Raw genomic sequence first — 72,089 nt, forward strand, 5'->3', positions numbered from 1 at the left:
ACCAAAGGCATACTGTAATCATACCTACATGCTGGAAGAAGTTAATAAACCTATATCTAAATCTGCTGGTGCCAAACGGCGATTCAGAGTCCTAGCGCCACAGAGAGCTATAGCTATTGACAGTAGGACCTCAGATCACCTGTGATAGATAGGGAACTATTTATAATCCGTGCCGCAGTCAGTCATTGGTGCCACAGAGAAACCCACTCCGAAAATTCAACTTTTGGGCATAAAGGTATGGTATAATTAGAGTGACATCTACGGTATCTCTTCGTTCAGACCTTCTTTTTCTGTGTTCAATTTGAACACCCATCTCTGTTCTTTTCTGAAAAGAAATTTACTGATGTCTGTTGTATGTTCTGGAATCAAGGGCTGCTCGATGACAGTCCAGGTAAAGTCGGTGTGCGTATGTCCGATCTCGAGAAAATGATTCGTGAGGCGTGTGGCTTGTTTTTTGCACCGAATGGTGCTCTTATGTTCGGAGATACGGATCTTGACTTTCCTTGTAGTCATCCCTACATACTTTAATTGGCAGGGACAAGTGATAAGGTAAATTACGTTTTGGCTATTACAGTTCGTAAAACGCCTTTGTTACCATGGGCGATTACTTCCAATCTCCAGACTTGTGGATTTCGATGTTTGAGGGCATGCTGCACAGTTACCACAAGGGCTGTGCCCTTCCACAGCCAGCAGGCCCCACAGTGTCCCTACTGCTCTCTGAATATTAGTTTTGGGTCTCGTATGTACGGGCTTATCTCTGAGGTTAGGTCCCCTTTTGAAGGCAACGAGTGGTGGTGAAAGTTGATCAGAGCCTGTATTCAAAATCGCCCAGTGCTTTTTAATGATCTTCTGTATCGCATTAGATTTAGTGCTGAAGGTGTTCACGCACGTAATCCTTTCATTCTTTTCTTTAGGAATCGAAGGTTCCAGGAGGGACTCACGGTTGTTGTTGGCCGCTCTTTTCAAGGAACGACGAATCAGCTGTTTAGGATAACTCCTAGATCGCAGTTGTTTTGCTAATGCATCTGAGTGTTCTTCGAAGGACTCTTGTGTGGAACAGTTACGTTGAATCCTAAGGAACTGTCCATACTGTAGATTGTCTTTGAGAGCCTTAGGATAGCAGCTGTCGTATCTTAAGAGGGAGTTGCGTGACACAGGCTTTTTATATAGTTCGGACCTCAGGCCTGTAGGGGTGGCCGTGATTAGGAGGTCGAGAAAGGCCAATTGGTGCTGATGATGTTCCACTGTAAATCGTAGGCAGTTGTTCCTGGTATTTAACCACTGGTGGAACTGAAGCAATTCCTCAGTTGTGTCTGGCCATACCACAAGGATATCATCTATATATCTTTTCCATGTGCGTAAAGAAGCAAAGAAGGGATTGGTCGGTGTCAGGACATGGTCTTGCTCGAACTGATGAACAGACAAGTTCCCTAAGCTGGGAGCAAAGACACTTCCCATGCTAGTCCCGGACATTTGACGAAAAATGGTTTCTTCAAAACGAAAAAAGTTTTCTTTCATGACCAGGCTAGCAAGGTCCATTATCAGATGTACAGGCGTGATAGTTTCAAGATCACTGTTAGTCAGTAGATGATCTATCACTGCCAGAGTGTCATCTTGCGGTATCGACGTGTAAAGGGATTCGACGTCAAATGACACTAGTAGGTCACTGTTGATATTGAACTCTATTTCCGGTAGTATACGAAGGACATCTTTCGTATCTTGTAGATATGTTGGTATTTCTTTTACCATTGGTCTTAAAAAGATATTCACAAAAGTAGAGCGCGGTTCAAGCAGTGAACCAATCCCAGAGATGATGGGACAGCCTGGAGGGGGTCTTTGACTCTTATGTACCTTCGGAAGCACATAAAAGTAGGGCATAGTTGGATTCGTAGTACATAAATATTGTGCTTCCTGCTGGGTAACCCACCCCTCCGAAAGTGCTTCTTCGATGATATGTCCAATGGTATTTGTGAGTCTCTCAGTTGGATCCTCTGCCAATGCCCGATATGCACTTGTATTCGGTAACTGTCTGACATTCCTCTCGATAGGTGGTAGTGTCGAGAAGGACAATTGCCCCACCATTATCCGCTGGTTTTATAGTGAGGGATTCATCACTCGTAAGACTCCTCAAGGCCTCCTGTTCTTTTCTTGGAAAATTCATGAAAGGTCGGTGTTCCTGTTGATACAGTCTCTTCATGTCACTTTCCACAGCTTGTTCGAAAGTCAGCACCTTTGCTGGAGTGTTTATTGTTGGAGGGTGGAACGTGGAGGGTTTGTTTAGGCCTGTATTATTGACTATTATCTCCTCCGTAATTCTGGTATTCTTCTCAAAGAAGAAATGTAGGCGAATTTTTCTGAAGAATTTGGCCATTTCAATTTGGGTTAGAAAGGCATCGCCTGTGTATGTTGCTACAAAGCCAAGCCCTCTGTTCAACACTCTTTCTTCATCTTCAGTGATGGTTCTCGAGCTGAGATTTATTACGAGGCTGCCCCCGCACTTGACCCCGCTTGTTCTTGAGGGATTTTCTTCCCACTCCTCAAGTCCATTGAGGGAGGCGGTAGATTCCAATGGACCTGCCCTTGTTGGGACCGCCTCCTTCCTCTTGCTCTACCGCGGCCAAACCCTAAAAAAGGCTGCATATTTGGGTCAGGCTGGAATTGTTGTGGACCATACATACCCATCGGCGGCGGATATTGTGGCCCTCCTGATGTCCACGGATTCAGAGGCCACCAGGCTGGGAATTGTGGCTGATTGTAATTATAGCCACTCCATCCGCGTTGATTGCCTCTTCCTCTGGGTTTGTTAATCCGATTGCTGGTTCTTGATGTATCTGAGTCGCTGGATGTATCATTTGAGCTAGATGTTCCATACGTCAATCCTGCTCTCCTTCCGTTCTTATTATAAGCTACAGGCACAAAGCTGTCACTTGTATAAGGATAAATCCTTTCTGAAGAGAATCTGGCCAGATCCTTTTGAAATTTTTCAAGTTTTGTAAAAATAATTGAGTGTTTAAATTCCTTGTTATTTTTGTTGTTCTCATCTTGGCTTTTGGTGAACAGTTTCCCGGAGATAGTTGCTTTAATTTGGCCGTCTAGGAGTTGGATTTCTACTAGGATTTTGTCAGCCACTTTCTTAGCTGTCTTAATAATTAAGACCAGCCAATCTTGTGTGCATCTCCATGCCATCAATGACTAATCTTTTAAAAATTCTTTGTCATCTAGAAAAAGGCGTGGCATGTTAGTGACAATCAATCCTGTAGGGGCACAATTACCCCTCAGGTATTCTGCCATTGTCATACCATGTATTCAGGTGCGTGAATGGCTTTTCTTTAGGACTAGAATCTTAGCCCAACCATCTTCGTTATTCACAATCGCTGCTGGCATAGTATCTAACATGCTGGGATTTTCAGAGAATTGATTCAATTTCTGCCTCGTCAAAGGCCAGCCCCCAACTGGTAGCCATCTGGATGGATGAAAGCTGGCACTCCAGCAAATCTAACTGATACAACTTGTTACGTCACCCTTACAGAGGGGTGAACTAATTCGGACCCGCAGCCTCAGCTGCACTAGAACAATAAACAAACCGGTAAATGAAGGGTCCTAGGGAATCTATTTAAAGACCATTACCAGTTACATTCCCTACTAATACCTTCTACAAAACACTGAGTAACTGGTGGTCTAAACCTAAAGAGTTTTAGCCATTTATTCCCAAGTCATTCAGTCTGGTGAATAAAGCTCTAGGCATTTCTCCTAGTACCCGTTTTTCTTTTCTAAATCTTGAGCATTACATCTCTGCATCATTAACCCGTCTCTACAAAATAGCTTTCTTTATTCCTGTGTAAGGATTGACCCCGCCTGACTCCTAAAGAAGGGAACCCCCTCTAATAATTCAATTATAGGTCTGGGAGAAAACAACCTTTCAGAACCTCCCACTTGACCTCTATTTCTTCACTTTTAGGGCTAGATCTGCTCCAATGAGGTATTAATATACACTCAGACATGATAAATACAACGTCACTTAATCAAAACCTTTATTTATTTTTTAATTCAATTTATTTCATTGTTGTTGATTTTTTTCCTTTTGCCTTTTTTGACATATGTATTATACATTTTATAAATAGTCAAATGTCATGAACATTTTTGCACAAAAAGTACAATTATCTCAATGAACCCCCATCAATTCACCACATACTAACCTCTCGCATCCACACTTGTTCTCTTCCGTAACATCCATCCTATCAACCCACCCAAAAATACATACACGTGCTGGTCAAACAAGGGACAAAGATGTTTAAGTCTCTGTGACTGTGTTGTGGGCAAGGTGCATACACAGAGCAGTTGACGCATGTTTCTGTGGTATTAGCCACGTTATAACCACCTTAGGACCATCATTTACAAACTTAGGCGAGTGGTTGGGGTATCTGTAATATTTAAAATGACCTATCTCAGAGAAACCATCTATTAAATATAATTTACATTGAATTGATTGAACCAAGACAAGCGCCAAAAAAAAGTGATTCAAACTTAGAAATATCACGTGAAACGACCTCATTCCAAAGTTGCCATTGATGTGTAGAGACCTTAGAGAACCAGAAAAATGAGAACAAATGAGGCGAAAGAGGACATAAATGTATCCAGAAATTCCCACGTCACCATGAATTGAATCAAATGAAAGAAACTGTTTTTACATTTCAGACCTACAGATTCAGCTCCTTGGTGACCTGTTAGTATGCTGTTACATTGTCCCCTCGGGGGAACAAGAGATATGCATAAATGTGTAAATCTCTAACTTACATGAAATGCAACTAAGGGAGTATCCTAAAGGCACCACTGCTCAATGATTCACAAATGTAGATATACCATCAGTATGGTGTTGGGAGCTCTCCTTTAAACTAAACACATGAGCCTCTGTTATACTGTGAGTAATGAAAGAATATATTAGAGATGACACTTACCTAAAAGCATAATCTTACTGCTACCTACATGCAGATTACTATTTATATCTGTCAGTGAAATCCCACTGCACCGTCTCAATCCAAATAAATATTAGCAAGGTTGTTATTAATATCACTCCTTTCTTTATATGGGTTATCATCAATACCTGAAGAGGTGTATAAAATACAAATGCGTTTTGATTGGATACAGGAGGTAAGTTATGCCACATCACTTAATTGGAAAATTCACTGACATCCATTGTGAGATAATGAGTGTGACTGTGTGAGCACGCATACGCACCCGTTTGTATGTTTCTGTCCTCACTTATTATATCCTCAATAGTGCAAAAAAGAAGATATTCAATCAGTATGTATCAGCAGTAGCACATTACAATCCCAAGAAATATTGCTAATAGCAGGGATGAGTACTCATGTTAGTCTTCAAGGTCCCAGTTTTTCAATCACTAATATGCTTATTTATCACAAAGCCACACAGTTCTGTCTGTTGTGGCTATTCTAGCAGACAGTATTTTTTTATTTTTTTTGCAGAGTTTTATATAGCGCGAACTAGACCCGAACCGAATCAGGTATCAGAGCGCTTTACATAGCACCAGTTACGTTACATGAGGACGGACACACATTCATTTTAGGCACGGGGAGATTAAGTGATTTGCCCAGAATCACAGGAGGTTTTTGGTGTCGTTACCGAGACTCGAACCCAGATCCCCAGGTCCGAGGTTGAGCGCCCTAGCCGTTAGGCCAACTCCTCTCCCCAAATGCCTATGGCGGCAAAGTTATGAGGACCAGCATGGCACAACTTTATAACAAAATCCCATCTGGGTTGCAGATTGGTATTATTAAAAGAAATACTCTGGCTCGCTACACGGACTCTTAATAAACAGTACTCTCGAATTCCAGTATCAAACGACATGGTAATGCCACCTATCCCATGTCTATACTCAGACGAGGCATATATGTATAAGGCATATCTACAGTTTATTTAGATTGTTTGAAACAAGACTAGGTGTTCACCACTATTCTGCCACTACAAGATGCTACTTGCCGCTGCCCACAATCTGTTGACGTATAGAAGGATGCTGCCCTCATGTATGGGTATGCCAATTGCTGGGACATGAAAAACATTACCCAAAACTGGAAGGTCCTAACGTGAGCCCATGATAGGTACATAACTTTGCTATGCTTACATGCTGCCCTTATGTGACCTATGACGGTAGCTGGAACATGAAAAGTGCTTCCTAGAGCTGGAAGGTCCTAACGTGAACCCACCATAGATCCATAACTTTTACTACACTTACCTCCTGTGTAATGATCAGGTGCTCTGGGTCTGGTCAACACGCCGCGCAATCAGGACCCCCGACAATGCTCAGCATTGTATTCCCTAAGAATTGGGACATAGCCTGAATAGTGGCGATGAGTTATCATGATGTCGCGGGGTGTGTCTTGGTAATACTGAGCTCAAGGCTTAGTGTATTGAGAGGCGCCATATTTATACCAATGTTTATGGGCATAATCATAACAGTTTGAGGCCACAATCCTGTGTTTTTATTGTCACTGCCTAGTTCTTCTTGAAGTATAGATCATGATCTGATAGATTTTAAATATTATGTTATGCCTTCTCATGTGTAGAACCCGGTGTGTTGATAGCCTTCCTGTATTAACACTTCAAACTGCAGCACTGGTACCCGATACATTAGGACAATGTTCCATGGGTGCCATCTTGGAATGGATGATTGACTGCTATGGTGTACACGCTGAGTTGGGGATGCACTATTTGGTCATAAGACTTAAAGGAATAATGGTATTGATGTTAGCTATGTCATAGATTATTTGTTTATATATGATATGCCTTCTAAGTTGTTAAAATGTATAAGATCATTTCTTTGTGCCTGTTGAAATCTTTTATATTCGTGCAAATTCGGAAGAATTCACCGAATGGGATCAAATCTTTTTGGCTTGGAGGATAAACTCTGATGTTGAAGAATCGTGTTTTTGCTGTCCATTTCCTAAAGACACTAACCTGTAATTTTTCTGTTTGCCTAGAGATGAGTATGTCTAAAAATTCCACCTCTGAGCTACTGAATGTAGCCATGAATTTGAGGTTGGCATCGCTGGCATTAAGCCATGCCATCTATTTTTGTAGCATGACATTTTCTCCACTCCAGACGAAAAAGATATAATCTATAAAACGTCTCCAACTTTTAACATTTTCGTTGAATGGTGCTGCCTCATTAAAGATATGCTTCAACTTGTATTCCTCCATTTAAATATTTGCTATACTGGGGGCACAAGAAGCCCCCATGCTCGTACCTTTGATTTGTTGATAGGTTTGTACGTTGAATTGAAAAAAATTGAGGACCACTTCTAAGCATTCCAGGATAAAGGCGTCTGGTGTATTACCTAAAGTTCTTTCAAGAAAGGATGCTACAGATTGTAATGCTTGACATTGAGGAATGTTGTTATAAAGTGCCTCAATGTGAAGCGTTGCTAGGACTTCACATTCAGGGTCAAAGGGTATGTTCCTCAGTTTTGTCAATCATATCACCCGTGTCCCTGATGTACGATTGGTAGTTCTTGGTCAGTGGGCAGAGAAACATGTCTCCATATTTAGACAAAGGCTCAGTGCTAGCTTCTATGGTAGAAATGATCAGTTGCAGTGTGAATCAATACAACCATATGTGTCTTATTTAGGTCTAATTTCCAAGTGCAGAGGGATGTGCTTTCTTGTGTTCTGGGATCACAAACATGTTGTATACCTTAATGTTGTAACTTGTTTTGTCCATCACTACTATTCCTCCGCCCTTATCACAGGCCTTGATGGCTATCTCCTGGTTTGTTTCAAGTTTGAGAGCCAAATTTTGACTATGACAAATTGTATTGATTGGTAAATAGATGTTTTGTAATGCGTTGCACTTCATTCAAGATGATCTTCTCAAAAATGCGGACTGCCTGATCCACCATCTCTAGTGTAGGTGTAAATGAGGATTTGAGCCTGCCTTTAGATAAATTATCTTCATTGGCTTCAACAGGGTGATACATAAAAAACTTGTTTAGAGTCACCTTTCAGAAAAAAAGCAATGTCTTGGTGGAGTTTAGAAGTGCGACATCTGGTACTGGGTACATAAGATAGCCCCCTCCCAAATGAGATGGGTAAAGATGGGTAAAGAGTCCCCTGTGGTTGTGTGGTGCCCTACTGTCTAGGATATCCAGTATTGTTGTTTCCTCATTTTGAGGCAGGTTTGCTGATGTTGGTTCATCTGCTGATAGTTGCTTCTGTCCTGTGCCCACTGTCTGCTCCTCCCTTTGTTTTATCCCCTCTGTGGAAAGAGGTTTACCCTGGTGAAACTGCTGGTTTCCTTGTCTCCCTCTATTGGCCCTATAGTTATACTGAGCTCTCTCAGATGTATTTAAACTATCTTCATTGGAATCTGTGGAGTAAGTATCAGAAGGTAAGAACCTTCCTCCTACTGTTTATACTCTGATTTTAAAGTTGGTACTTTGGTTCCAATCCTGGCAGTAAGTAATATCAAGATAAGGGTACGCTCTTTCCTGGATATATCACCATACGTCTTTTCTACGTTTTCTGTATTTTTTCCTACTAGACGTTCTCCAAAGTCTTTCAATAATTGCTCATGCTCTCTAATATCTCCTTTGCTTCATCTAGGGCTGTCATTGTTTTAAGATTTTTTCCCATGTCGGCTATCTCTTGGCAGAGTACAGCCATCACATATTTAGCTGTCTCTATAATTAAGATCATCCAGTCCCTGGAGCAGCAGTTCACGATTTGGGACCACCGTACCAGGAACCGTCGTTTCTCTATGAATAGAGCTGGGACATTGTGCACTTTGAGTCCTGATAGAATCACACCAGCTCTCAGATTTTCCGACGTAAGTCTCGTATGATCTCAGCCGTCTTCCAAACATCCTTGTTGTCCAGGATGTTCTTCCATCCTTTTGAACTTTTTTCCTTAAGTTCAAGAGATTGTTCAATTCACTGTTGTCAGAGTTTAACATCATTGTTCTATCTTTAGGTGGTACTTGTACTATCAGGGCTGAGAAATCCTCATCTGACAATCCAAATGTCTTTAGACCCTCCGTGTTTGAAATTTGATAGGAATTGTTTCTGCAATTCTGACTAAGACAGGTGTGAATAGAGATTAGCTGCCAAATAGGGTACCTGTAAACCTCTAGATAATCCTTTTTCAGGTGATCAAGCTGCTTTCAGAGCAATCCTTTCAAAAGTACTTAAACAAAATACGCTCCTAACCCAGTTGTATTTTTGCAGAACAGTGGATTCAAAATTTGGGTAAACCCTGGCATGATCTTCAGTCTGCTAACTTCACTATGGCACTATCCTGGGCATCACATTCTGCATCAATTCATCATTTTAATATTGCAGAGCCTGTTGTAAATGAAATCTTTTGTTGGGAAGATCTCAGTCTGTTTAAAGCTATTTGTAAATTTCTAGGTTTATCAGCAAACCGCTGAATAAAGGCTTCCAATGTGAAGGAATCCATGCCCCTCTTCTAACACCATATTGTGAATTGGGGGTCTTGTGAGTGAAAAGTACCTGCTCAGGAATCACATTTTTCTACAAAATTGGATATGGTTTTCTTCTACTTCATTTTTTGACACCTCTTGAGTTAAACCGAAGTCTCTCAAAAGGCATTGTTTCTCATCTTTCTTGTTTCTGGTGTGGTCTCTGCAGACCAGGGTCTTTCTCTCTTGCCAAGTCTTCTCTGGAATCCTCCTCTGCAGTTCTGTCTTCTCTGGTTTCCTCTCGGAGCAGCTTCAGATCTTCCCTGCGCATCTAGAACTCCTGAAAGTCAGCCGGACAACCCCTTTTGCCTCCTGGATGTGTGGCGTCCACGTCTCAATTTCTGGATAAGCCAAAGTTTCCTTAACTGTCCATTTTTATTGAAGATCCTCTCTCTTCCTGTCCATTGCTTTTGCCGTTTACTTTTTACTACTGTTTCCTCCGGTCCTCTTTCTAAAAGCTGCACCATGGCTGAATCCTACCTGGTGACAGGAGAACTGAAGCTTCACCTTTTCATTCCTATGAACAAGATTTTACCAGACCCACCACAACCTATAAAACTGAAAAATATAGAAGATCTTTTGTATACTTAAGTCTGCTTACAGAGCCGTCTGCATTTGACTGCATTAATAGTTTCTGCGGAGAATGAGAATGTATGCTGGTTTAAAACTAAAGTGATTTTATTTCAAATACTAGAAGTGCTAATAATAAAATTTACTTTTACCTGCTTGTTTAGATCAAACCATTGGACAGTGGATAAATATACATTTTGAAGAGCAGATTTCCTGTTTTGCTTTCAGAACTAGAAATTTTTGTAAGGGAAGCTACATGGTGCAGCCTTCATGTTAAGTTCTCAAGAAGACTTTATTTGTGAAACCAACCCTATTAGAAGAGGACTCCATCGGGAACTCTGCATGGTTGGCAATAGATTTTTCTTGGTATAAAGATTCTTTAGTGTGAAAGTTTAAAGAAAATTACATGCTTATCAAGTAGCAGTGTTACAAACATAGTGTGAAAATTTGGTGAAGGCACTATTTTCTAAGCTAGTGTCATTGGTGAAAGATGAATAGTTCCTTTGGTATGAGGCAAATTTAGCAAATGGTTCTCCAATGATCTGTTAGCATTTTCAGATTGTCTATTAATGGGTATTAAAGGAACGAATATGGCTTTTTATAAATCTATTGAATACAGAACTGCTGTTTTACACTCTAAAAGCAACATTTGATCAGATTGGCCAACCAATCTTGTGGATAACTAGTTTGCGTATTGTCAGAGGCCTAATGCAGATTGAATTTGTAACTAGAACTATGGGGCCAGGTAATGATATATTAAGGCACTTTTTAAAAAATTTGAAGTAGTTTGTCAAGGGTCTGTTTAAGGACCCTGTTAATTCTTTTTATGGCTTTCCTCAAAATATAGTGGATGGTAAAGTTTTCACCCAAATTAAATGATAATACTAAACCATTTTTAAGTTTAAACTAGACTCTTGGTTAAGCATTTCCCAGGGGGGTTTCGGAGATTCTTGTTTTAGCATAATCAAATTTATAAACTGTTTAGGCTTTTTACTTTTAAAGTCAGTAAAAGTATCTTACTTTCACGTCTGTAGCCAGTCTGTCTTAACACCTTGACTGCTACAGCAATTCCCCCTCTGTGCTGCTTCTGATTTATTCCCATTGTTCATGACGAGCTCAGCTCGTCATAAGCACACGACCAGTGTACTGCATGACGAGCTGAGCTCGTCATGAGCAGCGAAGGGGTTAATGGGTAGAACCAAATAAACAAACCTGTAAAACACTTTGAATCTATTTTAGAATGTTTGCACCGTTGCTATTGGCACTGTACTCTGGCTTATCTTGGGAAAATGGAGCCCATTTTAAAATGGTCTCTATTATTGAATTGTTAATGATGGAAGTGAAAAGAAATGGTAAAACTAGATTTTGAGTGAAGTTATTGGGTATTAACAACGTAAGTAAAGATAAAAAATCTGGTGCTAGAGATGACTGTTCCATTTCTTAACTTAATGAACAAAGCTATTCCAGTCAGTCCACTTCTTAAAAAATATTTTGCCTTGCATGTTTTAAAGTTGATTGCGTATCACTTTAACCCCTTTGTTGCGGGGGTAATTCCCCCAGGGTACCGGGGCACGGCGCCACGGTGCTCGTGACGAGCCCAGCTTGTCATGAGGCACTGTGGAGCTGTGCTCATTACGAGCTGGGCTCGTCAAGACTATGCTCACTAATTGATTCTCCCGCACAGGTGGGGAATCAATTGCGCGTGCGAGTGCCGCGGCCGTTATGACAAGCCCAGCTCGTCATGAGCACAGCTCCACTGTGCCTCATGACGAGCTAGGCTCATCATACAGCATACAAGGGGTTAAAACCAGAAATAGTATGACCATGAGTATTAAATATTTACCAAATATTGGTGCTGACTTTTTGAGACAACAGCCAAGGGGTATAAGATTTCAGTTTTTTAGCTTTTAAATGGTCAAGCTAAGAATGGCAATCTCACAGAAGGTGAGGAGAAAAGGATTCTACTGCTTTTATAGGTGGCAGTGGTAAGAACTATGATTGAATCAATCATGTGATGTGGGACTCGTCTCCCTATACATTTGGATCCTTATTGGAATATGCTGTGGTCTGTTCATCTGACAATAACTACCCATCACAGTGTGGTGTATTTGCAGGCTGGACATAGCTGGAAAGAGTGAGTTATAATTTTTAGTGGGGGTTTCTGAATCCGTACTACTGTTAAAATATAGAATACTCCTTAGAATTTTTTTGCGGCACCACCAATCTTTGCAATCGTAGACACACTTTCCTTCTAGGTTTCCCCCACTCTCCATTTTCAGGGAGTGCTAAGACATATTACATTTTCATCTGAAATGAATTGTGGGTTCATGTGCACAGGTACTGTTAGATCTGGAGATCTCTAGTTGGCAGAGGTAGGTACCAATGTCCAAATAGGGACCCTTGCTTCCAGTAAGGGTAAGGAGGATACACTCGTTAGATAACCCCTGCTCACCCCCTTGGTAGCTTGGCACGAGCGGTCGTGCTTATCAAAGGCAATGTGTAAAGTATTTGTACCAACACTCATAGTAACACAATGGAAACACCACAAATGGACTCCACACCAGTTTAGAAAAATAAAGGTATTTAATCTAAATTACACAAGACCAAAATGACAAAAATCCAACATACACAGATCAGGAATATGATTTCAAAAAAGTTCTAGGGTTTGCACCAAAATAATCCACAGTTGCGGCAGGTTTAGCCCAAAGTACCTGTAGATGTGACACAAGTTCCAAGTTGAAGCTGCAGCGTTGAAAAAACAGGCGATGCGTCACTCCTGAGACCCTGGGGAGGCGATGCGACAGCCCAACTGCACGCAGCGTGCGTTTAGCGACTAATCCGGTCTGTATGGGGAGGGAGGCGATACCTTGTATGGATTCCGGTGCGCAGGTTCGGTAGGAAGCGTCATGCACAGGCACGATGCAACTATCTTCAGGGCGGTGACTATCTTCGGTGCAGTGACTATGCGTGGCTCAGCGTCTATCTTCTCTTCTTGCGGCCCCTTGATGCATTGGCTCTGCGACGATGTTCGCTGCGATGTGATGCGGTCTGCAAGAAAGCGGTGCGGCGATCTCACCAAGTGATGACCGGCTCTGCGGCGATACTCGCAGCGACAGGAATCTTCCTGCACCCGAGCGATACGCTCCACAAGCGAGCGATGCGCCAGTTCTTGCAGCAGTAACAGGTGCTGCGACTATCTTCGCGGCAACAGGAAATCTCTCGCACTGTAGGTGATGCGATCCGCAAGCGAGCGATGCGTGCACGTTGCAGATTGTCTTCTTTCCTTGTCCAGCTCCCCAAGCAGAAGGCACAACTTCCAGAGGCCCACTCAGCCTCTGGGAGCCACCCAGCCCCTGCACCTCACAAACCAGAAAGTAAATTCACGAACAGGCCAAGGCACACAAAGGTCAGACAAGAACGACCACCTTCTAAAAGTGCTATTTTCAAACACAGGATTTAAAAACCATCCTTCCTAAAAGATGTTATGAAATGCTGAGTTCAGGGATACCAGACTTTTATGTCCTATCTTGCTGCTATGGGAATATATGCAGGTAACCATTCTACACCGCATTCCCCATTATAACCTATGGGCAAGATAGCCTTTCAATAGTGAAAAAAGAAAATGGCTGTAATTCACTACCAGAGCATGTCACCCACACTAGTACATGCTCTACCTTTCACATACACTGCACCCTGCCCAGGGGGGGTACCTTGGGCCTTCCATAGGGGTGTCCAATACGTACAGAAAGGGAAGGGTTCGGCCTGGTCAGTGGGGACACTGGCCAGGTCGACATGGCAACTAGCAACTGCCCACAGGCACTGCAATGGCAGGCCTGAGACACCATTTTAGGGATACTCATGTGGGTGGCACAATCAGTGCTGCAGGCCCACTAGTAGCATTTCAATCACCAGCCCTGGCACACTCAGTGCACTTTACTAGGGACTTCTTGGTAAAACAAATATGCCAATCATGTATAACCAATCGTAATAACTATTTACCTAGGGAGCACTTGCACTTTGACACTGATCAGCAGTGGCAAAGTGCCCAAAGCATCTAAACTAGCAAAAACAAAATCCAGCACAGTGTCATAAATACAGGAGGTAGAGGCATACAGTCAGGGGAAACCACGCCAAAGATGCCAGGTCTAACGGGTACAAACTCAAAACCCCCTTTTTTCTGGTGGAGACCTCTCGGTTGTTGCATTCAGACCTAGCAATGCCATGAGATACTTTAATCTGCTATTCTCCGTCGGTGACTTACAGGTGACATTCTCGCAGGCCTCTGTACCCAACTCAAAGCATGCTTGGCATGGGGTGTGACCTGTGACATGGGAATTAATGTCTGGAGTAAGAGCCTAATATACTTACAGAGCAGGGACCTGCCCCTTTGTCTTGATTGGATGTTTGAATGATGTGTGCTACTTTGTAAGGGATATGACCTGGACTGCTGGCTGCAAATTCTGGATGCGGTTACTGGACTTGGAAGCTGAAGGTTGAGTAGGCAGTGGTTCATGACCTGCAGAGCTTGTGGAGCACCCCCTAGGCACCCCCTAGTGTTTGTAGGTTATACCTTCCTTTCAACCTTGTACTGTTCTCAATATGTGCCCTGGAGTAGTGATCTTGTTAGATGGATTTATATACTAATATGACTGGCTGCATACACAGATGGGTGGATTTTAACTGGATGTTTCCTAAGATCTCTTCCTCGGTCATCTTATCCATCTCCTCTTCCCCTAAGCGCACCCCCTCTTCCAAAAACGTGCCTTCTTTCATTCCAATTCTAGTATAGGGTGGCTAGGAAAATTTTGACCCATCATTACATCTTCAAGTGGGATGTATGTTCATACTATGCAGAGGACTGGTAACAAACCAATCTGTCTTTGAATGAGCTGCAGCTGGTTGTACCAATGGGATGGGTAAATCTGGAGAGAGAGAAGCAAAATCTTGTACTAGTCAGACTTTCTTTTTTTAATTTTTTTATTTAAATTAATTTGGACACACATTCTATGTGGTGGGATGGTGCCAATGGGGTGGGGGCCCTGAAGCAGTGAAGTGAACTGGTGTAAAGTCTTGACTGCAGGAAGTTTGTCATTTTGCAGATTTTGGAACCTCATTAGGGCATTCATTAGACACCCATTTTTTCCAACATCTGGGGTGACAAATGCACATTTCTGGCGATGGTTCAAGATTTTTCATGTGGATGGAGTGTTTAGGGGCAGAAGACCTGACCATGGCTGTAATTTGAGTGGCAGGGTTGCTTGCGGTTTCAACCGCTCTCACAGGAGGCAGCAATGCATTGTCCAGCCTCTACTTCTCGGAAGGACAGCATTAGGAGGGCAAAAATGTCCAATAGTTAGCGCCTCTGTAGCAGGATGTGGAAGCGGATTCTAAAACCTATCTTTCTGAGACGACAGGTGTTGGAGTGGACTGCAAACAAAACCAGGTCTATTTAAGTTGCTCAGCAAGGTCAAGACCAAGCCCTCTGGATGTGGAATGAAGACCCTTAAAGGAAGCCCTTATATGAGACTTGTATCTGAGGTAAGGTTTTTAATTGTTTAGTCTTTATTATGGTGTGGGGTATACTTCTATAAATGTGCATTTAAGTTTCCATAATCCTATGACTGCGCTAACTTACATATTGCTTCTCTGACTGACAACTGTGAAGCTTCAACTCTCGTGGGGTTGAAATATGTATCCGCTTAAGACAATAGTTGGATATTAATTATTGAGCCCTTTATGGAAGAAAAGGAGTGAGTAAAATTGTGTTGACGTTTGAGTGGAGATACCTTTTGGCACTGAGCATGTGCCAGGTGGTTAGCAATATTTCACAGGTCCAAGTCAAAGGGAAGTTTGCCCAGTAATAGTGGTTATCTTAACAGGGCTTGAGGCTAATCCTTACCTAGTCAGTAGCTTCCTTGTCTGATTGTTTATGCAAAATCTTTGCCACATCCAACTTCAATATTTTATCTGTATTACAAAGTTGAACTCCAGAGGAGAAACCTCCTTTGATTGAACCTAGATTAAGTTTACCTTAATGTCACTGGTATTCTATTTTCAGTGGCCTCAAAGGCTCAATTTAGAAGTGACTCTGTCAATAACACAATAGATTACTTACCATCTATAATGTTTTCCTTTGATTCGTTGGCAGTGAGGTAAATAGCAGCAGCACCTACTGCTAATAGGCCATTCCATCATGGGCTTGGTAAAACCTCTAATGCTACATGTGAGACAGAGCCAGATATGAGACTGGTATAGTTGTGCTCCCTCGGAATGGTGCCTCTGTCTGCTTTATCTGTCCCCAGCATGCACAGTACCTAAATATGGGGTGCTAGACTGACTGAAGACCTGTCCCAGCGTCCTTCAGCCGCCGCTCTCCTGCATTCCAAGTCTTATCACCGCAATCAAAGGTCCTCCTCTTGGGACCTCTAAGCACTGTACCAGTGACTGGGCAGAGCTTAAAGGGCTAGGCAGTAGTCTATCCTTCTATGAGGATCTGGAGGGTACTTTCCTCACCATTAGTACGGTTGTCCGTAAACAAACAGTTTGTTGCAATGAGACCAATAGCTCTTAGCTTGACATACCTGATGGAGTTCTCAAACTCTTAAATGACGATCTCTAGTTAATACCTGAAGATAAGCACATCATCGTTTAGGGTTGTCTGTCATGACGAAATGGCTTCCTGAGACATGCACTTTCTTTTATGGGTCCCTATTGATTAGAACTGTTTATTTTGCACCCCAATGTAAAACAAAAACTTATTTTAGGTTGACAAAGGAACTACAGGGATCTTAACCAGACCTTAAACCTCGTATTTCTATGCCTCATGAGGAAGATTACTTGTGTTACATTTAGCAATCTTGGACCATGTGCAAGTTCAGGCAATACGATTCTTGGGCCCCTAAGTATGATTGATCACTCAGTTCCTTAATCTGAATTAATATACTAATCTTAATTTACCTTTTTCCAAATATATACAATTAGTGATATCTTTAGCTCTAGAGTATGGTTTCTTCTGTCTTTTTGTGTTCCTGTATCATTTCTGCAATATCAAATGGATGTGCCCTTTGATTTGAGTGACCTCCCTCCCCAAGGACTAATGGTTTAGGGATGACATTATCTCTTTAAATGTGTGATCCTGTGTAATGTTTGCAGGTGGGAACTGGGGCAAACTCACTCCCTGGAGAACCTCCACCGCAATATCGCACTCAGTCCCTTGGTTTAATAATAAAATGGTCCTTTAATCTGTGAATTCTGACTTGTGCCTTTCATTTCGTAACTATTCAGTCAGTTCCACGCTACTCATGTGTGCGTGCTCTTTAGGGATGGACCGGTACCAGCCCCCAGTGATAAAGTAAGTTACTTCATGAAAGTACCAGTGTGTTTACATCTTTTTAAATATTCACCAAAACCCTGTTTCCAAAGGCGATACGAGTCTTTGGTAGAAGATTTGTGAAGTGAATGTATGAATGCAGTAGACATTGTGGTTTTTTGGAACAGGTACTTTACAAACCTATCTGCATGCATTTGAAATGAGCAATACATCACATTTTATGAATACTCACTTTTTATCTGTTCTTGTACAATGCACTTGAGTGCATGAAGCATCATGTCTTGGGTTGTGCAAACAATTGAAATGAATGTGAAAGCTAGTAAGGACTTAACTTTAAATTCTTATAAATGTCTCCAAGCACTCGCCTTGCCTTTGACTAATGTTGCTGTGTAAATAGGAAAGGAACCCGCGCACACATATATATTAATAAATGCAATGATCACAATTCTCTTCAGAAACAAATAGAATGGTCCAGGCGGTGAGATCGTAGTACTTGTTCTTGTTTGTTTATTTGCAGGGTAGATGATCTATTTAGTACGCGGGTTCCTTTCCTATTTTCTAATTGTGTCGTTTTTACTATACAGATTAAGGGGTTTTGAGGGTATCCCCTTCCTGCAGCACCGTCTTATTAATCGCTATAACTTGACTTTACGTTAATACGGCTAGGGCGCCTTTCTTTCTTCCTGGACACTAAAACCCGTCTCTGACTACGTATAATGTTGCTGTGTATTCCTCGGCTTTCACACCTCAACATGCATGCCTAGGTGTAATCTGAGTGTGACACTGTAGGGAAAGGGGTTATGAGGAACAGAAGCTCCTGAGCTAGATTCTTCACTGAAGAAACAACTTCTGTTGGCCCTCAGATCACGTTCACCTTACTCCCAATTCGGCTCAGTAAATGCCTCCTAAATAAAAGCCATATGTTAAAGCATGTTCCACATGATTCCACATTTTCTAATCAGTTACCAGCAGTTTGAATTTTTCTGTCAACTTTCTATCAATTTTGCCTTACCAAATAATATTCTTAGAGAATGTTGTTTGTTTACTAAAGTTTAATTTGATTTCTCAATATTCAACAGTTTACCGATTAAATAAATCAGAATTCACTTTTCAAGACTGTTTCTCTGACCAATTATGCATTATTTTGCCGCTATATCTTACGGATTGAAAAGTTAAAGATTTGCAAGACTATTACTGCATCCAAAATCAAATGTTTACACACACCTGAAATGAAGTCTTGTAATCCTGCTGTAATGTAAATTTCCAAATTAGGTGAACATCTAATTGTTCTTGTCTTCTTTCTTTGCTTTTCACAATCATGAATTGGTGCTCCTACCTTGTCGCATAACTTGCTTTATTCTGTTTTGTAGGTCCCAATGTGGAATGCATGGTTACTGCCAAGGAAGACTCTTTCGACTGGATATTGGATTTCTGCAGGTAAGCTTCTCTGATACCTTCTCAATGCTCTTCTTGGGTCAAGAGAACAAAGCCAAGCAACTGGTGGTAGTTGTGTGTGTGGTTTAAATAGTACACACCCCAAAGATGGCCGCTGGTTTACGAAATTCCAAAATATTTCTTGTGATTTAATAGTTCAATTTTCCATTTTTTTATTCGAGTGGACATGGGCAAAATGATGGTTTTGAGGGTGGAGACAGTGAATGGTACACGGGTGATGAGTAAGTGACATGGGGATTCTAACCAGGGACCATCCGGGGATTCATTAGAAGAGAGAATGAGGGTATTTTCAATATGTGTCATTAAAATTCGCGCAATAAGGAGGGGCCCAAAGTACAGTGACCAATGTCTTATTATATTTCTCCTTGGCATACGGCACATGACTAAATGGAACCCCTACAAAATGTCACTATTGGTTGTGGTTTGGTAAAATTCTGTTCTGTTGAACAATTCGCAGCGGCGGCCCCTCCTTAAGGCGGAGAAGCGTCGCCCTGCCTGCCGCGAGCGGAGCAGGTACCACAGAATAATAAAATAGTCATTACCATTTTATTTTTCTATTTGCTTCCAGTTGCAGTGAGTGGATGGTGGGGGTGGGGCACATTTCTCGAGATTGCAGGATGACTTCATAGGTGCTCAGTGGGCCTGTCAGATTGGCTGTCTAAGTCCTATGTTGAACAATGAGGCGCTCCTATCATCAGGATAGTTTCTTTCCATAATCAATCTACTAACATTAGAGATAAAGTTGTCATTAATACCCTCTTTTAGACTAACCTCATTGTCAACTGCCTGCATGTTTGTCAGGCAAAGTGTTTTCTCCCAGCTTTAATATTGTGGGAATTGTATAGCAATGCCCCCCCGCCCCCTCTACCTACTAATGTAATAGATCACAAGGCGGCATTCCCGTCCAATTAAAACAAATATGAATGTCACCTTTGAGGCTTACAAGAAACCATAGTTGCCATTGATTCACACATGGCATTTTGTGCAACCACCGGTGCTTTATTTGTGACTGTATATGCAGGAGCTCAGCACCAGCACTTGTTTTTACACTCATGGTCTTGGTTTGAAGAGTGCACCAAACAGGGATTCTCTCAGCCGATTTTTGTTTTTTTTCTTCACATGAGTGTTCAGCAATTCAGTGTATCAAATTATACTGAAACATCCAGTGCTGGGGTTACCTGCAGTAGTTCAGAATGTTAGTCTTGAATTTTTGGTGTTTTAGAAGGTAATGCTGGCAGTGGCATACTCACTGAGGTAATAACATCTATATTCAACGGGACTCCCCCTCCGGCCTCCTGGTCTAGAGCTAGAATTTCGATCTTCCTAAAAAAAGAGCATTGGATATGAGCTCCTACAGACCCATAACCCTCATCAACTGTGACTCTAAAATATTCTCCAAGGTGTTAGCTTCCAGAATCTCCCGAGTAGTGGAATCTCTTGTTTCGGAATGGCAGCATGGTTTCATACCCAAAAAAGGGACTACGGAACATATCAGGAGCGGTATTACCCTGTTCGATGCTGCACAAGCTACTGGAGACCCGATGTCGCTTACGTTACTCGATGCTGAAAAAGCCTTCGACCGGGTCTCCTGGCAATTCCTGTGGGGGGTAATGTGCAGAATGGGGTTCGGGGATAAACTCATATTGGCAACACAGGCACTTTATTCTAATCCAACAGCCAGTGTCACCATAAATGGACATCTCACCGATCCCTTCAACATCTCTCGGGGCACCAGGCAGGGTTGTCCCTGCTCGCCTCTACTGTTTGCCCTCTATCTGGATCCTTTCATCAAACAGATGGAGAAAAATGACAACATCACCCCAGTAATCTACTTTCACAATAGTTGCAAAATCTTGGCCTATGCCGACGACCTGGCCATCACCTCTCCAGACCCTGCCAACACTATACTCGCACTGGAAGGTGAGGCCCAGAAATTTGGGAAGTTATCTGGCTATGCCCTCAATAAAAACAAGACACAGATTTTACTAGGGGATCAATATTGGGGCTGCCTACTTCGCGAAACAACATATGGGTACTACAACCAGGTAAAATTCAAGACATTAATGAACTCATTTAAAGTATTCCGCCATATTCGGAGAATATTTGGAATTGGCAGATTTAACTTCTATTCTCCCATAGTTAATAACAACAACTTACCAGCTATTTTCAGTCCTTCTTACTTCTGCGAATGGCACAGGGCCGGAATAGTAAAACTTGGGGATCTGATTACAACCAGGGGGATTGAATCCTTCACAGATCTACAATCTAAATTCAAACTAAAATGTCAAGACCTATTTAAATACCTGTCCATCCAAGACTACCTATCCAGAAAGGTGGGGGGGACCGCAGGGTTTGCCGAAATTGAACTATTACATGCTTTACGCAATATTACCACCCTCCTTATTGGAAGTATTTACCAATTGCTCAATAGGCAAACCTCAGTCGACCTAGAATCCATCTCTACAAAATGGCATGTCAAACTTGAGTCGCCTCAAAGTTTTTTTTATAATTCTCTGCGTCTATCACAACAGATATTAATTTCCGCTAAATTGCAAGCACAACACTTTAAAACAATTTTCTTTCTTTATATGACACCAAGTAAAATTATTAAATGGGGATCCGGGAAAGGAACACTATGCCCGCGATGCCCCAAAGTAGGGGCAGACTCAATACATATTTTCGCAACCTGTCCAAAACTAGCCCCAACCTTGCTTAAAATACAAAACCTACTTAGTGAAATAATTAATCAACCAATTGTGTTAAACCCTACGACCATTCTTCTGGGGACCCAAACTGATTCACTCAGGATTAAGGAGGAAGGGCTGATTTTTATAGCAATGGTAATATGGAGGATTTGTGTTTCCTCCGGCTGGTTAGACACTGAATCCCCTTCTTTCGCACAATGGCTGGCCAGACTGGTTGCCACATTCCACTTCGAAAAGGCAATATACACCAAGAAAGGACGAAGAAAGAGGAAGATAGGCACTGAGGTTTGGGGGAAATTCTCTACCTGGATTGAACAACAAGGACAACATGACCCGGGGAGATAGCTAGTGATGCCATAAAGAATTCTTTTTTTTTTAATTTCTCTCGATACCTGCCTAATCCTCTCTCATCCTACCCTTCTTCGTATATGTGTTTTCTCTTTTTCTTTCCATTTTTTTACTTTTGTGTTCTGCGCCTTCTTCAATCTCAATATATTAACGGTTTTACTGGTCTCGATGGGTGGGAGGTGGGAGGGGGGTAGTTGTAATCAAGTAATCTTCTTCTGTTTGGACACTGTATCACTGTTGAAAAAAATACATTAAAAAAAAACCTCTTTTAGACTAACCTCATTGTCAACTGCCTGCATGTTTTTGTCAGGCAAAGTGTTTTCTCCCAGCTTTAATATTGTGGGAATTGTATAGCAATGCCACCCCGCCCACCCCCTCTACCTACTAATGTAATAGATCACAAGGCGGCATTCCCGTCCAATTAAAACAAATATGAATGTCACCTTTGAGGCTTACAAGAAACCATAGTTGCCATTGATTCACACATGGCATTTTGTGCTACCACCGGTGCTTTATTTGTGACTGTGTATGCAGGAGCTCAGCACCAGCACTTGTTTTTAAACTCATGGTCTTGGTTTGAAGAGTGCACCAAACAGGGATTCTCTCAGCCGATTTCTTTTTTTTTCTTCACATGAGTGTTCAGCAATTCAGTGTATCAAATTATACTGAAACTTCCAGTGCTGGGGTTACCTGCAGTAGTTCAGAATGTTAGTCTTTAATTTTTGGTGTTTTAGAAGGTAATGCTGGCAGTGGCATTCTGCAGCAGAGGCAGGAGCTGTAGATGGGACCACTGGTAGTGGAATACCATAGGCCCTGGCACTTTTTGTTTTTAAAAATTAAGCACTGGCTGTCACTGGTAAAAAAAAAAAACTGGTAGGTTTCAAGTTAAAGGCTGAGGAGTAGGTACTGTCACATTCAGGGGTTTTCATGAAGGTAAATTAGAGGAAAATGCAGTAGTATTTGGACTAACAGTCTGTCCTGTTTACCCAAAGAGGGCTGTAACACCGGCCTCAGACGGATCCTTGGCATGGATCTCTTCTTTCTTGCAATTGGTAGGTCACATAGATTTGCACTGGGCCAATATCTTTGTAACAACTTTTAGAGCTTGATTCGCTTGATGCAGAATCACTATTTCAGCTTGAAAAGTAGCTAAAGTTTCTACTCCATAAGATATGGTATGTGGGCCTCTCACAAGACCTCAAACATGATGACAGTTTATTTGGTTATCTGCATCTTGATCCATGAAGCATGGCATCAAGAGGTTCTAAATTACAAGAAGACTTGGTTGTCCTTGTGTTTTTTCTTTGCTTTTTACAAAACCTGAATTAATGCACTAACCTTGTAACAGATCCTAATTTGCTTGTTTTCCAGGTCACCCTGTGAAATGCTAGATCTACTGCCAGGGAAGACTCCTCTTGGACTGGGTACTGGATTTCTGCAGGTAAGCTCCCTTAGTCACTTCCCTAACTTACTCCCTGGTTAGGAGAATGAAGCCATCGGGTATCAGTGTGCTTTTCATGAGCACCAGTTTTGTTACAGATGGACACATTATTTTTTGTTAGGCACAGGGAGATTAAGTCATTTGCCCAGAATCACAGGATGTTGAGCGTTGATGCCGAGACTCAAACCTGGTTCCCCAGCTTTGAGGTAGACCACTCTAGCCATAAGGCTACAATATCTCCCCAAGTATTTGATCTAGAGAAGCACAAACTGGATTTAAAATGAATCGCAATGATTGGGTTGGGTTGGCTTTACTAATGGATCTCTACCCAAATTATCATTCTTTAGGAAGATTAGAAAAATGAAAGACTGGGGAAAAAACATAGTTCGAACTTATTAAAAGTATGTCTGTGACAAAAGTAGTAACCCACTGAGCTATCCAAATAAAATACAGCTCTTTGAACTGCATGATACATTATTTGCAGCAGGCATATTAACCCTCTGGGCTACTTTAAGACAAGTTAAAACGCCGCTAGACAAGAGATCCCACTCAAGCAGGTACATTAATCACCAGATTTCTCTTGATATTTTTATTGTTGCCTGAAAACTACTGGACAGCAAAGAACACTGTAGCAGATGGTGTTATATCTACAAGTTATTTATAAACACAGTGCCCTCCTGAGCTCATTGCCAGGTGTGGCAGCTCCTATGGGACTCTCCTAAAGTGCTGCCAGAAACAATTGTGATCTCATTCGGATATTTTAATATATTGCTGAATTTCTTTGTAAGCTATTTTTTCTAAAGTTAGCTATGGAGTAGAGAAACTATTTATGTTAAGTAATTCTTGAAAGGGAAGATGCAAATGTATTAGTGGACATTACATAATGTACGTTTTATTGTTATTTTCAGCTGCCCCTGACGAAGGGCCGTAGATGCCTGAAATGCATTGGGTTTCAATGAACTGCTTTTAAGAACTCAGCGCTTGTACGTGTTCTCAATAAGCGGTTCGGATGGCCCATTTTGAACATGAGAAACCTGGGAAAATTGATTTCCTCGCATGTAGATGTGAACAGTGTCAAGAAAAGAGAGTGGATAACTAATGCAGTACATGGGAGTATCATGGAAAATGACGAAAATGAAAATAATTGCAAAGGCAGAATCGGCTGTGCCACTGGATTTGGGGTAAGATGTCTCCCCAATTAGATGTCACTTGGTTATGTGTAAATATTATTTAGGTATATTTATTTTCTAGAACCAAGCAAGGCCTGGTACAGGAGAGTATAAAAATACTTTGCAAGCATATGCAGTTTAAACACAGCTTGGAAGCATTTAATTTGTTACAGAATAATTTACTTTGTATTTACCAACAGTCAGACTTACTTTTCAATTTATTTTCCTATGTAGCAGGTATCTCTAGATATTAGGCTGCTGGTTCAAAGGTTCAAAATATGCTTTATTCGATATTCAACAAGGAAATATCATATAACAAGACACGGAGGCTACATTATGCAAAGTCTTTTATTTGCAGCCCCAAGCAGCCGCCTACATCACAATAGACTAAGCTCTAAAGAGAACAATGGCAACAGATAAAGCCCATGAGACAGCAATAATCTGCCTCTTTTAAATGCGGCTCCAAGACAGATAAGTTGACTTCTCCTTCTCTTGCTAACATGGCTTATATGAGATATTCTGTTAAATACCCTTAATCATTGGCTATTTTAATGTTTACTATAGCAGATAGACTGTTTGTATACATTCAGCTAGCGATATTTCTAACGTTTTTTAAAAAACTAGCATGTACTGTTTTATGGGAGTGTGTTACTTTTGAAGCGTGGTTACCCCCACCCTTTCCGCTACCCGCCCCAACCGATCTCCAATTTATGGTGATCTCCTTTCCTCCCACTCCCTCTCCCTTGAATGCGCAACCGCAATCACGGTCTACAATCCCCTGCGCGATGAGCGCTCCTCATGTTAAAGTCCCTCGCCTCTCCTCACGCCGCTGGGGCGAGCGGAACGGCTAAAGCCTTAATCCCTTCACAAAACACCCCCCCCCCCCCAACAACGAGCGGGATAACCCTCGGCGGGCCTCTCCTTCACGCCCTTACCGCTTCTCCTTGGGAACGCTTCTCGCTGCAGAGCACAGCGCACGAGCGGAGCCTCCCCTAACTCCTGACGGGAACCATTTCCCGAAACCTTACCCTCGCCGCTTTAGAGGAAAGGCCCCTGGCAACACACGCGCTGCGCGTTATTGCTGCACAGGGCCTTTCCTCGACCCTCTCCACTCGCTCAGCGTTGCTATGACGACGGCGAGCAGACTCGCGCTGAAGCGGTTTGCCACGACAGAAACCAGCTGCTTTCACCGGAGACACGCGTTTTAACCCTCAAAAGCCTCATCTTTTTACATTTACCATAAATAAATGGTAATCTAAGGGAAACAAGGAATATCACCCTTGCTGTAGAACGTTAACACCTAGCTAACACCTACTTTCTAAGTGATTTCCATCTTCCCTGCCTGTCCCTTTCCCAAATGTCAGAATCTGATTCTGAAGGGGCCGCAGCCCCTACTCCAGGCTTGGGTGATGGATCTTTCAAAGCTATGCTCCACATGGAGGTTAAGTCCTGCATGATGGAGAGCCTATCTGAGCTAATGGGTCCCAAACGTCCACTCCCTTTGGAGGACGTCACTCACCCCCACCCTCATTCCGGTGGGAACCAGGGAGGTAAGAGACTGAAGAAAACTAATTACACCAATACCAATACTTCGGGAGGTCTTGGCACCTCAACAAATAAAGGAGGTCTTGGCACCTCAACTAGTAGTGGAGGCCTTCGCGCCTTTAACACCCAGGGTGTCCTTGGCGGCACTTCCTTTGATATGGATGATGACACTTCAACCAATTCCTCTGAATTTATTGATGAATATGTCTTTGATCTTAACGATGGTCAAGATCCTCTCGACGAATTTACAGATAATCTCCCTTCTCCTTCCAAAAGCACCATCCTGGACCCCTTGGGAGAGGAAATGCTCTCCCCCCAAAACCTTAGACACCCCAGGAGCTCTGATTGGGTACCCCAAGACCATGTCTCGAAATTTATCAAAAAATGGCTCAGAAACCTCCTTGACAGGGGAACCCGAAATATTCTCAGAGCTGAATGCTCAAGACCTTCCCTCAAAGATAAGGTTTGTTATACACCCAATCTGGACCCAGCTTATAAAATTCCTGTTTAAACTTGGGCGTGATCCAAGAAAAGGGGTCGAAAAATCCTTTAAAGGATGCCAAGATCGCCTCCTGGACGTCCTTGGCCCTCTGACCAGAATCTTGGATTCAGCAGAAGATTCTCATATCAATGGTACTCCTTTGGATACTGAGATGATTAGAGGTTGGAGCCAGAGGGCCATCATCCTCCTGGGGAATGCTAACGCTTCCATTAACTCAGAGAGACGTAGGGTGGTCCTGAACAAAATCAACCCAAAACTGGGAGACCTGGCTGACAAAGAACCCTCAAGGAACCCTAAAGGACTTCTCTTCGGGGAAGACCTAATTAAATCCCTTGGGAAATACGTTTCCACCTTTACCGCCCTTGATAAAGCGCAACAGAACATGCGCAAGGTCTTTAACAACAACAACCTTTTTGGTCGGGCCGGAAGACGAGGCCAACCTTCCGGCCGTTACAATCAAAGGCCCTTCTCAAGAGGTCGTGGTTTCGGAAGAGGATACCAACAACAACAGTTTAATACCCCGCAATTCTACCCTCAAAGGGGTAGAGGCCAAGGTAGAGGCAGAGGCTACAGATCACGTGGATCGACCAACTCTAACACACCCTCAGGTGAGTGCTACCTCCCTCCCTTCCCCTTCTTTTCCACTAAAAGTGGGCGGAAGACTCAGACATTTTGCAATGAATTGGCATCTGATCACTCAAGACTCGTGGGTTCTAAACACGGTAAAGGGTTTCATGATAGACTTCACCCATCCTCCTGTTCAGACTTCCCTTCCCAGGAAGATTCACATGTCCTCGGAGCAAGAAAAAATTATAGAAGAAGAGATCTCTTCTATGATTCAGAAAGGTGCAATCCTGGAAGTCCCACCCGATCAGCTGGGATTCATAAGCAACCTTTTTTTGGTGGAAAAAAAGGACAAAGGTTGGAGACCTGTGATCAACCTTCGAGACCTAAACAAGTTCCTCACATACAGGCATTTCAAGATGGAAGGCATCCACCTTCTCCGGGACCTTCTCTTGGAAAAAGATTGGTTGGTCAAATTGGACCTCAAAGACGCCTATTTCACCATACCCATGGCCAAGGCTCACCAACCTTTTCTTCAGTTCCTTTGGAAAGACCGCTTGTATCAGTTCCAAGCTCTTCCTTTCGGACTCTCTTCCGCTCCCTGGTGTTTCACCAAAGTAATGAGAGCGGTTGTGTCCCATGTAAGATCAAGAGGAATACGTCTGATTATTTACCTCGACGACATCCTCATTATGTCTCAAGATCCCCTCCAGCTGGTTCAGGACTTGAATTTCACTATGAATCTTCTGGAGAAGCTAGGATTCATCATAAACAAAGAAAAATCGTTGTTAACCCCAACAATGTCCATCGAGTTCCTAGGTTTTACCGTGGACACGATGCGCTGTCTCCTTCTTCTCCCCTCGAAAAAAGTTTCAAAAATAAAAAAAGAGATAAGATATGTGCTGAGACACCAAGACTTGTCTCTGAGGGAACTCGCACGACTTTTGGGTCTTCTATCGTCCTCCATTCAGGCTATTTTCCCTGGACCACTCAATTATCGAGCCCTTCAAAGGATAAAAGCGAGGGCTCTGAGGTCCGGACTCTGGTACGAAGACCGGATTTCCTTAGATCCGGAAGCCCGCTCAGAACTAGATTGGTGGTTAGACAACCTGGAGGCTTGGAATGGCAAAGCAATCTTTGGCACCAAGCCAGAATTTGTCTTGGAATCGGACGCCAGCCTTCATGGCTGGGGTGCCTGTTTTCTCAATCAAAACACGGGCGGCCTTTGGTCTCAAGAGGAATCTTGCCATCACATAAATTTTTTAGAACTGACTGCCGGTTTATATGCCCTTATGAGCTTCAGGCATTCCCTTCAAGGGAGATCCGTCCTTCTCAAGATGGACAATATATCGGCCGTGGCCTATATCAATCGTCTAGGCGGAACAAAGTCCTTGGACTTGTCGAACCTAGCCAAGAAACTCTGGATGTTCTGCCTAGAACACAAGATATCCCTCAAAGCAGAATACTTTCCAGGAGAAGCAAACTTCTCAGCGGATTGGAATTCGAGGTTCCTTTTCGACCACAGCGATTGGAAACTGAACCCTTCGGTTTTCAGCACTCTGAACAGGATTTGGGGTCCCCTGCACGTGGATTTATTCGCAAGCAGACTGACTTCTCAGATCCCCAAGTATTTCAGCTGGATGCCCGATCCGGGCGCTCTGGCAGTCAATGCCTTCCTGCAACCTTGGAAGGATGCTCGGGGTTACGCTTTTCCCCCCTTTGCAATGATTCAGAGGGTCCTTCAGAAGGTGAGACAAGAACAATCTTGCCTCGTATTGATAACTCCTTTCTGGACCTCTCAAGCATGGTTCCCAACTGTTCTAGAACTGGCCTGCAGTGTCCCCTTCTTGATACCTTCACTGGAAGATCTCCTCTCAGACGTAGACGGTCACATTCATCCCCTTATTCTGAACGGGAGTTTGTCCCTTCTTGCCTGGAAAGTGTCAGGAGATCTAATGCAATCTCAGGTCTTTCGGAGTCGGCTTCAACCCTCCTCAAGGAATCCTGGGCTCCTGGCACGCACTACAGATACAACAGTATCTGGAGAATATGGGTACGTTGGTGCCTGGAAAGGGACTTGGATCCCCTGGAGGCCCCTATTGTTGATATAGTCAACTTCCTGGTTGAACAGTTTGATAGAGGTCTGAGTTATAGATCTATTAATTGCTATAGATCTGCTATATCGGCTGGCCACGTTCTTATTAATGGTAAGACAATCGGTAAGAATGTTATTGTCTGTAGAGTCATGAAGAGTATCCGTTTAAGGAGACCCCCCAAAGCCAAATATGAGACCCTTTGGGATGTCAGTTTGATCCTTAACCTCTTCAACAGTTGGCCTCCTAATTCCCTTCTGAACAGAAAAAATCTTTCCATTAAGTTGGCTACCTTACTGTGCCTAATTTCTTGCAGAAGAGCTTCTGACGTCAAAGCTCTTGAGATCTCAAGACGTTCTTACAATGTCTTTGGCGTCAAGTTCGATATTTTCAGAAGGACTAAAACTATGTCCGATTCTATATTTTACCCTCGTTTTGATCTTTGCCCTAAACTCTGTGTCGTTGAATGCATGAAGGAATATGATCAAAGGATGGCTCTCCTTCGTCCCCAGGGCGTTTCTCAATTGTTAATATCTTTTGTTAAACCGCATAAAGCGATTTCCTCCACTTCTATTGCTAGGTGGATTAAAATTGCCATGAGTCTTGCCGGCGTCGACTTACATAAATTTCAGGCTCATTCTTTAAGAGGCGCTATGGCCAGTAAGTCTCTTTGGTCCGGAGGTAAGTTAGAGGACATCCTAAAGGCTGCGGATTGGTCTAATGCAAGTACATTTGCTCGTCATTACTGTAAACCTATTGAGCATATGTCCAATGTTGTTTTAAGAAGCTACCAACATGCATAATGTAGCCTCCGTGTCTTGTTATGAAATTGCGATTCTCATATTTACATGTCTAGAGAATCTGGATTTCATTAAGGACACGGAGGCTGACATTATCCCTCCCTCCCACCCTCTGGTGGTGGTGAATGTTTTAATTGATATTACTGATTACTGTTTATAATATCTTTCCTATCGTAATGCTTCATTACGCTGCCTTGTTTATTACACCTGATTGTATTGTACTTTATTGTATTGCCTTTGCAATCCCCTCTGCCAGAACTTACTTCTGTTTTCCTTTACAGAAAATCCTTGACTCCTACTTCATTCATGATCTTCGTTGGATTGGATTCCGTTCCACCATCCAGTTTTTTCATCCTTTCACTCTCCATCCCTGTTGGATCTGGACTTCGCAGTTCTTCATAAAGTTCTTTCTTTCTTGGACTATTCATTTAAAAGAGGCAGATTATTGCTGTCTCATGGGCTTTATCTGTTGCCATTGTTCTCTTTAGAGCTTAGTCTATTGTGATGTAGGCGGCTGCTTGGGGCTGCAAATAAAAGACTTTGCATAATGTCAGCCTCCGTGTCCTTAATGAAATCCAGATTCTCTAGACATGTAAATATGAGAATCGCAATTTCCTCGCATGTAGATGTGAACAGTGTCAAGAAAAGAGAGTGGATAACTAATGCAGTACATGGGAGTATCATGGAAAATGACGAAAATGAAAATAATTGCAAAGGCAGAATCGGCTGTGCCACTGGATTTGGGGTAAGATGTCTCCCCAATTAGATGTCACTTGGTTATGTGTAAATATTATTTAGGTATATTTATTTTCTAGAACCAAGCAAGGCCTGGTACAGGAGAGTATAAAAATACTTTGCAAGCATATGCAGTTTAAACACAGCTTGGAAGCATTTAATTTGTTACAGAATAATTTACTTTGTATTTACCAACAGTCAGACTTACTTTTCAATTTATTTTCCTATGTAGCAGGTATCTCTAGATATTAGGCTGCTGGTTCAAAGGTTCAAAATATGCTTTATTCGATATTCAACAAGGAAATATCATATAAGCGTACAATTTCATAAAATATCATACAAAGATACAGTTACAAAAATAATTTAAAAACAAACAATTTGGTCAATTCCTTAAAATAAGTAAATGGCAACCATTTACAAAAAAAGCAAGATCTGGAGAGCCAATCCTTTAAGATAATTAAGAATTAATTAGAAGAGCAGCAATCAATTAGGCCTTGATACATAAGGAGGATGTACGACAAGATACATATATACAATTGTTAAGAGCATGTTTGGCTTTTCCATTTTACATGTCTGGGTATAAACACATGATGGCCAGAGTCCCCTTTCACCAAGTGTTATTGTTCATTACTCTGGGGCCCGGGTAAAAATCGAACAAGTCCCAAGTAGAAATAAGGCCATCACCGGGTTTTGGTTGGAGAAGTCTTAAGAAGGGGACGATGTTCCTGTGTTTAAATCTGATCAATATCAGATCTCCCGAAATGTCTTTAGGCAATCTGCCTAACCACCCCACCCTCCTGACGCTCACAATTCCGCCATCTAGGGTGGGCGGCAGCGGTCTGTTGTTGTTAAGCCAAAAGATGGTCTTATTTAGCAGCTCCTTGCTTGTTTCGTGATTGCCCTGACCAAGTTCGGGCACCCCGGAAAGAACGGACACGTAGGGGGCAGCCTCTGGGGGTAAATTAATTCTCTGCCTTCTTGGCTGAGGATGTTTAGGGACTTTGGAAGTATGATTATTTTGGCCCCTTGGGAAGGGTAAACTCAAGGCAGGGTCAATTATTCGAGCTTTTTTGAGTTCAGTAGGAATTGGGTTGTCCGAGTTGATACAGAGTGTAGAACGTGGGGAGACAGCCGAATTTACAGTTGATGGATGAGTCATTTTTACTATTTGTTCCACACTGGACAGCCTGTCTCCCAACTCCTTGATTTTTGTAACCAGGGGTAACAGGGCAACATTCAGCAAACGTTCAAATTCGGCCAATAGGGTCGATTGAAGGGGGGAAACAGGATTATTTGATGTGGTCCCTGCTTTATGTGGGGTTAGAACAATTGGATTGGCGGGGGGGGATGAGAAGCTAGAACACAATAGATTGGCATTTGAAGGAGTATCCTCGTTATTAAACAAAATTAAATCAGGGGATACAGGAACAGCTTGGGTAGTACAGGTTACGGGATCAGTGACGTTGCCCACTCTGGGGGGGGTTAATATATCAGGGGCATAGTTAGTGCCGCACACGGCATTTAGCTCTTCCCAGACAGACATCATGGGAGGACTATGTAGAGCCCGATGACGACACAGGACGATTAAACATAAATAAGTATGCAGTATTATGTCTCGCTACCTCTTATGTTGGAACCATGTGGGGTGGCCCGCCCCGTCCTCCTCGGGTCCTCGGAGGGCCACAGAGGGCCCGCCCTTTGCCCGGGCTTCGCTCGGCGTCCCGCGAAGCGAAGCAGAGCGCTGTTTGTAGGCGCCTCCTGGCGCTTGCGGTGCGTGGCCAATCAGCGCCGCCGCTAAGGCAGCCGGGATTTGCAGTCCCGGGGCGGCGGCGCTGTCTCAAGACTGTGGTGACTCCTGGCGGTGGCGGCAGCGGAAAGGGACTCCCCTCGTCCCCCCAGCACAGGTAAGTGATGCCCCCCTGCTCCGCCAAGCAGAGCGCTGTTTGTAGGCGCCTCCTGGCGCTTGCGGTGCGTGGCCAATCAGCGCCGCCGCTAAGGCAGCCGGGATTTGCAGTCCCGGGGCGGCGGCGCTGTCTCAAGACTGTGGTGACGGCAGCGGAAAGGGACTCCCCTCGTCCCCCCAGCACAGGTAGGCTGCTGTATTTGCTGAGGGAAGTAAAATGGAAATGTTTTACAAGCTGAATACAGGTTTACAGGATTACTCATGAGCCACATTTAGTCCTGAGAAGGCAGAATTGAATTTACGGGTCCGTGGGTAAGATTCGGTTGAATTGGCACTAGAGTCGCACTGCCAGCGGCACACAGGCAGCAGAGTGCAGGGACCACAGGTTAGCCAACGGGGCTTGGGGACTGCGGCGAGCTGACCACCAGGTTGGGTAACAAAAGATCATGGGGTCGAGGTCAGCACGTTGGGACCCAATTGCCCACACAAGAACTAGAACACCAGCAGCACTGGGGCGGCTGGGTATAGGATGCAATCTTGGCTGATACTGCAGATTCGGTCACAGTTTCCTCTGAGTCGGTCATCTGCTGTTGAGGCAAATGTGGTCTTTGGGAGTTGTCGTTCTGTGACCTCAAGTGTTCGGTGACTGAGTCGGTAAGACAGTGACTGTTGCTCTTTAGGAACCGTTTTGGTTAGAGAGTCTGTCTGGGTCTCGCTTTTGGTCACAGTTGAGGGGACCTTTTATGTGGTTGGCTATAGGTTGGGTTTAGGAGCGTGTTGGGGTTCAGGGGTCACTGAGACCAAGGCTAGGATTGCAGGGAGTTGGTTCAGCCGGGCTTGGGAGTGGAGTGATGGACTCACAGAGTTGGCCGGAGTCAGTCTGTTACTTTTGTGCAAGTCCAGTGCCTCACGGGAGACCACGTCTTTTTTAGGCGCAAAGGCAGGGCAGGTTCTCCGGGTTTTCGAGGCCTGCTGGCTGCAGGACACAGACGTTCTGTTAGAGGAGTGTGAGGTCTGGACAGGCTGGTAGGACTGGGGCCAGGTCAGTTGGTGTCTTCTCTTCACGGCTGTTTGGTTCTTCATTTTCTTGCTTCTTTCTGGCTTGTTTGAGGAGGCAAGGTTCGGGATTGCCCTCAAATACTACATTTTGGGGTGTTACATGTAGATGTAAGTCGGGACCATTGGTCGCCTTCTTGAGGTGGGTGCACCCCCCATTATGCCACCCTCCAATGGGAGGGGGGCATAAGCCTGACTATGGTTGGCTGGGTCCCCCATCTGCAATATGGTGGGGACTGAGAGCTGTGCTTCACCTAGTCTCCCTCACCTGAGGGGTAGAGTTCACACAGGTGGGCACACTTCTCCTCCTACCTTGGTTTTCCAGCTCATTCTACTGCCCAAAGTGGGGATCCGAGCTAGTTGAGGCTAGTTGCTGGGAGTAGCAAATGGTTAGGGTAGCTTACAAAGGCGGCAAACCTTTGAAGCCTCCCCTCCCTGGACCTGCCCATCCTGGAGCCTTGGCACCTTGTTCCAGGATGTGCTTCGTTTCAGGACCCCGAGTGTGGCAGGATCTCGACTCTGGGGTCCAGAAACCTGTCTGGTAGTGGCAGCTGCACCAAAACACACAGCCTGCAAGGTGTGTGTACGTGTGTGTACACACAAGGTCTATAAGGGTGGCACAATAAGTGCTGCAGCCCTTAAGGGCCTTCTCTGGTCAGAATACCTATGGTAATTTTTATAAGGGACTTGTATGTGGCCAGAGTTGTCAACTGGGTTTCACATTAGTAGAGTTTGGGGAGAGAACATAGGCCCTGGGTTGCAGGAACCTAGGGCACACTCTGTCAAACTAAATAAACATGGGGAGCAGCCATGCAAAAAGGGGCACTTTCCTACAGATAGGAAAAGATTTCAAAATCTCTTCAACTATTGTTTGCAGGAAGATCCAGAAAATTTCATATTGAGATGGAATTGTGAAACTTTCAGACTGTTAAGGTGATTAGAATGGGGCCATCAGACACGCAAAGTAAGAATAAGTGTACTAGAGCATGGCCTACCTCTAGAGATCATATGCTGCCTTTAACTCAGCAAGTCACTTCCTTTTAATGTCCCAAATCTTGAATGGTATTGCATCGCCAAGATCACAGGTGAAAACATTGTATAATGCATGTATGCTGGGTGAGGCAGAGGAAAGGCCCCATTCAAGCTTATCAGAGTAGTATTTGGTATAGCCAATGTTATTAAATCCTCATCCACTGAAAATTCTGTATATTGTTTTTAATGTCTCACCCCTTTCAATGTGTCTTCTGAAATGAACTCTTTGTGTGCACTAGAATTGATCCACATACTGAGGTCTGTGACACACAGGTCCCACAGATGCCTCCGCATCAGCTCGGCCTAGTGAGCTGAAGCACAAGTTCCTTCTAGGTAGACTTTCAGAAACCATTGCATGTAAAAAGTACCAACATTTGTGTATTATCCGTAAGGCTTCCCCAATTAATCCAGGGGAAAAGGCCAATTTACTACAGCTGGGTGGCACAGGTTAGCTCTCTGGACACCCGCTTAGTTGAAGACTAGTTGGGATACTAATTGCACTCTAGCTGTCTCACTACTGCTTCACAGGCCTGTTCAATATGTACACTAAAAGTGGAAGTCAACCAAAGCTAATCAAAGCACACAACTCTCTACTAATATAAGAGGCTGAAGAAGAGAGTATAAGACACAGCAGTCACATCCGCACCCGCATAGCAGCCCCCAGTAAACAAATTCAGATAATCGAAGCATTCAAGGTGGTTTACATTAAAAGTATTTATATTCATGAGACTATTTCCAACAGGGTATGGAAAACATCCTCATTCTCTACTCCCTCCACGCAAACTTCCAACAATTAAAACATGGTGTATTGGTGGGGAGTGGCAGAACAGGCTTTCCTGCCAGTCAAACCAAAAGTGATAGAATACGTTTTTGTAGCCTTCTAAAACTTTCAAGTGTGTAGAACTGTATAACCAGGTTCCATCCCTACCCCAAGGATTGCAACAGACCCCAGCTCCTTCAGAAACTGACGAGGAGTACGGCTAAGGTTCGAGAAATAGGAGGTGAAGCTACGGAGAAGACAAATGCAGCAAGTTGCCTAAAACAAAACTCACTCCTGCCCATTGCCACTTTAGCAAATGGTTAGCCTTGGCACTCCCAATATGGTGCACCATGTGACTCACTGCTGTGCCACCCCCACTATTAAACTCAAAGCATTCCACATAGTTGCATTTTTTCCATACATGGCTTGCCCTTATAATGTGAACATCATGACGTGGAAGATGCAGTGATGGGGAGCTTCACCTTGGTTATGCTCCGGGCTACTGGTTATAATGCGGCAGGAGAAGGCCCAATTATGCATCGGAGTTGACTAAATTATGCAGCAAGAAAAGGCTAATTATGTGGTATAATGTGCCACATTTTGTGATAGTATTACATTATTTTGTCATTTCTACACTTGCTGACGCTCTGGGCATGTTTCACCTCAGTACCAGTTTAACACCTAAATATAGCAACAAGCAACAGAAAGGTGACCGTTGACCTTTGCAAAGGGCCTTCCACTGAACGCCAACACATGTTGCTGCATTTTCAGTAACTTTTGAACCGTTTGAATCAGAAACAAACTTTTCTTGTTAAAATCTGAAGATTATGCAGCAGATGATGGAAAAGTCGCAAACCCAACAAATCCATAATTATGCAAAAAACGCAGCAGCTGCTCAAGTCCAGTATCCATGGTCATGCTCATGCGATTGATCCTGCCCCCTCCTTTTTGCACCAGGTGCCACATGCTTTCCACATCAATCTAAAGATCCCATTTCTATCTTTTTTTCTGAATACTAAAGATAAGAATAGCTCTATATGTTCATATTATGGGATGTCGTCTGGCAGGTTGTTCAATACTTATTAAAGGAGTCTTCATTCCACAAAAGAGCAGCGTAAGATCCCAGTTGATCAACCGGTTGTTTCCGGTATCTTCGTTTACCTGCGACTGGCTATTTCCTGAGACGCCCAATGCCTGTCACTTCCATGTGTCATCATAATGATACATAGTCATTGATGTTACTGTCCCTTTTCCCCTTCCACCCGCTTTCTCTGCAGCACCATATCCTTTGTGGCAGACTGTACAGCTGTTACTAAATGTGATTGGTTAATGCTAATCTGTTGCTTCTGATTAGGCACATTTTAAACCTAGCTGTTTTCCCTACCCTGCACCACTACCCCATTCCCCTAGACCTTAATTTAGCATATTGCTTCCATCTTCAAGACTATTTCCAAAGTTATTATGAACTTTTTTGCCTAGGGCTTTTGACTTATAATTGACCCTTAAGCATTGTGTTCTAATTTAGATCCTATATCGCTCAAGCGTAAGTATGAAATGTGTAAATCGGGCTACGTTTTAATTTATAGCGTGCATCTGTCAATGGGTGTTTTATGAGAGTTTTCTTCTAAACACTATTTGTGGTCATGGAGCGTAGCTGTCTGCTGTGCAAAAAGTGACCTGACAGTCTAGCACTGTGAGGAGCTATGACCCCCCCCCCCCATGTTATTTTTCACTCCTTAACATAGAGGCCATTTTCGTAGTTTGCATTGAGGTTGTTTGCACTTTCCACCCTTGAAGTGCCATTGTCAGTTGTGAAAGGTACAGGATGCCTACAAGGGGTTTTGTTTCAAAGAACTTAAATAGAGAACTATTTTAGATTTAGTCTAGGGGTGAGTCCTATGGGAACATTCACCAAAGTGTCATTAGACAACAATAATTATCCAGTATTAGGGGTGTCTTTCATAGATTCACATGCCTGAATCACTCCCCGTCGTCGAGACGGGAGCCTCCGGTATATAGAAAAGTAATGTCCTATAGACATACATAGAGAAAAATAGGCCTAAGGGCCTCACCCTAGTGGCCTATCCTTGTCCTTATGTAAAAAGGACCAAACTCTTAGAGCCAGCCAATCAGCTATCACCTCCCTCTAGAACCTTCCTGACAGGAGCCTCAGCCTCTCAGATTTTCTACCGCACGTTGTGCTAGGGAGTCTCCAACCTGAGTTCTCCTCAGGATCTCTTCAAAACCAACTTATTCACTTTTCAAAGTGAGTTCTTCTACCAAACATCTCATACAGGATTACTTCAGAGGAGTAAGTGCTTTATTTCTTTGAAATTGCTGGCATGTCTGAATCCCAGAAGAAAGCCCTCTTCAGGGCCTGCTCTTCATGTTGTAAGAAAAGGCTCCATGTGGAAGACAAGCATGCCCTATGCTTATATTGCCTTTATCCTGACCACATACCTAAGGACTGTAAGATCTGTAGGTCTTTCCCTAACAAAACCTTGAGAGACAGAGAAGGTCGCCTGCTCATCTGGCTGGACAGGCCTAAAAACAGGGAAGATGTGGTCTCCTCAGAAGGAAGCTTTTCAATGACTTCAGAAGTCTCCCTGAAGAGGCCAAGGGTGGAGTCCCCTGGCCCCTCAGGCACTCCTCCTATGAAGATACAAAAGAAATCTTCAGAGGCGAGATCGACAAAATCTTCAGTGTCTGACAAAGACTCTCAGGCTTTTAAGAAACCTGCGCAGTCGTCCAGCAAGCTTACAGCATCCTCCTCGTCGCAAAAGAGAATTGTGGCGCCAGTTTCCGTCTCCACAGCGACGACGACCGTGTCGACGACGACAGCGTCGTCGGTTTTTTCGTCGACGACGACCACTCCTTCATCGTCGTCAGCGGGTAAGCCTATTCCATCGGTAATTCTGTTGAAGTCGACGTCCAAGACCTCGTCGACGACGAAGATTGCCCCGTCGACGCAGACCTCGTCGGTGAAGAATTCATCGTCGACGGGAGGGATGACGCCGAAGGCGTCGACGACGAAGACAACGAACACGTCGACGACGAAGGAATCGTCGACGAAGGAATCGTCGACGACCACAGCGTCGACGAGCGCATCGTCGACGAAGGCATCGTCGACGAAGAAAGTCTCGTCTACGGAAGCACCGTCGTCGAAGGCCAGCCCGTCGACGAGGGTACCGTCGACGGGAGAATCGTCGTCGGAGTTAGTCATTCAGGAGCCATGGAAGAAATCCAGGCTGATAGAATCGTCGTCTTGGACCCTACCACCGTCGACGGCAACAGGGACGACAGGGGCCCCTGCAAAAGGTCCTGTGTCGGTCAAAATGACCAAGAAAAAGATTACACCTGAAACGACATCACCAAGTAAGGTTCAAAGTCATTTGCCCACGGAGATTCTCCAGAGTGAAGAATCGGAAGAAGAACTCCTGGAGCAAGCTACTTCCATTTCGGACCTCAACGTGAAATGTCAGAGCACAGACGAGGAACAGGATGAGGTAATCTACGAGGAACACTCTTTCCAAGCTCAGGTCCGTACGGAGGTCACGCCAATGGTATGCCTTCCCGTTTCCATTGTGAATGACCTTAAATACCTGATCCAGGACTACAAACAGCGTTTCCCTGAATCACAGGCAAATGAGAAGGGGGGCCCGACGCCTGCGACAAATGCACCGGCGGCAGCACCAAGACAGTCAAAGCCAGCTACTCAGGTCTGCCATGAGAAAACGCCACCTCAGGTGATCGACTCATCAGATGAGGAGGCGGAGGAAATGGAAGAGGGGGAAGTCCAGGAGGACCAGTCCGATCACGAAGTGGACGAAGACTATGTGGCATCTTCCCCAGCTTCACCCCAACCGCGCCAGGCAGATTCACCGCCAGTGGACATTGGCGGTTTCCATAAATTAGTAGAAAGAGCAGCGAAGCGATTTCATATGGAGATGGAATCGACTGAGACCGAGTGTTTCTTATATGACTTTAAGGAACAAACAAAGAGGATAACGAAGTCTATCCCAATCATCGACTTTCTCTGGGACCACGGAAAGAAACTAATGATGACGCCGGCCTCTCTACCGGCGGTGGTTCCACGCCTAGATAAGAAATATAAGGCTCCAACCACGGCGGCAACTTGCTTTAATGGGCACCCGAAACCAGATTCGGTTGTAACCCAGGCGGCCCAAAAGAATTCTCGCAACCCTTCCTCTCCTCTGTCAGCTCCACCTGACAAGGAAGGAAGGAAGTTGGACACAATCGGTAAACGGTTTACAACGACTTCCGCCATGACCGTCAAGGTGGCCAACTCCATAGCCCTGTTGGGGCATTACAACTGCCAACTTTGGGAAGATATTGCCCCATATATAGCGGAACTGCCAGATACAGTTCAGGAGGAGGTCAAGGCACTCCTTACGGAGGGACAAACCTCGGCAGCTGAGATCATTGATTGTGCCATAGATTTAGCCATGACGGGCTTTCGTCAACTAGCTGGGGCGGCAGTCCTACGCCGTCAGGGATGGCTTAAGGCAACAGCCTTCAGACCAGAGGTGGAGACGAAGGTGCTGCACATGCCCTTCGACGGCCAACACCTTTTCGGAGCCAAAATTGATGAGGCGCTCCAGACAATTAAAAAAGACACTGATACGGCTAGAGCGCTTGGTACTTTACAGGCAAGGAACCAGTCCTTTTGGGGTAACAAATCCAGGGGCCAGTCCTCCTACAGGGGAGCCTATCAAAATAGGTCCTCGTATTCCTATCAGAATAGATCCCAGTACCAACAGAAGCAGCAGCAAGGTCGTCAGACTTCTTACGGAAGATCAAACTTCAAGGGCAAAAACCAGAGGAGAGGCACGGGCGGACGCCAGTGACCAATTACTCCAGCCAGTCCAGCAACTATATCCCTCATTAAAGATTGGAGGAAAATTGTCCCATTTTCTAAACAATTGGCGTCTCATCACCACAGATCGGTGGGTACTCACAATTCGGCCATTCCCTGGAATTTACCTCCGTCCCGCCTGCGACACCTCCACGCAGGCTGCCGCACAAACATCTACGACTGCTGCTCCAGGAAATATCTGCGATGATAAAGAAAGGGGCGATCAAAAGAGTTCCATCTTCTCAAAGAGGACGGGGATTCTATTCCCGCTTCTTTCTTATACGCAAGAAGGAGAAAAAGTGGAGGCCCATTCTGGACCTCAGGGCCCTCAACTCTTTCCTGAAGAGTCAGTCGTTCAGGATGGTGACGATCCAAGAAATACTTGGCATACTAGAAAAAGGAGATTTCATGTCATCGTTGGATCTCCAGGATGCCTACTACCACATCCCGATACTCCAGGGGCACAGAAAATTCCTAAGGTTCGAGGTGGCGGGACACCACTACCAATTCAAAGTCTTACCGTTTGGCCTCAAATCCGCTCCGCGGATTTTCACCAAGTGCCTTTCACCTGTGGCAGCTTTCCTGCGCCAAATGGGTCACCAGGTTTTCCCCTACCTCGACGACTGGCTGGTAAAAGCACCCTCAGCTGCAGGCGTGACCGAATCCTCAAACGCCTGCACCAATCTCTTTCAGCAACTAGGATTGACTCTCAATCTCGAGAAATCCTCCATGACCCCAACACGGAACATCACCTTCCTTGGGGCGGTCTTGAACACAGAATGCGCAAGAGAGTTCCCTTCAAAGGAAAGGAAAAACAAGATAATATCCCTGGCCACGGCTGTGGCATCAAGGAAGTCCATAAGAGTTCGGACTTACAAATCACTCCTTGGAATGATGTCTTCTTGTATACTTCTCATTCCGCACTGCAGACTCAGGATGCGCCCATTGCAAGAGGCCCTCACAAACCAATGGACACAGAGTACAGGTTCTTTCGAGGACATAGTGAAGGTAACACCACAAATGTCCAAGGGCCTGGAATGGTGGAAAATTCACAAGAATCTGTCTATAGGACTACCATTCCTCCTTCCAGCAACACCTCTGGTGATCACCACGGATGCATCCCTGGAAGGCTGGGGGGCTGTTTTCCAGGACCTCCGAATAAGCGGCAAATGGACAAATCAGGAGAAGCAACTCCATATAAATCTTCTAGAACTGAGGGCTGTGTATCTGGCACTGCAAGCCTTTTTCCCACGCATCCAGAACTCCCAGGTGCTCGTCAGAACGGACAACACCACGACGATGCACTATCTCAACAAGCAGGGAGGAACGCGTTCGCTCACCCTTTCACGCGAATCGCAGAAGATCTGGAACTGGCTGGTACTCCATGGGATCACGCTCAAAGCGGACTATGTCCCGGGCAAGGACAACACCATTGCGGACGCCCTCAGCAGGCAGAAGTCCCTCTCCCACGAATGGGAACTCGACGAGAATACACTAGACCACATATTCTCACAATGGGGAGTCCCGGGAATCGACCTGTTTGCCACCAAGGAGAACGCCAAATGCCCAAGCTACGCAAGCTGGCATCCCCAACCAAGGTCACTCGGAAATGCGCTTTCCATCGGTTGGTTCAGCGTATTTGCGTACGCTTTTCCGCCATTCCCGATGATTCCCAGGGTTCTCCGGAAGATGAAGGCGGAGCCTTGTACCCTGATCCTAATTGCCCCGTTCTGGCCGAGGCAGCACTGGTTCTCGGATCTTCATCGCCTCTCCATCAGGGCACCGATCCGTCTGAAGCAGCACCCGAACCTGCTGACAATGTCCAATGGGCAGGTGCAACACCCGTGCCTGAAATCGCTCACGTTATCGGCATGGCTCCTGAGCACAGAGTTCTGTCATCTAAACATCCCGCAGGACTGCAGAGAGGTGCTGGCAAAAGCAAGAGCAGACAGTACCAACAGGACATACTCTCTAAAATGGAAACAATTCTGCTTATGGTGTTCAGAGAAAGGCCTGAGACCTCTCCATATCACACCCGAACAGATATTGCCATATCTACTGCACTTGGCACAGTCAGGGTTGGCGCACACATCTATAAAGGTGCATTTGGCAGCCATTTCATGATTCACCAGGACCTACAAGGGACCGTCTCTCTGGTCCAATAGGCTTATCAAGCAATTCCTAAAGGGACTATATAGATCCTTCCCAAGACCTAGAAGGATCCCACCAACATGGCACCTCAATTTAGTCCTCACCCAGCTCATGAAGCACCCTTTTGAGCCCATTCATCGAGCATCCATCAAGTACATCTCATGGAAGATGGCTCTGCTGCTCGCTCTAACATCGGCCAGGAGGGTCAGCGAGCTCCAGGCTCTATCCATTCAGGAGCCCTTCATGCAGTTCAAGCAGGATAGGGTGGTGCTGAGGACAAATCCGAAATTCATACCGAAAGTACCGTCAGACTTTCACCTTAATGAACCGGTGGTTCTACGTTCCTTCTTTGCAAACCCTACCACCGCTGCAGAAAGAACGCTGCACTCCTTGGACCTCAAAAGGTGTATAAAGTTTTACATAGACAAGACAGAGTTTCAGGAAATCATCACAACTATTTGTGGCCTACAGTAGGCCAAGGATGGGTATGCCTCTAACGAAACAGAGCATCTCCAGGTGGATATCCTCAGCAATAGCATTCTGCCATGACAAGGCCGGACGGCCTTTGGGTGCTCATGTCCAAGCGCATTCCACCAGAGCAATGTCCATGTCGACAGCGCTGTTCGCTGGAGTGCCGATTTTGGACATATGTAGAGCGGCGACGTGGAAGTCACCGCACACCTTCTCCAGACACTACTGCCTGGATGCTGAGCTAATGCAGGATGCAGCAGTGGGCCAGGCGGTGCTTCGACATCTATTCCAGTGAGGTGAGCCTTCCAACATCCCGCCATCCTGGTATGCACATTTCTTACTGTTATGATGTATTGATGTATGCTAATGTTTCAAGGTTACAGGATAATGGATGTATTATCTAAAATGTATGTATAGCATGCTTACATCGGAAATGTGCATTATATATTGCTGACTACTCTGATTCAGGCATGTGAATCTATGAAAGACACCCCTAATACTGGATAAGAAACGCGTTACTTACCTGTAACAGCAGTTATCCAGTATTGGTGTACTTCATAGATTCACATGCAACCCTCCCGCCTCCCCTGGAAGGACTCACGTTCTCTCTAACTATATTACGCCTACCTAGCTTGGTGCGTACGAAAATCTGAGAGACTGAAGCTCCTGTCAGGAAGGTTCTAGAGGGAGGTGATAGCTGATTGGCTGGCTCTAAGAGTTTGGTCCTTTTTACATAAGGACAAGGATAGGCCACTAGGGTGATGCCCTTAGGCCTATTTTTCTCTATGTATGTCTATAGGACATTACTTTTCTATATACCGGAGGCTCCCGTCTCGACGACTGGGAATGATTCAGGCATGTGAATCTATGAAAGACACCAATACTGGATAACTGCTGTTACAGGTAAGTAACGCGTTTCATGCAAATCAGGAGCACAAAAACACGGGAATATCTTATTTGTTTGAAAATATCAGTATATTTATATAGCAGAAATTAAAAAGGAGTACAAATATATGAACGATTCAGCTTTGAGTCATGGAAAGAAGTAAAATCAAATTCATCCAACAGTTCATGACATACATCAATTCCAATCAAATCAAAGGTGACATATCTCCTAATAAGAATAATAATCACTGGAGGCCAACAAGTATCTCAGAAATAGATGGTGGAGTCGATGTTTCGGTCTTAGTGGCATCAGTCCATCAGACCATCTTCAGGACAGTAGATATTGCTTAAAATAGGACTCTTCTAAAGTCAGTATTGCCACGATTAATCCTTAACGTGGATCTATGGTCAGAACTGCATAAGTTGATGGCGGGAATTTCACTGAACCACAACACAGTCCAGTTGATGACTGTAGTTAAAGGTATCCAACAGTGGCATCAATGTCAAAGGAAAGGGAACACTCGTCCAATCACCACTTGTCGATATATTTCTTGAAAAGAGAGACGTTGCATCAAGTCAAGCGTCAGTCAGTCCAACGTAACAAACTGTCAGTTGTGGGCCTAGATGTTGATGAATATTGTGCTACCGTAACAAAATAGGAGATGGGAGAATCCTGGGAAGGCATGATCAACTTCTTCTAAATAGCTAAGAAAGATTGCCTGGATTTAGATTTTCACAATTGTGTGTTTATTAATAAAACTGTTTCCTTTCATTTCAGATGCAGATCTGCACACCAAGGAAAGGGTTTCCCTGCATTCATCTTACTTTGACTTTTGGGATGAGAAAGTGTGGAATAACCGAAAGGGCAGACTATCAGTCTTGCTTCCTTTGTCTGCTGGCACCCTGCTCTTCTACAAAGACTGCTTCCTGTGTGTGTATTAACTCAGCATCTGTTGTACAAAGAGTGCATTTACCCAAGTGCTACCCAAGGAGGACTACTTCCTGTGTCTGTGGGTACCCTGGTGCTCTCCAGAAGTTTCTTCACGTGTCTGCAATCACCCAGTTCTTCTACAGACTGCTTCATCTAACTATAGATTCCTGATTCTCAACATGGACTGATGCATGTCTACAAACACTCCTGTTTTACAGTTTCCTATGTTTCATGCACCCTTCTTCATTGACTAGTGGTCTTGTATCTGCAGGAATTAGTTGTTCTATAAACATCTGCCTTTTGTGAAGCACCCAGCTACTCTAAAAGAATGGTTCCAGCATCTCAGCCATCCATCAATTCTAAGGAGACTACATTCAGAGTCTACAGTCACTAGACTACCTTTGAAAAACTTTCTTGTGGTTGGAATTGTGTGCAGTTATCCTGTTGTTCAGGTGTCTGCCCACCAATAAGGTGAAGGCAGCCTCCTATCTAACAAGTCTACAAAATTGGCATGATCTACTGGAAATGTATCATGGGCTGAGGATGTAATATGGACCACTGGATGTTTTACCTTGGGGTCTTGTAAATTGAGCTAAGCCACACTTTAGTATGGACCTAATTATGTCTGGTCACCTGCACTGCAAGCCTCCTAATGTTTTAGTCTTGTTTATGTAATCGTAAAATTCTGAAACATTTCCCATGGCTACCAAGTAGGCCTATTTCAGGTGTGGCACCTTGAGCCAGCGCTTGGTTTTTAGCAGCACTATGGATTAAAAGACTTGCTTTTTCCTTCATTAGTACAGGTCTTAATGCCTCAACATGCAAATTACAGGAGAGGTTCATATATGCTTGGAGGCCACATGACCTCACTCTTTTCTGGTTGTAAAATAGTGATTGCTCAACGATCCAGTTTACTCTGCCTCAAAGTGGACGTAATCCATAAGTAGCCCTTGCTAATACCACATTTCCTGTTGTAAAAAAATGTTTGAGCTGTCTGGGCAGGATATCCAAGCCAAAGAGGTATTGTAATAGATCTAATATGGAGAAGGCTGAGCTAGTGTACACAGGAAAAGTGAGTTCAGTCATGCAAGGAAGAGAAATCAGTGACCTAGAGTGGCGGATGAAAAATTCGAGGCACAGGCTGTTGGATTATGTACCGGGAGGAGGTGAGAAGAAATAATCGGGCTCTTAGGACGAGTGGTTATATAGGGTAATAGTAGAATGGGTAGTCTCTTAGCCATGGTGGGAGGAAGTGGTTACTCCGAGGAGTGGGGGGAAGCAGTTCCACAGGGTCAGGGGAGGAAGTGGTTGCATGGGGTGGCAGGATGATTTAGTGGTCACATTGGGTGGTGGAAGAAAGTGAATACACAAGGTAACTGAGTGAAGTGGTTAAATTGGTGGGAAGGAGAGTGGTTGTATGGGGCTGGTGGAAGGATAAATGGTTACAGAGGGTGGTAGGAAAAAGTGGAGCCAAAGGATGATGGGATAAAAAGTAATTATTTACGGTAGTAGAAGATTGTGTGATCTCACTGCTGAGGTGGTTAGAATAGTAGTCACATGGGGTGTTGACAAGAAATGCAAAGTTTGCTTTCTCTGAGTTCATCAATATCCGCATAAGCTATTGTCAGGCTTCTTCCTTGTGCTGGTTACTGGCTAATTCTCATGTCCGTAACTTTGATGTCCCAGGGTCTTGACTAAGAACATGTTTATAGGTTACAAGTGTGACATCCAGGTCCCATCAGAGCCAACTTAAGAAAACATATAGGTCTTATTTTTACTACATATGTTAAGACTGAAACTAATGTCTATAGAGGCAATGATTCAGTTCAATAGATCAAAGTGCCTCTCTTTGGTTATGGGGGTGGGATGTGGGTTTTCATCTCAAACCCTCAATTTCCGGTGGAAGAATACAAATTCTTCAGACAACATTTGTCTCCGTCAACCCCCATGTTTAATATCCAGGAAGAGTTGGACCTTGGTTATATCTGACATTCTCCAGTTGTGTCCTTTGTTGTGGCTAGCTGTGTGGTTCAAATCAGAGGCCAATCTGAATCATGCAATATTGAAATATTGTCTATCTTTAGAACATGCTCTTGACATACAATGGTGGTGATACATTAAAGACCGTTTCGGGTCAGTAGGGAGCCCTGGGCTGAGTACCTCCCTCGGCACGATCATGAAGGCTGATCATGTTTGGGCAAAGAATGCTTTCCTCTCTCAGCGATTATATGGGGAGGGAGTAATATGCTTTGCTTAAGCCTGCAGTGAGATAAGACATCATAGTCATGAAGACGCTTGCAATGGAGTCATATTTGCGCTATGATATGCCCAATAATCACTCTTACGGAATTTGTTTCAGAATAAATATGGTGCAATATATAGTAGGCACACTTAGGGGGTGGTTTAAGGATTTCGATAGGCCCCCCTTGTATCTGTGATAATACGTTCAAAAGACTTTGCACGTTGATGGTGTGCCCTCAAACCAGCTATTTGCTCCATAAGTAAAGCCTCCCTTTGAAAGAGTGTTTGTACAGTTTGATGTGTACTTCAGTATTTAGCTGCGTGGGTGTTGGTGCATGTTGTTTTAACAGGTTATATGAATTTTGCTTTTATGATGTATACTTTAATGGTTATTAACACCCATAGTAAAGTATACATTGATGATTGACAAAATAATGAACACAGCAAATCAGAAGGAAGAACCCCTTTTGGGGCTAAGCTACAATCTCACATTTAAGTGTTTCTTCCTCTATGCATCACTAAAACTGTAACATTGATTGCTGTGGCCCTCCTTAGCTAACGAGAAATAGTCCTGTCTTTTGCCCTTCAGTGTCCCAGGGACCAGGCTACACTCTTGTTCAGTGTCATGAACACTAATAGGTTGCAAGCCGACATGTGGTGGTGACTCCTGAAATAAATAAAGATACATTTTGAACCTGAAGTGTAACAAATGTGGCAAGTTGGCTACAGAGATACTTGCTTAGTAATAGAGCGCGTTATAAAAGCCTTTATAACATAACATAACAAGAGAGAGGTCGAATGTCAGGCTATGTCTTCTGACAAATTGATGCTTATGTTTTTAATATGAAAATTGATCTTTATAAAGTCCTCTCACTTTGCAGTCAGAGAGAAAAAAAATCAAATGAATGTGACAGTCTTGCTGGGGTACGGAGTGTGAACAGCAAGGCTGTAGGATGCCATTTGTTTTGTAACACATCAAAATATAAATACCAGTAAATCAACTGAACTTTTTTCTATTTTGAGGTGTGATCAAAGCAACAATTTTAATAGGATCAGATCAAACCAGGACGCTTTACTTGGTGTTCCGCAAATTATAAATATTCACTAAAACCCGATTTCCACACATTATCATTTGTGTTCATTTATTAGTTTTATAAATAAAACTGGAGGTCTGTGCAAATTTAGTGGCCATTGCAATAAAAAAATGTGCTGTGTGTAATTATCTGTGCTACCACACCTTACATCAAAAAAGCCTCCATCATGACCATTAAAGCTAGGTGGGTTGAATTATATTTTTCCCTAAAATGTGGGATGTGGTTCGAAAAAGTATGGTTAGTACTGCTCTAGTTTATGGAAATAATCTCTAAATTATAGCACTTAACTTGAGGATGAGCGTAAGCCTTTGAGATCCAAACAGGTCACTTAGAATACACATTGCAGAAACTTTACCTTGGTTGGAGAAATGCTACATCAGGGTTCGTTTTCGTTCCAGACAAATTGTAGCTGGGCGGCTCAGCGTTGAGCTTTGATGCTAGTTTAGTATTTGAAGCACTACAAAATTACAATCAGATGTCTTAACTTGTCCTCATTGTTCGTTTTTTTGCTTTACAACTCCTGTGATGGTTCACGCTATTCTTTCTACCCATTTTGAATTACCACCTGTGCTAGAATAGTGCAGTTTGGCCATCTTGTAAAATAAATGTGAGATGGTGTACAGAGCCATCTGTATGCTAACAATTTTGTCTTACTACTATCTGTCCTACAGTCTGTTTCAGTCCTTGACATCTTATATGGCTCTGATAGTGGGCAGGTAGGAGGAACATGCTCTAAAACATCACATGAGGAAGACATTCTTGGTGGGTCTGAAAATAGTTTTTCTTCTGGTAGCACCTAGAGGCATGTGTCTTCGTTAATGTCCTCAGACCGGGACGTACTAATGTATACTAGGATATTCAAACCATTTGTTTTGTAGCAATGCCCTTTAAGCAAAGAATTCTGTTGTCTGGTACATTTAAGTTTTGTAGATTGCTGAAGCTGAGCCGTGGCGACCAATATCTGGATCTCATCACACAAGCACATTGCTGCCTACCTGCACCAGTGATCATCAATTTGTTTTTACGGTTGAAGTGATGGTCTTAACAGCTCTGCGTGATATGTCTATCCAATTAGCAGCGCTGGTATGTTGGAGGGCTAGGAACAACTAGCTGTAGGATTTTGGAGGGTGTTCGCTAACTATTTTTCCATTCAACGATGGCTGGGTACACTTACCTTGAAGAGCTCTGTATAATGCCAGGTTCGCCCCTTTTGGGCCCTTTGGGTCTCAGATGCCTTCTTTCTGATACAGCTGTTTTGATCAAACACTGGGCATGCAGTCATTCTCCGTAGAGGTCGTTCCAAACCACGCATCCCCCAACCATAGAATGGAACAATCTAGATGGACCTTTGATGTTCCAAAGTCTGACATAGTTTTGGTAACACTGCATGACAGAGTGCCATATGTATAAAACTTTGGTTTTGTGATTCTCAAATAGCGATTTTTAGAGAATTGGTATTTGAGAATTGCAAAACGATATGTATGTAGGATTTGCAAATAATTTTGCGACTCCTACATATTCCTTAATTTCGAATCGCAAATTGCAATTCGCAATTAAGGAATACCTCCCCATTTATTCCTATGGGCCCTAGAGGCCCATAGTAATGAATAGGAAGACATTCTCAATTTGCGATTCTCAATTAGAGAATCTCAAATTGAGAGCAATTTCAAGGGTGCCATGGTGTCAAAATTACACCTTGTTGCACCCCTGAAATGTACATGTGGCACACATACATGCCCTAGGGGCATGTATGTGCACCACATGGCACTTTGAAAAATGCTAAAGTGCATTTTTCAAAGAAATCACAAATGACCACTAACTTTAAGTTGGTGGTAATTTGCCATTCCTTAAGGCCAAATTGCACTTTTTCTGTGCTTCTTACAGTGTATTTAAGGAATTGCAATTTGCGATTCCTTAAATGCAATCGCAAAATAAGGAATCACAAATTTTGCGATTCCTTATTTTGCGAGGCAGTTTTGCTTTCATACATACCACTGGGCCAAATTGCGATCGCAAACGCCGCAATTCTGCGAATTTCAGTGTTTGCAATCGCAATTTGGAATGATACATATGGCCCATAATGTTTTGTCTTGTGTTCTCTAGAATTTTTTATATAGTACTTTTCTGCAATTTCCAATTTCATTTATTTTCTTTTTTGTTTTTCACAAGTGTTGAATTATGAATTTGGAAACCATTCCCATGTTGACAGGAGTATTCTGTGAAATTTGACTTATTGTATTTCTGTTCAGTACTCTAGTTTACCTTGTAAGCAAGCTAGGGGGACTTCTGAACATTTCTGTACAACACAGTTGAATACAATCGCTATATGTGAATCCAATGAGATGGAGACCTTGTAATGTAATTTAAGATCATAACTACATTTTGTTAATATCTTATTGTCACTGTATTTTCTTGGATGCAAATATATTTTCAATGGATTTATGTTTGGAAATGTTTGGATCTGTTCTACACAAATAAATGATAATGTGCTTTCATGGACTCTGGTTGTGCGTAATGTTTGTTGGTTGCTACATATCACACTTTATATTTTCTCAAAAAACCTTATTAATTATGAGTACCTCTGTGTTCATGCTCTACAACTTGTGTGTTTTGTGACATTCTTGCTTGTACTTTGTGGTTCACTGCTATTTTACAGGCCTCTCCACCATCTTTGATTGTATGTAGTATCTGTTAAAATAAATACCTTCATTTTTAAGACTGTTTGTTGCATTTCTGGGTGTCTTTATCAGTACCAGTGCAATAATGTCTTTTGTTGTCTTGTCTGCCCCTTAATCATGAGCGATCTAGTCAAGATGAAGATGAAGAGGAAGATTTTCCAATTGCTACCAATCGGCACCCAGAAAGGGGTCACGCATGCACTGGTCACAAGCAAGCTGGGCTATGGGAACACTCTCTATATAACATTGGCCCAGCATCTCAAAAAAATCTCATCTGCTTTACAAACCACCTAGGCACCTCTGCTTGTCTGGACTCCTAATTGCACACATCCCACACACATGGAAAACCAGATGGGGTGGTAAAGCCTTCTACATCGCTCATAAGACCTTGAATGACCTGCCGCTACACACAAGAGCCACCTCCTTACTTCTTGAATTCCACAAGAAGTGGGAAACCTGGTGATGGAAGTGCATGCTTCATTCTACATGACCATGTTTTCTGAAATGGATGAGGAAGATGTTTGACAACTTATATAGTGTCCTCATTTAAAAAAAACATTTTTTTAGAAGAGTTTCCGGCAAACACATGATGCATAACATACCAAAAACACAATTACATGGGAGTGGATGCACAAGTAGTTCAAAGTCTGTATACAACAGCATGGTGTAGTATCAATGAATTTTCCAATGACCATTCAACACGCAGGTAATGCATTACACCATTGATCATCAGATTTATCACTTATCAAGGTGGCTGTGTGGTGTGGGGCAGTTCCTCACTGTTACCCATATCTATAACATAGAGGTTTAGAATACCTTGTGAAACTTCTTGGCACAACATCTGGCCCTGTAGGTGACTTTTTCTGCTCCATGTAGAGATCCATCCCTGTTCTTCATTCCCAGAGGGTTGGAAGTTATGGGGCATCGCAGTGTTTAGACACTTCCTGTTTTGGAACTACGAGATCCAAATTACTAAACCGGTGTTAAGATAGGGGAACAGCCACCTCCATGGACATACCCAACAGGATATACTTTGGGTCAAGTTTCAGTTTCTCCCAGTATTTTATTAAGGTCTGTCACTGTGCATTCGAAGTATAGATAAATTCTAGGGCATCCCCACAGTGTGTGTGTGAAAAGGATCCCCTCTCTGCCCCTACATTGCCGAAACTGGGCTAGTCTGACCTACTAACTCTGCGCAGGCAGGTCCTGTTATATTATATCATAGGAAGGATTTTAAATTGGAGTAGCCGGAGTCTGGATTTGAGACTCCCCTCTGGTACATCAAGGCTGCATCCTGGTCTGTGTTGTCCAGGTCTCCTACTTCCTTTTCTAATGTTGCCCTTAGGTTAGTCAGTGTGTCAGACCTATTATTATTAATTGTCTTATACTTTCATCACCCCCTTTCACTTTTATTTCTCCCAGGAGCAGTTTCCCCTCGAACGCCGCATATTCAGGGATTTTCTCTGTATGAAGACTCTTCTTGCCAGGCATGTTTGAGTTGCAAGTATTTGAAGTGTTGGGTTGTGTTGAGTTGGTAGTCTCTTTGGCGGGAGCTAAAGGGAATCAATGTTCCATCTTTTGAGGCCTCTTGCAGTTTGGAAATCCCAAGGGAATCCCATGTCCTGGATCCCTTAAGTTACCCAATTTCCTTCAGAAGGCTCCATATACATAGGGGAGTTTCTCTGGTAACTGGTGTACCCCATTTCATCCATCTTCCCATCCCCTTCCAGGCTTCTATAGTCCTCTGGGTTGACGACAATAGCTTCTTTGCCCCCCTTCCAACCGTAGAGGTATTGCAGATATGAGCTGGTTTAATAGCATGTAGGTCAGGTGCTCCCCAGGTGAGTGACTCCAGTAATTGACTATCAAGTGAGCAGCCCAATAATAGGCCCTTGTGTCTGAAAGAGCAATATCCCAATTAAATTGATTGCGCTGTAGAATTCACAGCACCATCCTTGGGTGTCCCTCACTCCAAAGCAGGGTTCTTACTCCCCCCTCCCCCCTCTGTCTTAACAAGCTCCTTTGCTTAGTTGTAAAATCTTCTGCAAGTGTACTTGTACTGTGAATTGTTTTTAAACACGTTATTCTCTAAGACGCTTGACATGCATAATATTCTGTAGCAAGACTATGCTGGTATTCCTTTTTAAACTCACTGGTTTTAATACTGTTCTAAATTTGCTTACCTGAACTGATTTCAAACTCTTGCATGCTTCCCGCTTCCCCTGTACTGGGACACAGTGGCATTCTACTTTCCGGTCCGCCACAGCTAGTGCTGGTTGAGCTGAGAAACTCTTGCCTACACTTCAGGCAGAAGCGCTGTTAGCACTCTACCGGTAGCTGCATACACAGCCATAAAAGCTGATGCCGGGACGGATGCGCAACGAACGTGCAACCAGCGTGCCGAAGGAGCGCCAAAGGCAAGCCCGTCTGCGCCCGTCCGTGCCTGGTCGTCTCCAGGAGCCAGGAATCCTCGCTCTTCAGGAGGTAAAAATTCTAAATTCTCAACGTCTTTATTACTCAGTGGACTCCTTATATCGGCTCAGAGCACAGATCTGAAAGAGACATGTTAGTGATAGATTCCTTACCTTAGAATATCCCAAGGCATCAGACTGGATCCGGAAAGTTTTGCTAGCAGTACCCCGCAGGTCAGGTGGCGTCCTGCAGCTCAGCGCCGAGATGACGTCACGGAGACTACTTGGGCGCCACCCATGCACGCTGACATCCGGTCTTTACTTTTCCGCGCTAGTAAGCGCAAATCCAGTTAGAGCACGTCCCCAAGTAATTTTTTGACTATATTTTTGAGACTTTTGTCTCTTGTAGGCCTTCTGTGGTGCGAGTAGGGATGCCTGGTTTAAAGTGCTGCCGGGCCTGCCATCGCAATATGTCGGCGACGGACACTTACAATCCGAATTGGGACACTGCGCCGGTTCGGCCCCGGCCGGCCCCATTCAGTGCTGTTCCTGGCACAGTTTGTTCCTTCCCTGATCCCTGCCCCGCTGCCGAGGTCTGTTCCTCATACGGCAGTGGTGGTCGACTGGGAGGGGTCCAAGGACCCTTTTGCTCGTCAGTGTGACTCTGAGCAGGACTGGGCGGATGACTTGGAGGAGGCCAATGGCCTTGACGTCTCCTCTGATCCGGGGTTTGCCTCTTCCTCTGCCACTATGGAGGAAGGTCCCTCATACACGGTGGTGCTCCGGAGGCCAGCTGAGGTCCTTAACATTGATCTCCCCATGGTGACCCTCAAGACTAATCTCACTGAGGTGCTCCAGTTGGTGTCCACTTCATCAGAGCCACGGCTGCCCTTTAATGATGCCCTCACTGACGTATTGTTGGGCACTTGGTCGCGGCCAGCCACATGGACCCCTGTAGATAAGAACGTCGCCAGGCATCATCGCCCGGCACCGGTTACCCTGCCTTTGTGACCACTCAGCCCAGACGCCAGAGTCTGGTCTTTCAAGCTTCAACATCCCAGAGTGCCTTACCCACTGCTCCGCTGGATAAGGACTCTAAGAAGTTGGAGCAGTTCGGCAAGCGGTTGTTCTCTTCGGCTAGCTTAGGGCTGCGGTCGGTGAACACTGCATGCCTACTGGGTCGCTATTCCCACGCGGTGTGGGATACTGTTGCAGGGGTGTTGCCTCGGTGCCAGGAGGAGGTCCAGGCTGTGCTGTCTCAGGGTAAGGATGCGGCTGGGTTCGCCATTTGTTGTGGCTTAGACACAGCGGACACTATCAGTAGGGCAATTTCCACGACTGTGGCGCTTCGTTGCCACGCCTGGTTGAGGTCCACTGGGTTCTCCCTGGATGTCCAGATCTCGCTCATGGACATACCCTTTGACGGCACTCACCTGTTTGGTGATAAGGCCGACAGTGCGCTGGAGCATTTTAGGGACTCTCGGGCTATGGCCAAGTCCTTGGGCGTTTCTGCCACGTGCACGGCCATGTCTACTTTTCAGTCCTTTTGTGGCCATGGAAGAGGTGCCCCTGCCCGCTCATTCAGTCAAAAGCCTGCACAGAACCAAACTCAGCGTGGGAATGGAGGCTGCCGTAGTGGCTCCGGGGGCCGGCGTGAGGGTCAGTCCGCCTCCACCCCTGCAACGTCTACCTCAAAGCCTTCCTAGGCTGAGCTTCAGGTTGCACCCCACGCCAGTGAGTGGCAGGATTTGTCATCACCTTCCCCATTGGCGTTCTGTCACTTCTGACAAATGGGTGCTGCAACTTGTCCTGAGGGGCTCCTCCCTCCCCTTCGAGTCTACCCCCCAGCCATTCCACCTCAGTTCCACTGCATGTCGGGGATCACTTCACACTTCTCCAGCAGGAAGACTTGGCTCTCCTGGCCAAGGGGGCCACCAAGTGCATTACTGGGCCGAAAGTAGGATGTGGTTGTTGTTCTCACTACTTTCTGGTCCCCAAGAAGGATAAAGGGGGCCCCATCTTGGACCTCAGGTATGTCAATCGCTTCCTCCGGAAGGAAATTCAAAATGCTGACTTTGGTCTTGGCTGCCCTCGACCCTGGAGACTGGATGGTAGATTGGACTTGCAGGGTGCATATTTTCACATCCCAGTCCTGCCGGCCCACTGGTGCTACCTACGGTTCACGGCAGGCCAGGAGCATTTTCAGTTTCTCCTGCTCCCCTTCGGTCTTACCAGTGCCCCTTGGGTGTTCACAAAAGTGATTCCGGTGATCCCAGCTCATCTGCGCAGGTCAAGGGTGTCCGTCTTCCCCTACCTCAAAGACTGGATGTTGAAGGTGGGCTCACCCCAAACGGTCAACAGCCACCTCCAGAGTCCCTCTCAGAAGCTCCCTTTTATCGGAGCGGTTCTGGATTCGACGCGGTTTCGGGTTTATCCTCCTGAGCAGCGAGTCCGGGATATTCAGACTATGATTCCGGTCTTTCTGCCTCTATCCCGGGTTTTAGTCAAAATGACCCTCCGGCTCCTGGGACTGATGGCCTCCTGCATCCTGCTGGTGCAACATGCCAGATGGCATATGTGGGCTCTGCAGGGGGACCTGATGTTCCAGTGGGTGCAGCATCAGGGCAACCTGTCTGATCAAGTCCAGATTTCAGAGGCCACTGCACTACACTTGCAGTGGTGGCTCGCGAATCGCGATTGGGTCAATGGCAGATCACTCTCCCTTCCCCAACCGGAGCACACAGTGGTGACGGATGCATCCCTCCTGGGATGGGGAGGCCACTTGGGAGAGGTGGAGATCAGAGGCCTCTGGTCTTGTTGGAGTCCCCAGTCCACATCAATCTTTTGGAGCTTCAGGCGATCCAACTAGCACTGAAGGCATTCCTTCCCTCTGTCCGGGGAAGTGTAGTGCAGGTGTTCATGAACAACACCACCGCCATGTGGTATTGCAAGAAACCGGGCAGTGGGGTCCTGGGCTTATGTCCGGAGGCTCTGCATCTCTGGACATGACTGGAACATCACGGCATTACCCTGGTTCTCAACACCTGGCAGGTTCTCTGAACGCCAGGGTGGACAAACTCAACTGCCGGTTCTTGATGGATCACGAATGCCGTCTGAACTCGGACGTGGTGCAAGATCTCTTTTTAGTGGGGAGAGCCTTGGTTAGATCTGTTCACCACTGAAGAGAACGCACAATGTCATCAATTTTGTGCATTGGAATTTCTGAAGGTGGCACCCGCTCGGAGACGCTTTTTGTTGCGAGTGGAGTTAGTCTGTTGTACGCCTTTCCGCCTATACCACTTCTGCCCAGAGTGCCGAAGAAGATTCGGCATGACCGGGCCCAAGTCATCCTTGTGGCTCCGGATAGGGCACGAAGATACTGGTATCCCGAGCTACTCAACATGGCGATTGATCCCCCGATCCGACTGCCTCTTCGGGAGGATCTCTTGTGGCAGCAGCAGGGGACGGTCCTCCTCCCGAATCTGTGCAGCCTCCACCTCCGTGCGTGGAGATTGATCTGCGACCGTTGATGGCTTTGGGTCTTGCTCCTGAAGTCGTTCACTTTGGCAGCCAGGCATCCCTCCACTAAAACGGTATATGCCTGCAGGTGGAACAAGTTTGTGGCATGGTGTGCAGCTGAAGCTGTGGATCCCCTTTCTGCCCCTCTTTCTGAGGTCCTTCTGTTCCTTCTTTCCTTGGCCCAGCAAGGCTCTGCTTTGGGCACTATTAAGGGTTATCTTTTTGCCATCTCTGCCTTTCTACAGCTTCCTGATCAACCATCTCTTTTCAAGTCCCTGGTTGTTAACCGTTTCCTAAAAGGCATTACGCACACGTTTCCTCCCGTTCTGTTAATAATGCCTCAATGGGACTTAAACCTTGTCTTGACATATCTGATGTTCGCTCCCTTTGAGCCCCTTCATAACTGTCCTTTACGCCTTCTCACTCTAAACACAGCTTTTCTGGTAGCCATCACCTCTGCCAGAAGAATGAGTGAGCGAGCTCCAGGCTCTTTCTTCTAAGCCTCCTTTCCTTTCGGTTCATCCGGACAAGCTGGTTTTAAGGACCCGTCTTTCTTTCTTGCCAAAGGTTGTTTTGCCCTTCCACATCGGGCAGACCATCACTTTGCCCACCTTCTTTCCGCCTCAGCATCCCTCGAAAGAGGAAGAGAGGCTCCACCGTCTGGACCCAAAATGTGCGCTCTTTTTCTATCAGAAGCTCACACACCGGTTCCGGGTGGATGACCAGCTCTTTGTTGGCTACGTGGGTGCCAAAAAATGTCAGGCCGTGCACAAATGGACCATCTCTTGGTGGGTTGTTCTTTGCATCAAAGCCTGTTACTCGTTGGCTAAGAAGGAGCCTCCAGTGGGGCTACGTGTCCATTCCACCAGGGCAGCAGCAGCCACTACTGCCTTGGGTTGTGGCGTTCCCTTGCAGGACATTTGTCAGGCAGCTACGTGAGCCTCGCTGCACACGTTGATGAGGCATTACTGCCTTGATGGTAAAGTCCGGAAAGACGGCTTCTTTGGCCGTTCTGTTCCCCATGACTTTCTGGTGTAATCTTGTTTGTAGACCCACCACCGTTGTTGGCACTCCTGGGGAATCAATTCTAAGGTAAGGAATCTATCACTAACTTGTCTCTTTCAGATGCACACGTTACTACTTGTGTAACAATATATCTGTAAGAGATATTAGTTAGTGATCGATTCCTTACGGCCCCTCCCATCCTCCCCGTTCTGCAAACTGATTACTAGGGTTAGGGTCATCCCTTTCAGGGACATAGTTTCAATGCGCAGTAGCTTGCATGGCTCTGCGTTCCTGGCGTGGAAATTCGTGTGCAGAACTGATGTCAGCGCGCATGGGTGGCGCTTAAGTAGTCTCCGTGACATCCTCTCAGTGCATACGACGCCAATGACTGACACGGAGCTGCAGGACGCCACCTACTGACACGCAAGGGTACTGCTAGCAAAACTTTCCGGATCCAGTCTGACACCTGGGGATATTCTAAGGTAAGGAATCTATCACGAACTAATGTCTCTTACAGATATATTGTTACACAAGTAGAAACTTGTGCAACAGTACTGTCACCCCATCACAGCTCACCAGTACTAACCGGTACCCGCATAATTTAGATGGCCCGGTGGCCTGCTATAACTGGCAATTCAAAAGGAGCTGGAAACTGGGATATCGCTGGGATACCACCAGGTAAAGCACCCCGACCTCATTCATCTAAATATGGCCTGAATAGTCTTTTTTGCAATGTTAGGTCACTGGCCAAGCACACGACTGAGATATGGGACATGATCTCCTCCAAAGCTCCGGATATCTGCTTTTTAACATAGGCATGGCTAAACACCGCCAACCATCCAACTATAGGATTAGCTACCCCCGACAAACTAATTCATCTTGATAGAAGCGAAAAAACTGGTGGAGGCATTGCCATAGCTTTTAAAAATACCATAAATGTGACATAGATCTCGTTCATAAGTACTGACTCCATAAAGTTAGGTATTTTTAAGATAAGTATGTTGGCTACGGAGAGCAAGACCACTGACTTATTGTTAGTGAAATTGCTCTCCCACCCTCGCAACTCCTTCACGTGAGGCCCTACTGAGCCCCTACTGAGCCCCTGCACTCAAGTGTTGGTGTTCAAGGCCCTTTTCCACCCGCAGGCTATACCTGCGCCTCATCCCTGGTAGTCCAGTAGACCTCTCACTCTTTCTCTCGCTCCATTTTTCTGCTTGCCTTTCCCTTTAACCTCTCACTTTAGTTTTCAACCCAGCGGCACTCTACACACTCAAGCCAAGTCGCAACAATGACTGCAAGCTAGCATTCCCAGCCGGCATCCACAGACCATTCAGCTGTCACCACTGCTGCAACTCCTGCAGCACGGCAAAGACCACGGATCCAGCATAACACACCCGAGACAACGCGACCACACCAAAGACCCTGCAATGCATCCTTCTCAACGTCTGATCCCTACACAAACACGCCACCGAAATCTGGGACCTCCTCGACAGCACCACCCCAAAAGTGTCATACTTAACTGAAACCTGGACCAACACCACCTTGGGACCTGACATCACCATCGCCATTCCCCAAGGACACAATCTCCCTAACTTCCCCTTGAGGCAAGAATCACTTTTAAGATTCTTAGTCAAGCGCACAAAGCCCTCCACAACACCGGACCAGCATACCCGAATTGCTGACTCCCATTCCACGTACCCCAAATGATCTTAAGATCAGCCCAGCTCTCCCAAGCCATGGTCCCTCACACCAGGAAGTACAAATCGGGAGGCCGCTCCTTCCCAGTTTCCTTCCTTGCGGCCAGAGGCTCCACCTCTAGAGAGGCTAGAGTATAAAAATAAACGGCCGTAGCTCCGCACAGCGGACACGCACAGCGAGCGCGCCTCAGTCGCGCCGGAGTCAAGCCAGAGTCCTGCCCGTCTGCGCCCGTCAGCGCTAAGGCAGGGCTAGGGCAGGGCTCTCTGGCCATCTGTACTATGCTTTCCCGAGACATCCTAACTGGTCTCCGTCATAAGGCAAGTTCTTGCACTCATGGCGTGCTTGACCCCCTTTGTGGACCTTTTAAATGTCCTACGTGTTCTTTTAAGCTTCCACTGCCCCTCCCTACCGCCGACTCTCAGCCTCCACAGACGGTCCTCAATGGAGCAGACCCCCAGGATGCTACTTATGGTCAGAGGACAATTAAAATACTACACCTTAATGTCAGATCACTGGTCTGTCACCACTTAGATGTTTTTACAATACTTACAGACGAAAAACCTGACATTTTCTTTTTAACGGAAACTTGGCTTCATGACGCAGCCACAGCAGCCATTAATCTTGCGCTACCGGATGATTACGTCATGTACACTGTAAATCGTAATTCAAGAGGCGGCGGAATAGCGGCTGTGATTAAGGCATGCTATCCATGTTCATGGAAGGCTATTGTTATAGCCGGCTGTGAAAGCGCCCATTTTGCTATTTCCATTAACCCTCACCTTACCATCTCCGGACTTCTCATTTACAGACCCCCTGGCCCTGACGCCGCCTTCCGGCTGGCCCTTCCTGAAGTTATTTCTTCACTGGCCCTTAGATCGGCGAATTTTAGTATTGTAGGTGACCTCAATCTCCATATGGACGCCCCACTTTCTTCTACAGTTAGTAGCTTCCTCGCGGACCTTGAAGCCCTACAGCTACAGCAGCTTATTAACCATCAGACTCATGTGGGCGGCCATATCCTGGATCCCTTTCTAACGAACCTCCATAATGTTATTACTTTTCCATCTAAACCCATGGCCTGGACAGATCATCACCTGATCGAAGTTCGGCTGTGGTCTAATATCTCTCCTTTTAAAAGTTCTACTCCGCCGATTTTAAAGCGCCCCTGGAGGAAACTGTGACTGGTCGACTTCCATCAGCTTCTGTCATCACACCCTCTAAATCCTCCTAAGGATGTCTCGTTGGGTTATGACCATTTCTGTGAGTGGTTGACCCAAGCCCTTGACACCTTAATCCCTGCAGGATGGAGTAAAGTTCGATCTGGCCCCTCTAGCCCGTGGTATGACGACTCCCTCAGGCTTCTTAAAACGGCATGTAAAAAGGCTGAAAGAACCTGGCGTAAGACTTACGAGCCCGATCTTAAGCAGACCTACTTGGCCAGTATTAAAGTATACCATCGAGCCATCTGCAAAGCTCGAGCTACTTTTTACTCTGCTGAGTTTAAGAACAGTCCCAACCCCATAAAACTCATTTTTAAGGTCTGCAAAGATCTCACCAGCAAAAAAACTGCGGTTATGGAAAGATGCTCCCTGACTCACTGTGAAGAGTTGGCGGCCTTCTTTGTGGAGAAAGTCGAAGCGATCTATCGCACATTTCCCCCGCAAACTGTGCCTGCTAACAACTTTGAATGCATCCCTATGACCTTTAGGTCTCTCTCATCAATACCTAAACCATCTCAGGAAGAGTTTAAATCTCTTGCTATAAAAATTAAATCAGGCTCGCCCGCCGATCCACTAAGACCTGCACAATTCAAAGAATCCGCTGAGGTCTGCTTTTCCTCAGTATATGATCTTATTGGGTTATCCTTTGAGTCCGGGACTGTTCCCAGTAAATGGAATCAGGCTACGGTCATCCCAATTTTAAAGAAGCCTACTATAGACCCATCGAAACCTGAACATTATCGACCAATCTCTCTCCTCCCATGGGTATCCAAACTTGCGGAAGCACATGCAAACAAAATCCTGTCTTGCCATCTCCAAAGCTCAGGCATCCTAGATCCATCCCAGAATGGTTTCCGTGCAGGTCATAGCACGGAGACGGCCTTGTTGGCGATGGTGGAGCATCTGCGGAGGATGATGGACTCAGGACAGACGGCGGCACTGATCCTTTTGGATCTCAGTGCCGCTTTCGACACGGTCTCCCACTCCATCCTTCTTCAATGGCTGCGAGAGGCCGGTGTGGAGAATACAGCATTTGAATGGTTCCGCTCCTTTTTATCAGGACGCACCTTCAAAGTATCCACCCCTCCTTTTGAATCTGCCCCACGCAATATTTCCCAAGGGGTCCCGCAAGGTTCGGCACTCAGCCTGACCCTTTTTAATCTGTACATGCAGCCGCTAGCCACTGTCGCTAAGAGATGGGGTCTAACTATGGTGTCGTACGCTGATGACACCCAGCTAGCGGTTGCACTAAATGGGGACCCTGCGGTTGATGCCCCCAATTTCCAGACCGCCCTCAAGGAGGTGGCAAGTTGGATGACGGAGAACTGTCTCCAACTTAATGCGGCGAAGACAGAGGTCTTAGTTCTGGGCAAGCAGGCTCATCTCTGGGGAGACCGCTGGTGGCCACCGGAGCTAGGTCAAGCCCCTATCCCTGTGACAGAAGCAAAGAACCTCGGGGTCTGGCTCGATTCCAACCTGACCTTCATCCCCCACACGAAAAAAATGGCCGGCACCTGTTTTGGTGTCCTTCAGAGCCTTAGACCCATTTTTAAATTTTTTGATGCTCCTACAAGGCAACTCATCGTCCAAGCTACAGTGCTCTCTAGATTGGACTACGCCAGCTCGCTTCTTTTGGGCATTAACCAAGCTGAACTGACACGCCTCCAGCGCGTGCAAAACGCGGCTGCCAGAATGTTGGTAGGCTTGCCTAAATTCTGTTCTGCCAGACGTACCATCTATGACCTACATTGGCTGCCCGTCAGACAGAGGATTAAGTTCAAAGCCCTGTGCCTGTTTTGTTAGATCTTAAAGGCTTCTTCCCCCCCCATTCTCGCACAGGCAATCTCCTACTATACTCCTTCCAGAGTTCTATGTTCAACGGGTCAATTCCTGGCCTGTGTCCCCCGCTTCAGGAAAGCCAGAATTGGTGGACGCTCCTTCGGCGTCCTGGCAGCGAGTCTCTGGAACACTCTGCCCGTTGACATTCGTGCCCTACCGGATCTATTGTCTTTTAGAAGAGCTATCGAGACCTTTTTGTTCCCATCACTTTAATTCTGTCCCCTCGCTTATCTGGTCTTTCTATCTGGTTGTGTTATTTTCCAACATAGCGCCGGGACGCCACTTCGCTGTGGCAGCTGAGCGCTCTACAAAATTTATAACATAACATAACATAATCTCAGACAGACATTACTCCCCAACTTCACGAGGGGCCTCAAAACATAGCTCTTCGATAGACCTCCTCCTTGATGGAAAGGACCTTGTGCCTCCTCGCCCCCCCCACCTCCCCCAGCGCCTTGAGACCCTTGCAGGTGAGTAGTCTCGCTCAACAAACTCCTGATTGATTGATTGACTGATTGATAGCTGGAATGGCGCTCCGATTTATCGCCCCCCGGGGCCAAAAGCCCACTTTCGCCAAACATTGACATAGGAGATAGTCATGCATGTCCTAGCCTCCAATAAACTTCTCTTGCTAGGTGATTTTAACTTTCATGGGGTAGAGCATACCAACCCGAAAGTTAGGAAACTCCTAACATGCATACTGCAGGCCATACTTTGGACCTATTCTTTTCAAACTTAAAACAGCTGGACTGTAAGAGATCTCTCCCCCTCCCTTGGACTGACCACTTTTTAATTACCCTTGAGATCTAGCTCCCTCATTCCAAGGGTACTATCAAAAGCATCAGACTGCGAGGTGACGCACATAGACCCTGGCATAAACTTAATCCTGAAACTTTTAGCGATGCCTTTCATCCAAAGTTAACAAATTATAATTCTGAGATTTCTAAATTACTGAGATTTCAGAATTACTGAACTCTTAACTCTGCCCTTACAGTGGCATTGGATGCAGCCATCCCTCTTAAAAATTATGGCTCCACTTATCGTCGACCATCAGCCCCATTGTTTACGCCAGAAATAAGGGTAGAAAAATCTAAATGCAAAACTCTAGAGAGATTCTGGCAAAGAAGGAAAGAGCCTCAAGACAAGGAACAGTACAAACGAGCTCTGTCCTGATACCATCAGAATATTAAATCGGCCAGGCGGACTTTTATCATTAATCAAATCAAATGAGCTGACAACTCCCCCAAAGTCTTTTTTTATTATAGTTTGGGATTTTATTTCCCCACAAGCATGCAGCCAATCTCCTGTGGAATCCCAGGACCTCTGTGACTCTCTGGAATTTTTTTTTCAGGAAAAGATATCATACATCTACTTATTTCCGGTTGCTCTTTTGCAGGACACAGGGATCGCCATTCCCAAAGAAGAGCAGAAAAAGCAACCCTCTATACACAAGACTATTTTCATCCTTTTACTTTAGAGGAAATATACAGCTCTCTTGTTGCAGCCAAGTCTAGTTCCCCCAGGACCTTTGCCCACCTAAGATACCCCTTTTGGCTACCTGCTGCGCCCCTATGATCCAAGAGATCATCAACTGCTCAATAAAAACAGGCACTATTCCGATAGTGGAAGGAAGCTTACGTACGGCCCATATTAAAAAGAGCAACGTTGAACCAACAATAACTGCCTGATATTAGTGCTACCTCTTCTGGGTAAACATCTTGAAGGCCTAATAAATAAGTTTTTGTGATCCTATCTCAAATTCAATCACATTCTGGATTCCTCACAATCCGGTTCCTGCCCAGGATACAGTACAGAGATAGCGCTCCTGACCGTGACTTGGTCACTGAGACAGGGGGTGGATGCAGGAAGGCCTGTGATACTGATATTATTCGACCTCTCGGCAGCCTTTGATACCATCTCTCATCCAAGGCATTTGGAAAGGCTGCAGAAAAACTGTGTACAGGGGGTGGCACTTAAGTGGGTTCAGCATTTCCTGTCTAACAGCAAACGGTCATCCTGGGCTTGTATTCCTCTAGCAAAATGCGTTTGGACAAGGGTGTACCACAGGGCTCATGTCCGAGTCCTACCTTGTTCAATATCTATATGGCCCTGTTAACAAAGACTGCAGGGCATTTTTGCTTTGAGATCATATCATATGCTGATTACACCCAGCTGATGTTTACCCTAGGCCAAAACCTGAAAATAGCAACAACAAACGCTTTGCATCAGGAATTTTGCCATCTCCAATTGGATGACGGAGAACTGCCTTCAGCTAACTACTGAAAAGATAGAGATTATTATACTGTTTGGTAAAGCCCCAACCATCTGGTCAGACGATTGGTGGCCCCATCAACTGGGTACCATCCCTCTGCCCAAACAAACTGTAAGAAATCTGGGGATAAAATTAGATCAAGCTTTAACAATGAAAGACCAGATTGCTGCAACTTAGAGTGCTTGATACCACAATCTGTGCCTTATACGCAGAATCTTCCCCTTTCTTCCCACAACAGTCCATAGAACACTGGTCCAGGCCATGGTGATTAGAAGACTGAACTATGGAAATGCTCTATTGGCAGAAGCTAGTGAATCGCTGCTTTCCAAACTTCAGGTGCTCCAGAACACAGCGGCCAGGCTCATTCTGAACCGCCCTGCAGGGACTTCCTCAGCCACTTTGCTGAAAGAACTGCATTGGCTACCAGTGCAGCAGCGTTCTCGTTTGAAGATCTGTTGCCTCGCATATAATGCCTTAAAAGGCAAAGGCCCTCTCTATCTCCACAACAAGTTAATGGCCTACGTCCCTAGTCACACCCTTTGATCCAGCAATCAAGCCCTACTGTACGTTCCTTGTACTTTTAATACGCAGTGGGGGAAAGGCCTTCTCCTATCTTACCCCAGGATACTGGAACAAACTTCCCCAAAGCCTGTGCGAGACACCTACTTACTGAATTTCTGCAAACTACTAAAAGTCTATTTATTCTGAAACCACTTGGTACACATTTTCTGTCAGGTCTGCGGCAGCACCGAGATGCCCCTCGGGCGAGTTGTGCGCTATAGAAAGTAATAACATAACATTGTTCGACTAAATGAAACACTGAGTGTTGTGCTTGTGACATTTTGTAGGATATCATTGACATAAGGAGATCCGTTTACCCGCTATCTCCCCCTCAAAACCCTGTGATCTCAGGGGGTGATCATACTATACAAGCTAAGGGCTCCAGCATGAGATCGAAGAGTGAGGGTGAGGCATCCATACCTCGTGCTTGATTTGAAATTGTGGAAAGGATTCCCCATTTACTCTCACCCGAGCTACTGGTTCTTTATAAAGCAAGTCTATCCAAGCCCAGAATTTAGAACCAAACCGGTTTAGCACCAGGGCCTGTTTCAAGAAGGGCCAATGAATGACATTAAATGCCTTCTCAGTATCTAGGTATTGAAATATATGGTGGTCAGCTCTGTGCTGTACAGTCTCAAGCCAATTGTAGAGCCTGCGAAGATTGAACCTGGTTTATCTCTTCGGCATGAAGCCCGATCTTTCTGAATTAGAGCAGTAAAGACTAGTAGAAGTCACGTGAACTGTAGTCATAATTTTGGTTTCTGTTCAAGAGGGAGATCGGGCAATAAGAACTAAATTTTGTTGTGGTTTTCCAGGCCTCATGAATAATTTAAGCACGTATCGGCTCTGTATCCTGCCATTTCCCTATAAAGGGTCTGCTGGTATGCCATTAGGTCCAGGGGTTTTCCCTGTTTTGAAATTGCCTATGGCTGTGAGCACCTCGGAGGGTCATGTTCTCCTCTAGGGATTTGAGGTCATCTTGGGTAAGGACCTACACCCCATCAAGGTAATCTCTTATCCAGGGGGTGTCAACCAGTGGGCAGACTTGATAAAAATCAGCATAATATTGGGCAAAATCATTTGCAATCTCCGAGGCTGTAGTGTAGGGGTTGTCATTCTCTCCCAATATGGTAGGCACCCATCTCACCTCTGCTTCCTTCCTGCCCAGCCCAGCCAATAGTCACCTTGCTTTCTCACCTGCATCCAGCAGAAGTTGCATGGCCATGATCGAGGTTTTGGCCTCCTGGTGGGCTGACCCCTGATTTTTTGCAGAGTATTGCAATGGTATACAACATGGAAGTGTCAGTCATTGACCCAGATTTCCTATCTAGCTCTCCGATTTCCCATATTTCTTTCTTCTTTTTGTATGCTATAAAGTTTTGCACCCTATCTCTTAGTGCCATTTTGTAGGCCTCCCAAAGTGTGGTGGGCAATGACACTGGGTCTTTGTTTTTGCTAAAATACAGTTCTGTCGCTACTGTTATTTCTCTGGTGACATTCTGGTCCCTTAACTCCCAGGTGTTGTTGCCACCTCTTTCTAGACATATGAGATCATGTCCCAACCATTAGCCACAGTGCCCAGTGGTCAGACAGACGGCAGACCAGTTATTCAGCCTTCTCTATATCATCTACCTCCTCAGCCGGGGGAAAAATGTAGTCTGTTCTGGAGAACACCTTGTGGGTGCCAGAAAAGTAGGAGTATGTACGGTTGTTGGAATGGCAGTAGCACCATAGGTCCACCAGTCCCAGGACTGCCACAAACCCTGCCAATAATGTTTCTACCCCCTTGGCCTTTTATTTGGGCTAGGCTGGTCCAGATGTCGGCTTACGAGATCCTTTAAGTCACCCCCGATTATGTCTATAGAAGCCTGCCTCCATTAGTATCTTGGCTCCCTTGTCCAGCATTTCTCTATTTGTGTGTGTGGGAGGTGTGGGGGGGCTACACTCTAACCAGGGTTGTCTCTCCATCCCCATATTCCAGTGACAACCACATATGTCGTGGTAGGGTCAACCCATGTTTTTTCAACCCTGAATGGAGCAGCCTTCCTCACTAATATAGCGACCGACCCCCTTATAGGCCACTCCACAAAGGAATCCGCACTGGGTGCCCCATAGGTGTCTCTTCTAGTAGAACCATGTCTAGTTTCAATCTCTTAATGTAGGCGGACACCAGCCTTCTTTTAATCTTATTCCCTTTCCCGTTTACATTCCATGACCGTATCAAGCATCTCCTGTCATCTGATGTGTCAATCTCGCTCATCTGGGTTGCATGATGGATTCTGGTCACTCAGTGTGGTGGTCCCTACATCCGTGCCTATATACATCTCTATTCCACTCCACATGCATGAACAGCTCGCTCCACTAAAAGACTTAAAGTGGAAGAGGTGTGGGGCAGCGGCCAGGGTGCCGGACTCTGGATCACAGGGTTCATGGTTTGATCCCCGGCTCCGGCACCATGTGACTCTGGGCAATAGCTTGCTTAATCTTCCCGATGGCCCCCAGCGCCGGGACACCTCTCCGGAGGTAGCTGTGTGCTTTACAAATGCTGGCATTTTTACATTTACTTAACCTAACCACTCCCTCCCTCCCCCCACTCTCCGCTGCACACTTAATCCTCATCAACATGACAACTGTGTTGCAAGTAAATCAGAGAGCCTGTTGCCCCATCACAGTTCAATTTCCCATGTGTTACTCTAGAAACCCCTCAACTTAGTTACGGACTAGTTAGTCTTAACCCTGTAGGGTATAAAAATAAGAGTTTAACTGTTTGAAGAAAAGCACCCTTCTGCCAGCAACCAATGGCTCTTCTGGTGCATTTTTTGCTGACTCTGCATCCTCCATGGCTCAGCCTGGCTCGTTCAATCATCCCTCTCGTCTTGTGGTGTGCCTTTCCCAGGTTCCGGGGATGCTCGGGTCAACTATTCTGTTTCTAGATTGCCTACTGTCACTAGCAAGGGGAGGTTCTTTTCAGAATCCTTGGAATATTCATGATCAGATGAGTCACTTGTAGTGTTACTCTGGAGGTTGTCCTGTGTTTTTGGTTTCACCAATCTGGTTGTTCTTCCTTTTGTTTCTGATGAGAGGCAGGACTTTGTGACCCCTCTAATTGGAAGGGAGGGTTCCCAGCCATTGTTTATTTGCAATGCTACTACGACATGCCCTGCTTGGTCTGATTTTTGGTTCTGGCCCCCTCCTGCATGTTCATGTTGTTTCTCTCAGTTCTGTCTGGTCGCGAGTGCATAAAGTTAGGCACACATGGCATACATCCACAAATTGAGATAAAAATACAAATTCTATTGAAAATGACACAAAAAATATAGCAACGTTTTCCAAAATCGGGCAACCATCCAAATAACCAACCCCACCAACCCGTGTCCACATCTTGTTTCACTTCCTTGACTAATTCATGCAATGCATTAAGATGCAAATGGATGGACGTGGAATGGTCTGACAAAATTAAACACAATCTTTTAAAATTTGCACAGCCACGGTTAGGTTTTAAAAGCATATAGTCAATAGCAGCCCTATTTTGTAAACCTGAACATCCAATAGCAATTCCGCTAAAGCAGGAGCAGTTTCATTTATATTTTCATTAGTAAACATGCAAGCTTGTTTATTATCCTAGTGTTATACACAGTTAACCCAGAAATGCCTACTATGGGCATAGCTGGACTAATATTTTCAGTTTTGAATAACAAGGTAATTTCAGAATCTTAGTCTTTAGATGATCAAAATTCGTCTCTAGCATCGCAAGAATGTAAAGATGAATGCAAAGAAAACATAAGTCCTAATCCTGTGAAGCACATGGTCCACCAGTCATGTTTGCTGGAATATTGCTGTATGATGTTTTGACACACTGAAACAGCAATCCCTTGGGTAATTTAACATGCATTTGATACTGGCAGTTGAGTCCCTTGGCAGTGGTTATCCCTGGACCCCTCTGGTCCCTTCTGGACACACCTGAATACGCTCCAAATACTGCAATCATGACATAAACATCTAGAATAACAGAGAACAAACCAGTATTCTCATTCTCCCAAATATTCATCAGCAGGCCCATGTTACTATTTCCCCTCTCCAGGTCTCATTCCAACTCTGATGTTGTCTTTTCCTGTAGCTAGGATTTCAAGAGGATTGTTCGGGGATTCGATCCATACTTTGGTTCATGGATTCTTGTCTATGGAGCCAAATCCTCCGTTCTCTCGTACACTAAGAAGGTCTGGGGCAGTCCCCTTCTTAAAACTGCCTTCATAGACTGGCATGATGATTTGAGCTACTCGATCCCTTGGTTGCACTACAAAATCACTGTCCCCACTGCGCAACAGTATCACTTTTATATCTCCTTGGTAATCAGTCTATTACCCCTGCCAGAATTTGGATACCTTTTAAGGCAAGCCCAGAGCGAGGAGCAATCAATCCAAACTGCCCCAGGGGAATCCAAATTCCAACCCCGGTTTCAATTAAAGCTGTATCTCTGGATTTCAGACTGCAACTGTAAAGCATGTAAATCAAGACCTGATGCCTCTGGGGTGGCCTGATATGTAGCTCATGCTCTGAGAGTTGTCTCCCAGTTCAGGATAGTGTAGGTGGCCACATGAGGCTGGATCTGAAAAGCTGGTGTCAATCCTTAGCATTAACAGAGTTTCTGCCTTTTTCGAAGGCCTGTTAAAAATGAAGAAAGCCTCATGCAAGTTATCTCCAACCTTTAACCCTTTAAGTGCTGCCGTCGGCCAACGGTCGTCACGGGCACTACCTCCCCAGTGCTGCGTGCGACCGCTGGACGTCCATTTCAGCACTGGATAATGGACAGCGCAGCACTGGGGAGGTCTATTTACGAAGCTCCCAAGGTGTTAAAGACCCACCTGACAATTTATTTCTGCTGAGCTTTCAACGATCAATTCATTCTCTAATAAAGGCCCACAGCTTGTTGGTAGTGAGGGATATGATAAATCCACTCTGTTGGGCAAAATATTCATGCACCAATTTGCCTTTGAAATGAGAATCCTTGTCATTTTGGATATACAATGGAATACCATAATACATAATAAGTAGAATCAGTAGTTTCAAAGTATTCTGCCGAGTGGCGCCTTTACATGGAAGGCCTATCAAATATCCATATTAACTATCCACCATTGTAAATTCATACTGACACCCCAACTAGTTGGCATTGGCTCAGTGTAGTTGATCTGCCATGTGTGTCCCGGAAGCTTTTCCCCATCTAGCTGACAACTCGCCACCTGTGGGACTGGTCTGTGTTGTGTATGCTGACAAACGGGACATTGTATAAGTGCAGTTTGGATCCAGTCTAGGGGAATATGCATCCCTCTAATCTCTGCCCACCTGTTAGTTGCTTTCTCTCCCAGGTGTCCACATTCTTGTTGTGCCCACTGAGCCATTTCCACCAAATCAGAATCCTGTATCATCTTGGCTTCCAAGAATTTTGCTTTTTCATATGCAAAGGAATTACACCACCATTCTAATTAGTGTGTTTGGCATTGGGCATCTAGGTGATATACATTAACGGTTCTTTGCGGTAACATTTCTAAGATCTCTTGCCACAAATTCTTCCCCCACACCTCTTTTGAATGGATCATCCAGTTATGGGCAAGTGACGTTGGAAGCCATGTAGCTAGCCCATTGGCAGTAGACCACGAGTTTGTATAAATATAACACTTTCCAGGTAGTTCTTGTTTCAAAGCCTGATACACAGAATACAGTTCTGCAAACTGGATACTCTCTCCCTCTCTGCCAGTAGTTAGCAATTTCTTGGTCACAGGATTGTATGACAATGCTTTCCAATGCCTCTTAGCCCCCACATACCTGGCTGAGACATCACTAAACTGTGCAGGTCTCTTGTCTTCTGAAGACAATGCTGCAAACTGCTCACTCAACTTCACAGGGGACTCTTGTATCTCGGCCAAATCCTGTAACACCTCTGTATCTTCCACCGGGGTTTGCACCACCTGCTCCTGCAGCACTGCATTAACTTTGGGGCCTACTCGGGCCCCGTCTTGTAAGGACCCCTTCACTTTACTGGCTTCCTGCACAGGTCCTATTCTATGAGTCTTGGGGAAACTCATCATCCATTGCATTATAAGAATCCCAGGTCTCAATCACATTGTGCCCCAGGGTTAACTTCTCAGTGTCCACCTGGGCTCAATAGCATGCAATCAACTGCTTTACTAATAGAGTGGACCGCTCTCCAGCATCTGGTAACTTCTTTGCCCAAAATCTGAAACGCAGCCTTTTCTTTCCTTGTTTCTGCCACAAACTCCAATTGGAATAATGCCCCTGGACTGGCTCATTCAGCTCAACATCCCCCTATCGTACTGGCCACAAATCCAAGGCACGCTGTAGAGCTTCCTTTGCTGATTTTAAATTCATTCTGTTGTTGCTCTCAGCACTCAAACTCAATTTTCTTTTGTGTAACCTTGTGCAAAAGGGCCAAAATCTGACTTAAGTTTGGGATATGCTTTCTCCAAAAAAGAAACAACCCAATGAACCACTGAGCTTCTTTCCTATTACATGGCACAGCAAATTCTTTCATTTTTTCTCACTTGCGGCACCACCTCTGTGCTTACAATCTAAACCAGCCCAAGCAATAACCCAATACACCTTTCTCTTGTTAACGATTCCTCTCCCTTGAGGAGAAAATAACAATAGAACGTCAAGAAAGTTCCTTTGTCTGATGACGTCTGCCTGTGATTCATTGTGACATCAGGCACCAGACAGACCCTTT

General features: G+C 44.9%; 1 protein-coding gene across 1 annotated transcript; it reads left to right on the forward strand.

The window, feature by feature from the left end:
* The first annotated feature begins 18,764 nt into the window (after window positions 1-18,764).
* Window positions 18,765-45,224, forward strand: LOC144799143 (uncharacterized). The gene is made up of 3 exons (XM_078670356.1): window positions 18,765-18,827; window positions 23,270-23,339; window positions 44,660-45,224. The coding sequence occupies exons 1-3, from the start codon at window positions 18,778-18,780 to the stop codon at window positions 44,981-44,983; spliced, it is 444 nt and encodes a 147-aa protein (XP_078526482.1). The 5' UTR covers window positions 18,765-18,777; the 3' UTR covers window positions 44,984-45,224.
* The last annotated feature ends 26,865 nt before the right edge of the window (window positions 45,225-72,089 follow it).

The sequence above is a fragment of the Lissotriton helveticus genome, chromosome 12 (assembly GCF_964261635.1).
Source record: "Lissotriton helveticus chromosome 12, aLisHel1.1, whole genome shotgun sequence".
Lineage (NCBI taxonomy): Eukaryota > Metazoa > Chordata > Amphibia > Caudata > Salamandridae > Lissotriton > Lissotriton helveticus.

What these genes read in the sequence shown, in the direction of transcription:
- LOC144799143 (XM_078670356.1), top strand. Translation starts at nt 18,778, where the DNA reads ATGGTTACTGCCAAGGAAGACTCTTTCGACTGGATATTGGATTTCTGC. An exon ending in TGGATATTGGATTTCTGCAG is followed by an intron (nt 18,828 to 23,269) that starts GTAAGCTTCTCT and finishes CTTGTTTTCCAG; the next exon opens with GTCACCCTGTGAAATGCTAG. An exon ending in TGGGTACTGGATTTCTGCAG is followed by an intron (nt 23,340 to 44,659) that starts GTAAGCTCCCTT and finishes CTTTCATTTCAG; the next exon opens with ATGCAGATCTGCACACCAAG.